This window comes from Schistocerca americana, chromosome 3, assembly GCF_021461395.2.
Source record: "Schistocerca americana isolate TAMUIC-IGC-003095 chromosome 3, iqSchAmer2.1, whole genome shotgun sequence".
In the NCBI taxonomy this organism is placed as follows: domain Eukaryota; kingdom Metazoa; phylum Arthropoda; class Insecta; order Orthoptera; family Acrididae; genus Schistocerca; species Schistocerca americana.
The window spans coordinates 295,828,247-295,900,335 of NC_060121.1; the positions used below are offsets into that span (position 1 = coordinate 295,828,247).

Below are 72,089 nucleotides of genomic sequence, written 5' to 3' on the forward strand. Positions count from 1 at the left end.
TTCATGGAAAGAGATGATAGAATTTATGGGTAGTTATATTTTAAGCCACTAATGGTCAAAAATAGCCTACACTCTTACATGATTAACAATTGTGTCTAATTTGCTATTTCATTTAATATGATGTGTTTTTTAAAACATGGTAATATTTACGGTAAATATTTGTGCTGTTAAAAGAATAACAAATGCTTAACATTAGTGAAGCTGTCATTCAATGGGTGAAATGTAACTGAATCAAGTATGAGCCAAATAAGCCATTTGCATCTTTCATCCATCAAGTCTTGTGGAGGTCTTCCCAATGTCATTCGAATTACAGAAAAGCTAAGTACCTGGAAAGGAAGTTACTAAATTGAATATGAAGGAGGACTAACATCACTATCAACACAGTGAAAGAATTTATTACATAAAATAAAAAAATTAAAAACAGTGTTAAGAAAGAAAAGTCTGTACAGGTCCCTAATAAGTCACCACCTACACATCTCAGGCAGTGAACAAGCATAGGTCTTATAATGTTCATAATAATGAAATCAGTATCACATTGTTTTACCAACTGAATTCAATATGTATTCATTAGTTATTCTTTACAGGGAAGTCAGTTGTACCAACAATTTTGTCTACACATGTACATTTGAATTGAAAAAATATGTTAACAGTTACTTATATAAACATACACATGTACAATAAAATTATATGCATGAAGATTTTTGTGATAACATGGGATTTATAAAATTAGATGTGCCTGCTGAAAACATATGTTGGAATCAGTACTGAGAACTGTATAGAGATCAAAAAGAGTGTAAAATTTAAGAAACTAGATAAGTCACATAAATAAAGTTTTGCAAATATTTCTTATTCTTATTGGTTGTTTTTCACCTTTGTAACTAGCTCATACAGAACACCTAGAAACAAAAACTATTAAAATGAATATAAATAACTGACTTACAAATCTGACAACTCTAGCTTATCACAGATGTGTGTGCTCGACTAATGCTCCGAGATGCCAATGTCACAAATATGAAGAACTCCAAAGCTACAATACACCAAATACTGATAAAGTGTACAAGTGTAAATGTTATTAAAACAGAAATTTTTAAAGAAACTGGTATTTATATTCAATATCAAATGTATATTTCAACTGTAGCTTTAATATTGTGCTGTACTGGATTTAACTAACAAAGTATACTTTTAAAGAAATGTGTTTGCACTATGAAATAACCTTTAATAAAATGACACATGGTCACATATGCTGAAAAAACCCTAATATGATGGCGAGTCATTAATTCTCCACATGTCTGTTACAGTCCTTTAGGTTCAAAGCACTACTTTCCACATGCACATTTTAATATATGGCACTTCTCTCATTGCTTTAAAATTTCAAGAGCATCACTCAGTTTCCTTTGGGAATAAACGTATCATCACTAATAATTTGAGCTGACTGTTAATAGAAATAAATAACACACTTTCCCCCTTTCTTTCTCCTTCATTATTTTCCAAAGGTACATCAGTAACTGAAGTCGCTCTAACAAGGCCTTCATCGCATCAAAATGTTTTCACATGCATAGAGAACAAACCAACCTCAACAGTGGTCATTAACAAACTAACCAACAGAATGCAATTTACTTCTCATCGTATGTTTCAAATTATAAATAACAGACATATGAGGTGTATACTGCAACAGCTTACAGAATGCAATCTTTAAGCTATCTATTATTTTTGGGACCACTATTCTGACCAATTCAGAATGAATGAGTGAGTAAATGAAAGAATGAGAGTGTGTAGAAAAATATAATCTACACAATCTCAAGAGCTATGGTAATTTGTTTATGTATGTCTGTTCTGTGGCATTCATAAATCCAAATACATAGTTCATAGTGAATCCCTTTAGTCATTCCCTATTAGCTCCATTTAAAAAATACCTACTGCTGGAGGTTATCAACATGTACGGATGAAGGGAGAATCAATGGTATATTTGGCAGTAAATACCAGCATCTGGCTTGTTACACTTGTTATGCTGGAAAGCAGGAAGAAAAATGAAAAACTCCTGGACTATGCTTTTCTTTCAGTTGTTTTTGCTAATTAAAGAAATGGATGCAGATTATTACTGACTCACCCTCTGTACACAAGTGTTTTCAGGCAATGACTAATAAAATCTTTGACGATAAACTGAAAGTAAAAGCAAATCACAGAACTTTGCAAAACTTTTAGTTTTATGTGACTGACATGTATGATCTCATATCTATTATACCAACATGTATTAAATAAATAAATTTATCCTAAATTCTGATCAACGTATGTTCAATGAAGTGTCGTATCAGCAGCAAACAAAGAATAAATATAAAATTGAATGAATGTGACTACAATGTTATGACATTCTTCCCTATGAAATTATGACAGCACATGGTGAAAGTACCTGCATTAGTTCAATCCTGTTCTAACTGCTAGACAGGACAGGGAGAATTATTAATGAGTGGTGCACAGCACCAAAAAGGCATAATGGCCGGATATACTTGGTCCTGCCGTATGTATACAAAGTATAGTCACCAGCTCCTACCTGAAGCTATATTATAAATAGCTGAGTATTGCATAATGTTACCAGTTCATGGCAGTTGCCAGAAGATTCTGTAACACATTCTTCAGGGGGTTGTAGTGAAACCTACGAAAGTCATCTGGGTTATATTCCAACGGATTGACAAGAATGCTTTCTCTTTAAATGCAAGAAGAATGGTCACCATATCTTTCAATTTTCCTAAGGAATGAGACACAAGAAATGTGTTCTGATCATACTTCATCAGTGTGGTACAATACAACACACTGCTCGGTCACCTAGGCCTCGTGCCATGAACCTTCATTCCATTTCTATAATTCACACCATCTCCATTATTTGCATTCCTAAGCATCCGTCTCTCCACTGCCTTCATCTTCAAGGATTGGAACAATGAGATTATCTTTTGACATGAGATTATATTTTGTAACAAATGCTGTAAATCGCCTACACAGGTACGTTTCATTCTGAAAACAGAAAAAAAGACAGAAATTTTATCTTCAATTTACATTACACTACATATAACATGTTGATTAAAGTATATGTGGATAATCAATAAAGTTAATTTTACAGCAAAAATAATTCTGTACCTCTAAGCAACCAATAACCAAATCTGATCACTAAATAAATGTAACTGTAATTGTTATTCACTTTCCCAAACAATTTGGTGTGCACTGGAAAATGTGATAAAATGTAAGAAACTTTTATAACAAGTTCCTGAAGTACGTTATCTATTCTGGCACTAGAATCAACCACGTACGACATTCGAAAGTAAATTAAATGTGTTTTACGACAACACATTCTGACATGACTGACCAGTGCACGATGATACCAATTTTTCCAATCACTTTTAGGTAACAATGATCACGTGGTAGTTGTTACTAATGACACACAGCTGACATCATTGAGAAAGGTTGTTTTGCAGCTGACTAAAGAAGTCAAATCATATTCTCACTAATTACAAACACAGTCATTATCAAAACAGGCATTCACAATCAAGAAACTAAAGAAGTGGGGAAGGTGAGAGATGCCATTTGAAAGGTACAAACAGAATACTTAGCATCAGATACCAGTAATAAGGATGACTGGATATATTATGGGATTTGGAGGAACGAAACTACTATGGTCATCAGCCTCTCCGTACTGGATATGTCGTAAGTGAAACAGAAAAAAAATCTTATTTTTAACCACAAGCAAAGGGGGAATTTAAAAAGCATAGGACAGCCAGAAGAGGGGTTGAGAATAAATTATTAAAATCTTCGGGAGTTAAAAGGTAACACTGTACGCCACACCCACTGTGCCATGTCAAGAAGTTGCCTGTCCAATACAAGAACCATTACCAAACTTACATAAGAAATTAAGTCACATGGTAATATTAATATTAATCCCCCCCTCCTCCCCAAGTGACTAAAATGCAGTGGAAGATCACCCTTCACCAGCAGCCAACAGAACCATGGGAATAAAAGCTTCAGATGAAAGTCAAAATTTGTTGGATAAAATGTGGACCTGGTTTGCTGACACTTTATCATCAACTATAATTCCAGGGAGCAGCTCGTCTTGTGGCAAAAAAGGTGGAAAACTACAAGATATTTGGGACGGGGGGAGGGGGGGGGGGACGGGTGATGTTCTCATTACGTAACTGAGCTTGAAGAAGTTGTGCTGGAAGGAAGCAAGCTGGGAATATTTCATCACAGGTTGAAACATATACAATTTGGCAAACAATTCAAGAGTGCATGACTAGCACATAGTACATCCAGCAGAAAGGGCAAATATTCAGAATGAAGTGTGGATGATTTCCGCAACAGAATTTCTCAATATGGTTTACATTAATCATAGTTTTGGCAGAATACATTATGTACATCAGTCCAATCTAGTAATAAGCCAGAATTTGAACATCCACAGTAAGAAAAGTTTAGTAAACTGCCCCATCCCCTACAAAAAAAGGTCATATTCCGCATGCTTATTTCAACATAAGAGTAAGACCCCCATGTTCTGTGTTTCTCATGCCTGATTAAGTCAGCTTTAACTAAATCTTGAGCCACCTTAACTTCATTTAGGTGCATTTGAGGTTTTCTATGGAGAATTGCATTTTCTTCTTGTACAGAATGAGTCATATGTTCACTGTGTTTATTGCAAAATCTTTCTTCAAAGGCTCTCTCTGCCTGTTGAAGTTTGTGTAAAAGATTTCTTGCAATATTCTTGGTCACGGCTCTCTTTAAAAATTATTTATGTTGCTGTTCAGGGTTTCTTTGTATTTGAACGAGAATAATGACATGTTTTGGATATTTGCTAACATGATCAATTACTGCCATTTCCCTTTGATTTGTGCAATACTGGACTACAGCTAAACACATGTCAATCAAATGTATTGGACCACATAAAGAAGTCAGTCATTAGTCTGTCTATGGAAAATTCAAATGATGGTCTTGCACAATAAATTTCGAAAACAATACACAATAGTCATTTCAGACAGCTGAATACTATCTATGCTGAGCTTGCACAAAGTTTGTCTGCTGTTACACAAAAAAATAATTGATCTACGCAGGTCCAAACCCTTGGCTGAAAAGTGGTGTGAATATTTCATTCTTTCTTTTTTTCCCACAAAATTGTGAATGGCTGAAGCATAATCTGAATCTGCTTAGCATATTCATCTCTTGGTCTCCCTCTACGATTTTTACCCTCCACGCTGCCCTCCAATGCTAAATTTGTGATCCCTTGATGCCTCAGAACATGTCCTACCAACTGATCCCTTCTTCTAGTCAAGTTGTGCCACAAGCTCCTCTTCTCCTCAATCCTATTCAATACCTCCTCATTAGTTATGTGGTCAACCCATCTAATCTTCAGCATTCTTCTGTAGCACCACATTTCGAAAGCTTCTATTCTCTTCTTGTCTAAGCTATTTATCATCCACGCTTCACTTCCATACATGGTTACACTCCATACAAATACTTTCAGAAACGACTTCCGGACATTTAAATCTATACTCGATGTTAACAAATTTTTCTTCTTCAGTAACACTTTCCTTGGCATTGCCAGTCTACATTTTATATCCTCTCTACTTCGACCATCATCGGTTATTTTGCTCCCCAAATAGCGAAACTCCTTTACTACTTTAAGTGTCTCATTTCCTAATCTAATTCCCTCACCATTACCCGACACTTAATTCGACTACATTCCATTATCCTCATTTTGCTTTTGTTGATGTTCATCTTATATCCTCCTTTCAAGACACTGTCCATTCCATTAAACTGCTCTTCCAAGTCCTTTGCTGTCTCTGACAGAATTACAATATCATCGGCGAACCTCAAAGTTTTTATTTCTTCTCCATGGATTTTAATACCTACTCCAAATTTTTCTTTTGTTTCCTTTACTGCTTGCTCAATAGACAGATTGAATAACAACGGCGATAGGCTACAACCCTGTCTCACTCCCTTCCCAACCACTGCTTCCCTTTCATGTCCCTCGACTCATAACTGCCATCTGGTTTCTATACTAATTGTAAATAGCCTTTCGCTCCCTATATTTTACCCCTGCCACCTTCAGAATTTGAAAGAGAGTATTCCAATCAACATTGTCAAAAGCTTTCTCTAAGTCTACAAATGCTATAAACGTAGCTTTGCCTTTCCTTAATCTTTCTTCTAAGATAAGTCATAAGGTCAGTATTGCCTCTCGTGTTCCAACATTTCTACGGAATCCAAACTGATCTTCCCCGAGGTCGGCTTCTACTAGTTCTTCCATTCGTCTGTGAAGAATCCGCGTTAGTATTTTGCAGCCGTGACTCATTAAACTGATAGTTCCGTAATTTTCACATTTTTCAACACCTGCTATCTTTGGGATTGGAATTATTATATTCTTCTTGAAGTCTGAGGGTATTTTGACTGTCTCATACATCTTGCTCACCAGATGGTAGAGTTTTGTCAGGACTGGCTCTCCCAAGGCTGTCAGTAGTTCTAAAGGAATGATGTCTACTCCATGGGCCTTGTTTCGACTTACGTCTTTCAGTGCCCTGTCAAATTCTTCACGCAAAATCATCTCTCGCATTTCATCTTCATCTACATCCTCTTCCATTTCCATAATATTGTCCTCAAGTACATCGCCTTTGTATAGACCCTCTATATACTCCTTCCACCATTCCGCTTTACCTTCTTTGCTTAGAACTGGGTTTCCATCAAAGCTCTTGATATTCATGCAAGTGGTTCTCCTTTCTCCAAAGGTCTCTCTAATTTTCCTGTAGGCAGTATCTATCTTACCCCTAGTGAGATAAGCCTCTACATCCTTACATTTGTCCTCTAGCCATCCCTGCTTAGCCATTTTGCACTTCCTGTCGATCTCATTTTTGAGACATTTGTATTCCTTTTTGGCTGCTTCATTTACTGCATTTTGAGAAACTAATATTCGTAATAAATTCTGACTACTCAAAATCATTAAGTGTTCTACTGGTATAAAGTTATCTTAACATCTGCTCAAAAAGTTAAAACTACATTTTATATAAAATGACTAACTCCATACCATACTGATCACCCACATTTTGGTAATACAAGAAAAAATAAATGGAAAAAAGTGTTGACGTACTTTATCTTCACGATCTAAGCCAGTTGTCTGTGGTATCACTATTTTTCAATTTATCATTTACCTCACTGACATCATTAGCTTCATTTGTAAGCCTTCTGCCATATCTTCCTTCTTGTCACTACTCCTATATTATGTCATTTTTTGAGCCATCCATGGCGTTGGATATGCAAGGATTCATTTAACTGAAGAGCCATTTGCGATTAAACTTCAAGCAGTATAGTTTCACTGCTCCAGAATGGATACTGATGCTTTCTTTAACTCTCCCCCAGATTGAGGGTACGGTCTTTTAATGTAACAGCCTCAGATTTTATATTGGAGTATGCGATACACATCTTTCAGTATGCCTCTCACCGGACTATCAAGAATTATGAAACTATGATTGTATTTATTCCTTTTACAGTTTTAATCAATATTTGACATCATTTGGATCGACTGAAAGTTGTCCAAGTATTACACCTAAACATATCATTTTCATTAACAAAATTACAAACCTGGATTAATGATATAGCATATTTATCCATCTCTATGCAATTAAAATTGCCACACTCAAAAGAGTAGTAATTTAGTTACATCGCAGTTAAAAGGTTTTGTTTGTATGAAAATGTTCTACAAACACAATACATAAAACTCAAGAATGATAAGTAATGTATAACATAATATACAGAGTAACTAACTGTATCGAAAAACCTAACTTCAAAGTTGAAACACTTATCATAATAACCATGTAATTTAACGGAAACTTTCACAACTCAAAAGCAAATGTAAATCAATAACATTTTGGGAAATTTTGTATAAAAAAATTGTATGAGAATGCAAATAATGTCAAATATTTCATTCTTTATAGTAAAAAATTACTGACAGTCAAGTTTTTATGAAAATTTCTCATTATAAATTTGTAAAAGTATAAACTCTAACAATGTAATTTCATTGCAACAGAGTCTACAGACCTGATGAACTTTTCGAAAGAAATAAGTTTTTCACTCCCCTTTTATTTACATTTTGTTCACACAGTTCAGTGTTCCATTACAATAGTAAATGGCTTGGCTGTGTGCTACTGTTCATGCTGAGTCAAATGTGAGGCTACAGTTAAAACAACTACAGACTGCCCTTGAAATTGCACGACTAGAACGTATGTAGTTAACAGGTTAAACATTTTGCTTGAGAATGGCTACATACCAAAACAGTACAGTACATAAAGTAAAAATAAAATCGATATGAAAAACAGCTCACGCAGGAAATTCATTTCTTACAAAAAATTTAGTGATGTACCTGACAAAATGTATTGTTACATTTTTACACAGGGGCCAGTGCAAGGGCAAGCTAGGTAGTGTTTGTGAAGTTACGAAGTGTTGGTATGAAGTTACTGAGCAAATATGCAGATGATTATTGGGCTTGAAACAAAAAAAAATATTAGTTAATGTGAACATGACTTTTGAAGTGATGAAAAATACAAGTTTACTGGCACTGCAAGTCAGCATTTCATTTCCATAGTTCTGAAAGTATGTCGGGTTATTTTGAGAGAGGGGTTGGGGGAGACCTAGATGATAATCATATTTCACTACATACGTCAGTTTTTTAAAAATCTGAATCAATATAATCCTCTTCTCCTTAACATATTTACTTTAGTTAAAGTATGACATTGTTGCAGTCATGTATGTGATTGTACGCACTGGAAATTACATTACGAGTGTCCTTGAAGCCACTGACTGTTAAGCTGCAGGTAAGCCCTGAAGGGACTGTTCATAACAACATCTGTTTTTGGAAGCTGTTAGGTCATGCCATCAGGAATTATTATTTGGGCTGTGTATCCCTTGAAAGAATCCAATTTAATAGTGTATCAAAATAAAACAAAGTTTGGTCAATGTTATATGTGGTGAGCCTTATTAACATTTAAAAACCCCCAAAGCAATATAAATGACGTTGAGCTAAGTAATTTAATATGAGACACATGGGACTGCAAATGTCGGGAAATACCCCACAAGCGTATGGCAAATATTGGGTATGTGATGTTATCAGATGAGGTACCTCACCACACTTGCAGCAGTGGAGCTTGTCGCACCTCATCACTCCAACCCAAGTCAAGTTCCACATTGGTTTAGCATCGGGCCTAAGTGCATGACTTTAGCACATGTGCTTCAGGACTTTAATTTTGCATCTCACAGGGAGTGGTCTTCTTTTTGCATTGCATTAGACAGTTAGGTTTTTACAGTGATGTAAGATTTCTTATTGTTTGTATCAGTCTCATGGTCTCCGGTGGTTAATTGCTAAGTACAGTAAAACAAAATTCGACTGTATAGCATCATAAGTCAGTAAGTATAAGTTTTCCAAATTGCACCACTACCAGTAAATGACCTTCCTTGTTCTTTACTATATAATGCCTATAATCAAAAGAAGAAGAGTGAAAAGGAAAGAACACACAATAGTATCAGCTTTTGCTTGGTTACAATGAGGACAATAAATTTGTGAATTTTACATTTAAAGAAGGTGTTCAAAAAACACTAGATCAGTGAAGTGACGCATAGCACTGACCCATTCCAGTGACGATAGGATCAATAGGGCAATCGCTGCACACGCAGCAAGGTACGTTATTTGGTGACAATCACATGTTCAACAGCCGTCACCCCCTTTTGGGATATTCTGTGACATTTGTCGCCCTGTGTGTCTTATATTAAATCACTTGTCTCAGCATCACCTGCATCACTTTGGGTGTTTTTAAATGTTAACAAGAACCACTCTGTATGTGACAATGAAGTTGTTTTCCATCACGCCACAGATAGTGTTCTTCACCGTAACATAAACCCTGCCCTCTTCATCATCATTGCCATGTACCAGCACATACCTGCTTTGATACTTATGTCACACACAACTGAAAAAGTCTTTCATCTCCAGTATCTTCATTTGGATAATTTCTCAAGTAATCAAAACTCATTACATTTCTTTAGCAGGTAAAATATGCTGTTCCAACTCATAAAATATCTTGCTTTGGTACCATGAAAGGTAGGTGGGTAGAACTGTGGCTCTTTAAATTCTTCTCCGTCTGATGCTGTGTATAGATCTTTGCTTCTGTAACAACAGTTTTTCTCCCTGCTGCACAACTGTTTTAGCCACTACTTCCATCAATCACCATTAACTTAAAATTAATGTCAGACTGTCTATATTACCCAATTGTGAACCACACACTCCTAGAACCATATTTCTCTAAAGAGTCATGGCTGTGATTTGCATCTGTTATTGATCACTGTAATATACTGTTTTTTAAGAATCAAAGCAAACTGAATAACATCGTATGTTTTCCTCTCAGCTTTCTGCTGCTGAATTTGCACAAATCTGAACACAAGAGTTAAAAGTGCACTTGGTCTATCGTATGTTGCTGTTGAGCATTAGCAGTCTTGGTGTCATCCCTGAACACCTTGTTACATTTGTAGTTGTATGTTTCAAATGTTCTGCGTGAACATATTTATGCCAGATTAATTTGTCTCCTGTGGGAATACATAATCTTGTTGAGTGTTTGTCAATCTCTAATGCCGGCTCAATTACAACTACATTTGGATCCATGCAAATAGCAGTTTAAGTGTGGCAGATGTTCATAAAAAGCAACGTATGCAGAATGCATTCCCATACTTGGTGGCACTACGAAGTTTGCTGTCTGCTTGCTGCTCGCCTTCAAATATTCATCCCAGTGTTTGGCAGACCTGCTGCATCAGTTCCCACACACACCCTTCTGAAATTGTCAAATTAAATCTGTATGCCATCTGAGCTACAATCTACAAATGTAAGAAGACACTGTATTTTTTGTCTAAAATTAGGGGAAAAAGCCCATCTTCAAGTCAGGCAAACATGTACTTGGTGCAGAATGGCTACACATTCGAAATAATATATCAATAATTCTTTTTATGCAGAATAAAACTGCACTTAATGAATCTTGTTTTCATAGCACATTTCTCAATTATTCTGAAATGGACATAAAATACAAGAAGATTACTCTAAAAGACAGGCAATTCCTTTTCACTTCCTCTGATTCCTGAATCAGCATTTCTCTTTATGGGCCAAGAGCAGCGTTTCTCATGAACGTGCACCGAGTACATCCTTAACTGTCACAGGGTAGTTTTGAAACTTTATAAATCTTTTGCAGTACCTTATAGATCGTACACATAGGTAAAATCTTGGAAAGTTAAATGCTAGTGGAAAAGAGATCAAAACAGAATCTGACATTGCACGAGGAACATACTATTATTATGAGATAAATAAATTGTACCTGACAATCAGAACTGAACAAAACAAACACAGAATGTGATATACAAGTAATTAAGTTAAGTAGCTTATGACTTACCTCAAAGTCATCAAATATAGTTTTGTGATGAAAGTATGCATGTGAGAAAATCCTGTATACTCTTCGACATACGGAGCCAAGTTTTGCAACTGATGATTCCTTGATGCTTACCCTGAAGAAAATGAACAAAGTCACAAACAGGATTAAAATTTATCTAAAAATTTTGATCATGGGCAAGAAATCGTGCTGAATATATATACTGTCACTAATTAGGGCTGACGTGTGTATTACACAAATACAGCATATTTCATCTAACAATAAATAAATAAATAAAAGAAAACTGCACATCTATACAACTCTGCTAATATGCAAATAGAAAATACCTTAGCCACAGCTTAAATATTTTTAAACACAAAATAAAGCTGTTTTCTTTTGAATACACTGATATCGTACATACAGCATGACAATTATTTAACCATAAGAAATAAAATAGTCATAACTTCTGAACAGTTTGCATTAGGACATTCAAACTGCAAGGTTGGCCGTGAGGCACGACAGGAATTAGTATGCGCATGTGTGCACGCCTTCTTGTTGTAGGACATTGCATGTGAAAATGTCACTGTACAGCGTGCCTGAGCTCGTGAAGGCCTACTATGCGAACAATAACAGCCCAACTCTGGCTCAAAGGAAGTTTTCAAATGAGTTCAAGAAGACAACAGTCCAAATGTGCTTTGCTAATAATCAAGAATTTGATTCACAAGTTTGAGAGAACGAGTAGTGTTCACGATGAAAGTGCTGGCAATGTCGGCCACGCAAAAAGAGTGAAACGACCAGAAAACATTGAGAAGACGCATGCTGCATTTCGAAACAGACCCAGGAAATACATCAGATGAGCTGCACACCAGGTGGCAATCAACTGGGAGACACGTGACAAATTGTTGTTGAGGACCTGCATCTATTGCCATTCAAAATTCAAATTCGTCAGCCATTAAGTCCCAGGGCCATGGAACAGCAGCTGTGTTTCACCAACCATATTGTCGACAGAATTGACGAACAGGACTTTGGTGTGAATTGGTTTGGTTTAGCAACGAAGCACACCTTCATTTGGATGGGTTCATCAATAAGCAAAATTGGCACATTTGGGGACTGAGAATCCGCAATTCATGATTGATATGTCTCTTCACCTTCAACAGGTGACTGTGTGGTGTGCAGTGTCCAGTCACAGAATAATCGGTGCAATATTCCTTGATGGCATGGTGATTACCAACTGTACATGAAGTTTTTGGAAGATGGTTTCATTCCCGTTATCCAAAGTGACCCTTATTTTGACAAGATGTGGTTCATGCAAGACAATGCTCGACCCCATCAATGCAGGAGAGTGATGTTCTGGGGAAGCACTTTGGAGACCACATTCTGGTATCCAGAGGCCACTGGCATGGGACTCCATTGGCCACCAGAGTCTCCAGATCTGAACACACGCAACTCCTTTTTGTGAGGGTATATTGAAGATAAGGTGTACAGCAATAACCCCAAAATGATTGCTGAGCTGAAAACAGCCATTCAGGAAGTCATCAATAGAATTCATGCTCCGACACTTCAGCAGATCATGCAGAATTTTGCTATTCAAGTGCACAACATCACCACCAATGATGGCACCCATACTGAACATTTCATAACCTAAATCTGAATATCTGTAGTGACATTTACATGATGAATAAAGAGTGTGTAAGCCTTAGTTTGTAAATAATTTATGTTTTTTTTTTTTTCACATCGTTCAATAATTGAGGCACTGAGATCAGAAACGGGACTTGTCATCATTTTTGGGATAGATGAGTTATTACTATAGTTTGTATTTTCACATGATTCCGCATCTGTTGGTTCTAAAATGGGACTTGTTCAGTGTTTTTCCCCCCTGTCAAAACCAGGATTGAAATTACGTTTCGTGCAGAAAGAGGACCTGTCAAGGAGACAAGTCTCTATACTGTACAAAAGAATGTGAGGTGTGATGGCAACACTGTAGCGGTTTGCAGTAATCAGCTGTGAGATTTCAAAACTGCTTCGGTGATGGAACCGTCAGATGAGTCCGAAGATGATTTACAAGAATTTAGAAGGAAGAAAAGACACCCCGAACTGTGGAAGAGGAATGTGATTAAACAAAAGACAGTCAAGGATCTGGAGCATACCAACTGGAAAGGAAAAATTGTTCCTAGGAGGGAAACAGGTGCAGATTGCAGGTAAATAGTCATACAATGTTCATCGTTTGAATTCTCTGTACATAATGTAATATTCTGTAGCAGAGGCAAATTGTGTAGAAACATTGTACTAAAATGTGAATATAAATTACTTTCATGGATGCAAAGTTTCAATTTACGTTTTAGTTGCAATACAGGAAATCGGTAAAAAACATGTTATTCGCCAAGTACAGGGTTATTACAAATGATTGAAGCGATTTCACAGCTCTACAATAACTTTATTATTTGAGATATTTTCACAATGCTTTGCACACACATACAAAAACACAAGAAGTTTTTTTAGGCATTCACAAATGTTCGATATGTGCCCCTTTAGTGATTCGGCAGACATCAAGCCGATAATCAAGTTCCTCCCACACTCGGCGCAGCATGTCCCATCAATGAGTTCGAAAGCATCGTTGATGCGAGCTCACAGTTCTGGCACGTTTCTTGGTAGAGGAGGTTTAAACACTGAATCTTTCACATAACCCCACAGAAAGAAATCGCATGGGGTTAAGTCGGGAGAGCGTGGAGGCCATGACATGAATTGCTGATCATGATCTCCACCACGACCGATCCATCGGTTTTCCAATCTCGTGTTTAAGAAATGCCGAACATCATGATGGAAGTGCGGTGCAGCACCATCCTGTTGAAAGATGAAGTCGGCACTGTCGGTCTCCAGTTGTGGCATGAGCCAATTTTCCAGCATGTCCAGATACACGTGTCCTGTAACGTTTTTTTTTGCAGAAGAAAAAGAGGCCGTAAACTTTAAACTGTGAGATTGCACAAAACACGTTAACTTTTGGTGAATTGCGAATTTGCTGCACGACTGCGTGAGGATTCTCCACCGCCCAGATTCGCACATTGTGTCTGTTCACTTCACCATTAAGAAAAAATGTTGCTTCATCACTGAAAACAAGTTTTGCACTGAATGCATCCTCTTCCATGAGCTGTTGAAACCGCGCCGAAAATTCAAAGCGTTTGACTTTGTCATCGGGTGTCAGGGCTTGTAGCAATTGTAAACGGTAAGGCTTCTGCTTTAGCCTTTTCTGTAAGATTTTCCAAACCGTCGACTGTGGTACGTTTAGCTCCCTGCTTGCTTTATTCGTCGACTTCCGCGGGCTACGCGTGAAACTTGCCCGCACGCGTTCAACCGTTTCTTCGCTCACTGCAGGCCGACCCTTTGATTTCCCCTTACAGAGGCATCCAGAAGCTTTAAACTGCGCATACCATCGCCGAATGGAGTTAGCAGTTAGTGGATCTTTGTTGAACTTCGTCCTGAAGTGTCGTTGCACTGTTATGACTGACTGATGTGAGTGCATTTCAAGCACGACATACGCTTTCTCGGTTCCTGTCGCCATTTTGTCTCACTGCGCTCTCGAGCGCTCTGGCGGCAGAAACCTGAAGTGCGGCTTCAGCCGAACAAAACTTTATGAGTTTTTCTACATATCTGTAGTGTGTCGTGACCATATGTCAATGAATGGAGCTACAGTGAATTTATGAAATCGCTTCAATCATTTGTAATAGCTCTGTATATAGGTTAATGATATGTTAATATCTATTTACAGAGAAACTTTTGTTGACAGAATTCAACAATATGCCCAACGAAGTTGGACAGGGCGGGTACTTGAGTGTTCACATTCTTCCCTTCATTCCAAAAGCAAGGAGACCATGCTCAAATTCCATTACCAATTGTGGAAGGATAGCAAACTATTATTATATGGTAACTGACATGACAACTGTAATGTTATTTTATTAACCATTTTGTTCCCAAATTATGTACAACTTTGATCCACATTTTGTAAAAAGGCATATATTTAATAGGGTTACAGTATTATGATGATGTAGATTTTTGTTTTATGATACTAATTCACTAGTATCTGCAGATTAAAGTTGGTTTCAAGGGAACTATAGTATGCAAGAAAGCTTTTATTGCACTCCATGGCATAACAAAACACCGAGTCAAGGACGTTATTTCAAGAATCGTTACAACCATGGCTTTGGTCGTCCTTGAGTGGATGTCTATTGGTGAATTTGAAAAGCTTACACGTACAATTGAAGGAGAGAACACCCCTGCTATCAAGATTGCATCGCAAAATGAGTTTAAACTCCATAACCTTTGGGCATGTCAGTTCTATGATAACACTGCACGTTGTGAAAAACTTGTACAAGGAGAAGAGGCGGGAAAATCAGAAATGATCACATTCGATTTCACGCAGAACGTGCCTGTTCCACACATTATATTCTATTTGTGGCAGCCATGGGTAGTTATATTTGGTATTCATAGATTTTCTGATGACAAAGCTTTCATTTATATGTTTGATGAAGCAACTGCTAAGAAGGGTCCTAATGCAGTGGTTTCTCTCCTTATAAATTTCACAACTAAGCATGTGGCCTCTAGTGTGAAAACGTATGCATTTTCAGATTCCAGTACAAAACAGAATAGGAATCGCACAATGGTTCAATTTTGGTACAGTTTAGTTCCTAGTGGTAGATTTTCCAACGTTTTCCACATGTTCCCAACCTGTGGGCATTCCTACAATGCTTCTGATAGGGACTTTACAAGTCTGGAACTAAGGAAAAGGAAACAGGACATAGTGTATACTCCCCACCAATGGTTCACAGTACTACAGAAAGCAAGGAAACACATGCATATTGAACTATGCACATGAAATGCATTTCTTGACAATCAGAAACAGCTAGATTCATTTTTTAATAAGTCTGTAACTGTGAAAGCAGAAAAATGGGCTGTTACACGTTAAAAACTATTTGGGTACACTGACCAGCCAAAATGCGTCTCTGTTTCACCCAATAGCAGTGGAGTGGTAAAATATAATTTTCGTCTGGTTAAGGCTGGGACAGTCCCTCATTTCCATAATGTGTCAAGAACATACGTGGACATCATTCTAATGAAACCTGAGAAACTGAAGGCTATTGCACGCATGATTGATGTTATCCCTTTGCAGCTTCATGAGTATTTTGATAGGTTTCTAAGGCAATGCGACATTAATGAGCTGACTAGTGGAGAGGACGCCAATGAATGTGGAAGTGAAGTTTGGGACAGAGGCCAATAGTGACATATTTATGAACATACAGGGCTATTACAAATGATTGAAGCGATTTCATAAATTCACTGTAGCTCCATTCATTGACATATGGTCACGACACACTACAGATATGTAGAAAAACTCAAAGTTTTGTTCAGCTGAAGCCGCACTTCAGGTTTCTGCCGCCAGAGCGCTCGAGAGCGCAGTGAGACAAAATGGCGACAGGTGCCGGGAAAGCGTATGTTGTGTTTGAAATGCACTCACATCAGTCAGTCATAACAGTGCAACGACACTTCAGGATGAAGTTCAACAAAGATCCACCAACTGCTAACTCCATTCGGCGATGGTATGCGCAGTTTAAAGCTTCTGGGTGCCTCTGTAAGGGGAAATCAACAGGTTGGCCTGCAGTGAGCAAAGAAACGGTCGATCGCGTGCGGGCAAGTTTCACGCGTCGCCCGTGGAAGTCGACGAATAAAGCAAGCAGGGAGCTAAACGTACCACAGCCGACGGTTTGGAAAATCTTATGGAAAATGCTAAAGCAGAAGCCTTACCGTTTACAATTGCTACAAGCCCTGACACCCGATGACAAAGTCAAACGCTTTGAATTTTCGGCGCGGTTGCAACAGCTCATGGAAGAGGATGCGTTCAGTGCGAAACTTGTTTTCAGTGATGAAGCAACATTTTTTCTTAATGGTGAAGTGAACAGACACAATGTGCGAATCTGGGCGGTAGAGAATCCTCATGCATTCGTGCAGCAAATTCGCAATTCACCAAAAGTTAACGTGTTTTGTGCAATCTCACAGTTTAAAGTTTACGGCCCCTTTTTCTTCTGCAAAAAAAAAACGTTACAGGACATGTGTATCTGGACATGCTGGAAAATTGGCTCATGCCACAACTGGAGACCGACAGCGCCAACTTCATCTTTCAGCAGGATGGTGCTCCACCGCACTTCCATCATGATGTTCGGCATTTCTTAAACACGAGATTGGTAAACCGATGGATTGGTCGTGGTGGAGATCATGATTAGCAACTCATGTCATGGCCTCCACGCTCTCCCGACTTAACCCCATGCGATTTCTTTCTGTGGGGTTATGTGAAAGATTCAGTGTTTAAACCTCCTCTACCAAGAAACGTGCCAGAACTGTGAGCTCGCATCAACGATGCTTTCGAACTCATTGATGGGGACGTGCTGCGCCGAGTGTGGGAGGAACTTTATTATTGGCTTGATGCCTGCCGAATCACTAAAGGGGCACATATCAAACATTTGTGAATGCCTAAAACAACTTTTTGTGTTTGTATGTGTGTGCAAAGCATTGTGAAAATATCTCAAATAATAAAGTTATTGTAGAGCTGTGAAATCGCTTCAATCATTTGTAATAACCCTGTATATCTCTGTCAATATAAAAAGGGTTGTTTAACAAGTAAAACATGTGGAATTAACTCTCCCATGTTACATGTGTATGACCATGTTGAAATTATTAATATTTTGCTTGTAGATGTGGTATTTTGTTTCGCTATACAATATTTCAGTACAGTGACTGTTGTTTAAATCAAAAAGGGGATATGTCAGCCATTTTCTATTACCTTTTTGTATTAGTTGCCTTCATCCTATGATTACAAATTGTTGGTATAACCTTGCATTCTTCCTCACGAGTCTGTGGGACTAACTATAAGGTTTGGGAATAACAGTATTCAGAATTATACACTTTTTTCAATATATCTCAGAACATCAATTGAGTGACATATCTCCTTTTTCATCTCAACACTTAAAGTGTCAGCCTGTACAAATATCGGTAAGTGGGCAGTATGCAGCCATAAACTGTGCATCTCAATCTTTACACCTCACCTCAACTAACCTTTCACACACGAAGCATAAAAAGGGTATCAGTTGTCTGTTTTCCTTTGAATGAATAGTAACACCGATAAAAATCTCTTATAATAACCGGTACGAATTTGGAACATTAAGAAACACAAAGACAAACTTTATTTTAAAAGAAACTGCATTGTGTTTTAGTGGCAGACGAGCAGTTTCTTCCTAGTGAGACTAGGAATAAAACCTTATATAGCTATAAACCAAAACAACTGTGATCTATACGGATTTCATTTTTATACATCAATGAGCACTACATAACTGAAAAATTTCTCTCTTATCTCAACAGACATATTTCATTTGACAGTAGCATAAACTTCCAAGTGGTCCATCTTGTCCACAACAGAAAAATCCAAACTTTAAATGCATTATTACTCCATAATTTCCTATCAAATATATGAAACACATAAATAACTGAATGTATCTCTGTGGAAACGACATTATTAATGGGAGGAGGGGCAAAGCAAAGTTTCATTTCATAAGACAATGTTATTTTTGGCAGTTAACAAATGTCACAACACGTTGGTACAGGTTCATGTTATTAATTTATTAGTGATATGTGGATGATTCTCAATAATTTAAGGTAAACATAACAACAGTATCTGTAATATGCCAAAAGGTATGTATATTACCAATTGGCTAACACGGCCACCTGGTCGCATTTGCAAGTTGCTATCTAGTGGCTACCATGACAAAAATTCCATTTTAACTGCTGACTGAACTTAAGAATTTAAAGTGCTGTCATAATCTACTCTTTAAGAGGTCTAATCTTACGTTAAATGTTGAACACAGTGAGTCAAGTTTTACAATTAGAAACTGTGTATATGTCTTGAGGCATCGCAACTCATGATATGCAAATTATCCAGACTATGTTAATTCAGTATTTGAGAATGAGAGGACTTGGTGATTTCCTAAAAACTTTATAACTGTGTGTAAACTTATCTGAAATTTTTTCTTGCCATCTACAAAAAATAATTTTTGGTGTTTGTGTACTAAAACTTCATCAGGAGTGATGTTTTATTACTTCTTTACTACTAACTCTTTTTGCAACACTTTTGCAGACAGTACCCAAATATTCCAGTGAACATACCTGAAAAATTATATCATCATACAACACACAATCCAATAAATATAGTATGTTTAATCGTGAGTAACAGAGTGGTTGTAACTATGATTATTTAATCCTCCTGAACATTGTTAGTGAGCAGTCAAAATAGCAACATCTGAATCTGCTTCTGTTTTATACTTAGTAGCTCCGTTCTTTAAACAACTCAAGGGTTTCCTGGTGTGAGGTGAGCAAGTCAAGAATGACACCACTTTATATTAATTGTGCATAACTGTTGTAAAAATGACATGTTCTACATCACAACTTATTATGAAGAAATGCACTCTATTAGTTATGTACTATACGATCGTACTATTTAAGTTAACCTTAAAACAAATAATAGATGTGAAGTGAATTAAATCTCTCTGTACACATATAAAGTAAAATTATAAACATTCGAATTCGAGTATTAATGGGTTGATCTTGGCTTCAGACCAGTCTAGGGAATGTTTCATTTCACAGTTTATTTACGTATTTATTCTAATTTTCTGTTTCTCATACAGTCAAAGGAATATGACCATTTTCTCCCCCCCTCCCCTCCTCACACTCACACTTCCCTCTTGGAAGAATGAAGAACGCCTATTTGAGTTGTTCTCTTAATGTAATTTTGTCCAATTTCTCTTTCCAGACAAAAGGGGGTTCTCATTTCTATACTACTACTACTACTACTACTACTACTATTATCTCTTAACTTCAGCCATCTTATGTCTGCCTCTAAAGAGATATTGCATGGAGTTAAGCAGCCCCTAGACGGCCACTATTACTGCATGCCTCTGTGATGATGATCATGTTACTACCGAATTGTTATGGCTTTCTTTCACGGCCACTTGTTGATAAACTGCCTGTTTGCTTCTACCTTGTTTTCTTCAGCCGACACTTGTTTGGTGATTTTTCTGACGTTTCACCAAGATGAGTGAATGGCATTGCCCTTCACTGCCAGCATTGTGGGACGTCAGGGCACATAGGCACAAAAAAATTAAATGAAGAAGGTACCGAACAACACTGACCTGGTGGAACTGTCTCTCTCATTGTAGTATTTTGATCACAGGGATCGAAGTGTCAATGGAAATTTATCGAGAATGCAAGGATTAAGAATAAAAGTTGCCATTTTTTATATAAATGAGTTGGTTAGTTTCAATTCATGTCATGCCACAATAACTAACTTTGTAGGTGATGCAAAACAACCCCGAGACTTGATCACTGTCCACTCATTACTTTGCTACATAAAATCAACCAGGTTGTACATGCGGACAAGGAAAAAAAATTCCCAGATTTCGAGGTTAAAAATACACTTTCTCCCAGGTGAAAACACACTTTTTCCGTATTAAGTGACAGTATATTTTCCCTCGGAACTGCAAAATCCTTTTAATGATTATGGTTTTATACACTGGCGTAGAATTTCCTGGCACTTTAAAAACCGAAACTTAGGGGGAAAAAAAAGACACATTTTGGAAATATCTTTGATGTGCAGCAACATGTACGCTGTGTATTTTCATGTTACGAAAGTATACATTGGAATTCCACCAAACACCGCATGTTACTTTCCGAATCATTGAAATCGAGATTGCGATGCACTTTTGTAAGCCAGTCATAGCTCATGTCACGTGATCTCGCCAGCCAATGACAGTGGATATTCAGAGCATATGACATGTGATGTAGTCAGCTAACAGCAGTATCACTGTTAAGTAGCACGAACACACAAACAGGGAAAGTTAATAGTTTAAATTAATATACATAGTGTTGTTACAAGAAAAGCAAAGCTTTCACATATAACATAGGACTCTAAGGTTAATAAGTTGCAAGAGAAGCTAAGCTTTCTCATATAATGTTGATCTTTTTGCGTGTTAAACTTTAAGATATATCACACAAACGTGCCAGTAAAATTTTTAATAATGACATAAATGTCTGATCTTCAGGGTTTGAAATTCTTCTAAATGGCTCGTCATCGAAGAGTTGATTTTTAAATGATAGTCAAGTGCTCTTTGATTTAAGAAATTCATGGTACTTTCTCGCACGTAGTTCACCTTACATAAAAGGATATTTACTTCGAAAATAACGCTTTTCAAACCACCATTCACAATATTTTCCCATGGCTTGTTAGAAATAGGTTCGTTTCAGCAGTTGCCGGAGAGTGCAGATAACAGATGACACCGTGCTTGCGCAGCTACCATGAATTAGGAAGCCCGTATGTACGTATATGTAGAACATTTAAAAATCATACATTATGTCATAAAAGAAATAAGACACCAGAGGATACTGCAAGAGCATCAGAAATTCGTGAACCATAATAAAATGTGCACATTTAAAGTGCATACTTGAAGTGCACATTTGTATGTTCAGATTCCCAACGAAGTAGACCTTGATCGGATATTAAGCTTTTCTGTGTGGTTTTCGGGATGTAAATTTTCTTGGAGCACCAGTATTGTATTATATCACGTTTGGTTCTTTTTTGTGGCATAATGCCATGTGCGCTCGAAGATGAAAACGCACACTTGAAATGCAGCAAACAGTTGAAACTAGCCAGTACTGTGGAATTAAACATTTCGTTTCAAATACATTGACTGCCTCTGTGGAAAAGGTTAATAAAAGTCAAATTTAGACAAAAATAACTTAATTGTTCTGCAAGGCGATTAATGCTAGACTGTCAGAAAGGTGGAAATTAAAAAAATCTGAAACTAATAACATATTTTAGCCTTCCATAATTATGTGAATCTATTTTAATTCACTTGATAGCTCCCAGCCACAGATATCCATTTTGTTTTCATTTGATGTGAGAGTAAACAAAGGGCAAACAGCAAAGTCACTAAATGTAAACATGAGTCACGTGAAGACTACCCACTAAACTCAGACTGCTCTGCGCATCAGCCCCGGACCTACGATATTTGCGAACCGCGCCAATAATAAAAAAAAAAAAAAATCGAATTTTCAAAAATATGTTCGACTTGTAGTGCACACCTTTCTGAAAAGTCTGAAACATAAAACATATGTGTTCGAGGAAATGTACGACAAGTTATCTGGTCTTAAGTGTGTCAAAGTGCAGTGACACGCCTCTTCATACAGCATTCTTCTATAGCACATCACTATTTCGCTCTGTGGAATTGAAACGTGTATATTTTGTAATGGATGCCATCAAATCTACACAGGACAGTGGAAATTGTAATGTCCTGTGGTGCCTCTCCTGTTCCCAGTCGGCCGGTTTAACAGCCTGCCCCTCTTTTTTTTTTAATAAAAAAAAATCTCGCAATTAATAGCGAATGGGATTCTTTGTAATCGGCAGAACAAGAACTCTTCAGAAAATTTGCACTCTTTATTGTCTATTAGCTAATAACTTGCTGTTTTGTGTGGCATAAAGTTAAATATAGGATACATAAAACCAATAAAGACAAGAGACAAGCAAGAAAGTACACATTCCTTCAATCCTTAGCTTCTAGCATTTTTTTCTCTCTGATCTTGCTACAGCTTTACATGGCATGCTTTCCTTTCAGCGAAAGTATCTATTACCTCATCAAAGTTCGTGAAACGTTATGCTACATGAAATATCGAAATATTGTTATCTAATAATGAAAAAGCTGTTAATACAAAAAATACCAAAGACTGGTGTGGTTTCTCGATCTGATTACGTCTATTTTGTCACTGTCTGCTAGTAAAACAAAATAGGCCTTGCTAATATTGAAGCAATTTTGTAACACAAACCAAATAAATGAGAATGTTTTGGCACAAATGGTCATTTTTATAAGACGACAGAATATAATTCATGAAGTACCAATATCAAACGCCCATAAGGCCTACTACAAGCAAAAAGCTTTGTGTTAGGAAATAGTTTCACATTTCATTCATACACACCAGTTTCTCAAGCAAGAGATCAAAAAGTAGTATTACGAAATTTGGAATCGTATTATTCTTCCATAATATGTGTGATGTCCCCGTTTCTTCTTCTTCCTCATTCTAACAAACAATCTTGTCATCAAGAATTCTGTAACTATTCCTGTCATTGTCAAAATCTGTTTGCCGATTGACTTCACAAACTCTGCCAGAGTCACAGGTTTAGTTATCCCGCGATTATTCTCCGGTTAGCCGTTGTTACATGTTCATACAACACGTTTTCCGCATTACTTCCAGAATAGAACTTCAGTGGCTGCTAGCCAGGGACTTCACAACTGGTCCTTGCTAGTGTAGCGATCTGGCCAAAAATTTTCTGTCAAAATTTCATTTTCTTGGATACTCCGAGAAGATAATACGTAATCTTTCTCACCTGTTATTCCTGTTAGTAGTTTACTTCCATTCTGGTAGTCTGAATCCATGGAATTTCGCTAGTAATTATAACAACGCTGAACATTTGCAAACCCAATCAACCACATAATCACACAGCGATTGGCGTTCATCCAATCGGCTTTACTCTGCTCAGCTCGTATAAACCCGTCCCCTTTTGTCTGTGGAAAGTTTATTTCTAGATGGGACGAGGATTCTCCTGACAGAGACATCACGTACACTATGCATTCATAAGTCAACTTATGATTCATTCAGAAATCAAGTTAAAATGTGTTCAAAAACCTACAGGGATGCATTTCAAAATCATATGAATAATTGATAGACCAATGTGTGCTGGATGCTAGGCACTATGTGAAACAAGTTTCTTTCCCACAAGAATATGAATTTGGCGCCCCGTTTTCCTGGTATCATCTAGCTGCGATTGCTTGCACAGCTAACAGCCACATTTCTGTAGCCAGAAGCAGGAGAATCTACTACTCAAGTGCGACTCAACTGTGCATGTGCCCACTCGTAACTGCTAAAATGAATCTAATGTAAACAGTTGTGACTTCACACTCATCGGAGGCAATTTGTTGTTATGAAGCATTGCATAGTCTTCCTAAAGCCTTTGACACATTTTGCTGTTGGTAGACGCTTGCATGAGCACTGTGTGTGTCGTCGTATATGGCACATCTGCTTTGCAATTTAAGTTATTTTTGTTTTTTTTCCTCTTGTTTATGTTTTACTGTTGAAATATTATTCTGCAGTACGGAGATACGGTAATATCCTTTGGTAGAGTATTGGTTCTTACCAGTCAAAATTACGAACATTTAACTGAAAACTAAAACAATGAAAAATTCCCGGGTTTATCCTGGTTTTCTCCCGGATGAAAAACTTCCCGGATCTCCTGGCTGTCCCAGGTTGTATACACCCTGCCAACATACAATTACAGAGCAACTGCAAAAGCCCTAGTATTGTCTCAGTTTGATCAACCATGTAGCACTACATTTGGCTAAATGATAGGTTTAGGGAACTCACGGAAATTACTTCCACCAGTGTATGAGAATTCTGTAAGAAATCCAATGGCAGAAGGTGGGGGATGCCTGTGTGTGAGGACAACCATTTCCAGCAGTATATAAAAATGTTGGACTACCAACACAAAAATATTATAATCTATTTTTCCATTCAACCTCAATGCTTTTAACAACTCGACACTCTTTGAACCAATTTTTCATCCACCGTTTTTTTCAGCTTGCAACAAAGTAGAGGAATTATCTCAGCATCAGCTTCTTTATCATCTACCATCCGAAAGACAATATTACTGGGTAGTCTACAGAGAACTTCAACAATATTGCAAATTATTAGTGTGCAATATTACTGAAGGTTTAGGGGGAATTGGAAATGTCGTGTGGCTAGGGCCTCCCATCAGGTAGACCATTTGCCTAGTGCAAGTCTTTTTAGTTGACGCCACTTCAGCGACTTGCGTGTCGGTGGGGATGAAATGACTATGGTAAGGACAACACAACATCCAGTATCTGAGCGGAGAAAATATCCGACTCAGCTGGGAATCGAACCCGGGCTGTTAGGTATGACATTCTGTCGCACTGACAACTCAGCTACCAGGAGCAGACTTTACGGACTATTAAGCTTCTTCTGCCTATCAAGTTTGATTTATCGTATTTACTCGAATCTACGCCGCACTTTTTTTCCATTTTGTGTAATCCAAAAAACCGCCTGCGGCTTAGAATCGAGTGCAAAGTAAGGGGAAGTTCCGAAAAATGTTGGTAGGTGCTGATACAACTAACTTCTGCCGTCGAATATATGTAGCGCTACACAGGCATGCTTTGCAGGCACAAAGAGAAATACTGGCGCCAAAACCTCTGAGTCAGTAAATAAATTTTAAAAAGGTGCAAGGCGAGCTTTTTTGTCCGCCCCGAGTTTTGACCACTGCACTTTCATACATTATCCAACGAAGTAAATACAAATTCCATATTGTTCATCTTCGAATGTAGCAGCATTTCGATGCACTATGAAAATCTGACTGGCAAGACTGTTTGGGATGTTTGTCAATATGGCCAACTGTACGTTCTGAATTTTTTCCTACCTGTGAGAAGAGATGGCTGCTAACAGGAACTTTTATGAATTGTGAATCACATGCAGTATTCTCTTCACCATAAGAATAATATGAATATAAACATTTTGCCATGTATTCTTTCGTGGTTGCTGCTATCTCATTTAAATCCTGTCTGCCTAATAAACTACGGAACTAGTGAGACAACAGCAAACACGGAAGAATATACGTATCATGTCATATTTATACTCGTATTATTCTTATGCCTAATAGTGATACAGTCAGAAATGAAGCACGGCAATTGACTAGATTTTTAAATCTAAGATGACTCATTTTTGTGCACAATGTAATGTACAAAAGAGGCGTCTGCAAAGATTTTCAAAAGGCGAAAAATTTTAGCTAAATTCTCGTTCAGAACATCTTCTATCATACGCAGTCTATTATTTGGTTCTTGTTGATCATTATCAAAGAAAGCAGCAGTTTAATTAACAACAAATAGCAGTCTCTTGCCATTGCTTCGCTAATGAGACGATTCCTCTCTCTCTCTCTCTCTCTCTCTCTCTCTCTCTCTCTCTCTCTCTCTCCTTTTTTTAAATGTAAGCGGCGTTAGCGTGCACAAAAGCAAGCCATGCCGCAAGCGGCGACAGGTCGTAAACACTCATTATCAAAATGCGACAAACAATGCATGACACAGTACAGTAATGCATTTTCAGCTTAGAGTGACGTAAACACCTATAACAAAGAGAACGGCACTTAACAGATCAAAGAAAAATAAGCAATCAATTCAAACCAGACGAAGCACGTGAAAAAGGAAGGGTACCCGTATAAATACGAACGGAGCGCCTGACGCATAGCAATGGCTACCTGGTAAAGCTTAACTGCTAAGCTTATGACCCGAATGAAACGACTGTAGCTGCATCGTCATTCATTCAACCTAAATTGTGTCTCATATTACAATGGACCAACTTTGTTTCGATTTGGAGATGCAGACTAAAACTTTTCTCTCCCCTTGAATTTCAAGTCTCAAATTTCAGGTGTGGCTTAGATTCGAGTAAATACGGTAGTTGTTTTCTCCATGTCCACGTTACATGTATTGCAGTTCATAAATGAGTAATTTCCCTCTGTGTTAACATACAGCAGCACCCTTTACTGTTAGATGATTTTGATTACAATTACCAATTTTAATGGCTATGACTTTGACATTTAATGCCAACAGAATGTTACTGAAGGCTGCGGCCAGACAATCTCTCAGCACCAGCAGAGAGTACATTTCCTGAGAAGCTGAAATATGCTACTATCATACCTCTTCACAACGAAAGTATTAAGACAGATAGTGATAATTACTTGCCAGAATAGCATACCGGACAGCTGTGGCTGGCTGATCACTGGACTAAAAAGGACGAGCCAGCCACTTTGTAATACACTAAAATCTCCAACCTAAGGTTCCAGCTGGGGTCCAGACACTTAATGAAACTTTAAAACCTTCAACACATTGGTCTCATCATCAGCTAAAAGAGAAGGCAGACTCCCACCCAAATTCAATTCTGTCCTCCCACAATACAATAACAAATGCACTCTGTTAATATGCAGCATATACTGATTTGCACATCACAGGAATTACAGACTGGGGGTGCCCTCACATCACATAAAATTCCAGGTGTTAGGGGACAGCGACCAATCTGGAGGCAGGTCAGGGTCACCTCATCCCCCCTGATTGACTGGCATGAGGAATGCCATAGCCAGATAGTGGGCTTCACCAACTGCAGCTTCTAGTCTGTCAATGCCAGTCAGTCCTCCTCCCACAACTGCATTGAACTCCAACTCTCCAGAGAAGTGACAGCTTGGAGGAGAATGGCACACTGTGTCATGCAGTTCTCTCTGCAAGTGTCCTTGATGGCTTGTTTATTTCCCCATTGCTTTCCCATCACTATAGGACGTACAGTGGGGCACTCATTTATGAACATATTTCTCTGTTGTGTACACATGCTGTGACAATTGTTATGGTACTCAGGGTATTGAAGCAGATGGAGAAAGTTTTTGTCCTGAAGATGCCTCATCTGCTCCAATGAATTCCGTTTGTTATATTTCAGGGCACAAAACAACTGAGATCATACATGCCCATGTCATAACCTTACAACACTAATACAAAAAAGGAGTTAAAAGCGACTACACATTAAGCCCAATTGATGAAAGGAAAGAGCTGAGAACAAGGACTTTCTCTCCGAGAGAAGTCAACAAAATACGCTGTAGAGACAACGGATGTCCTGAACTTAAGATTAAATGTCCTTTGCCATGTTGTTATAATGGATAAAAAGTAAGACGCAGTCAATAACCTGTGCATCATTCACTGAAACGATCAATAGTTCATATGGCAAACATACATTAGAACGTTAGTGGTTAAAAAAAAATAAAAGGGGCATTTGGGCAGGAAACAGTGAACTGTTGACGGTGGGGGACTGCCACTTTATAAATGGCGATGGCTAAAATGACAGTGCCCAATATGCAACTTAGCTAAATCGATCTCCTCATGGCAAGAGGGCTGAGAGGAGATTGGTTAAGCCGCAGGGAGAGGTTTGATTCCAGTGCCTTCAAGATCACATGGAACTCTGTAGAAAATACATTGTAGCCACAGAGAAAGTGAATCCTGATGACAAAGTTGGGGAATATGCCTGAAAAGCTAGTGGAATCCCCCTCACTTTGAGCCAGCAGAGTAAACAACTCTAAAACTACGATGCTATCTAAAATATTGAAAAATAATGATCAAAATATAAAATACGTAGTGCAATTGGTCTTAAAATTCATCAAGCCTGCACTAATTCTGGACCTATTTAGGAGCCAAGATGGAGATCAGCTCCAGCTTTGGTATGAAACATTAAAACCAGCCACACCAACCTCTAAGGGCAATGCTTCGCGTGAGTCCCACAGGGCCATGTCACTCTGTGTCAAGTATGAAATTGCCTTTCCACCAGAGGCTGAGCAATGCTATGGTGGGTAGGTGTCTATGGTATGGATAGTGTCTTGTTTTACAGGCCTGTCACATCATGAGGAGTTGTCACCGGACATGAAGTGATGGCTCACTAGCCTCAGCCCAAAGGTTTGATATGGGGCGGGTTCTAAATGCCCTGCGGCCAACCAAATTCCTTCAGGGTGCACCACATCCTATATTTTTAAATAAGAGTTGTGCAGACTGATACACCATGCACCTATAATCATGCTGAGATCGCATGAGCAGGTAAATTTGGCCAGCTCACCATGAGTCATAACTTAGACCAAGCTTGGAACAAGAATGCTGCGAAAACATCTTGCAGCATTTGCCATTTGAATGAAGCAAAGAAATATGTTCACCTAACACAACACACTTTTTTCATTTAATATCGATATTATGTGACTTACTGTGGAAAAAAAAAGAGAATGATTCAAAAATTCTAGAACTTGGAGACTTGTAATTAAATTTTTTTTGTTGACAATCATTCCACTCCCTTAACTAGTATACTGCAAGTGAATATGCATGTAAAACTAGTCAGCTGACCCATATATTTTAGAAATACAGGTTTCAGTACCTAAAACACATCACAAAAACCCTAAAAACTAAGTATCAATTGCCAAAATGGCTGTGGGTGTACTATCCACATAATTTTTCTTTACCTCTCTGCTTTCCAGCTCGTGACGGGTATTAGTCTGATTCCAGTGACTGAGCATAATATCAATGCTGTTAACAAAAAACTGGTTACATAAGCACAGTAGCAACCACAACAGCACTCAGAACTCATGACTCTCTTTCTATACTCATATTTTTCTGTGAACTGTGTTTACTCTATGGCAGATTACACCATGATGAGAGTATATAAATTTAAAAGATGCTTGCAGCTTCAGTAAAATAAAAATAAAAAAATAAGCGTTTATCTGTTCCATTAGTCTGTTTTAAATTTTACATGTGCTCCACAAAAAGATAATGTGTGCCCCATTTATCTTTTCAACAAAACTACATTAGCGAGGAGGAGCTTACCCCCTTCGCACGGCACCGCTCCCCTCGATATTCACAAGGCTGGCTGCCGGTTCCTCTCTCCGCTCCCCGCACCCCCCTCTGGAAGCGGTAAAGAAAAAGTATGCGGATAGTAATGGCAGTATTATCAACACTGTAACAGTTGCGAAGTAGAAAAATCAGTTTAACATTTGAGTGCACTGATCAAACTCTGCAGTGGCAAGAGAAATGCCAAAGCATATGAGAAATTGTTGATGAATAGGTCAGACGCTTACTTCAAGGAAGCAGAACTTCCCTCCGGTAAAACTGGAAGGCCATAATCAAGCAAGAATGCCTGAAACTTTCACATCTCATTTGGCATCAACATCTTTCCTATACATTAGACAAGTCAACTAGCGACTGAATCTTCATTCTGACAAGTGAATACCTTACCTACCATACACACAGTTTTGTGGAACAGCTGATACAGTGTGATGAGTGGCTCATTTACTGTCATCACCAAAATGCACTGTTGCACTACCTTTGTTACTAAATTTTCTACGTTATTTCTACCTAAGTACAACAGCTCTCCCTACGCCACAAAAGAAGAAGGAAAAATTCTGTCTTGATTACACATCACAGAACAATCAGAAATGAAATACATTCTAACATTTTCCTAAAAACAACTGAAGGGATGCAAGCCAGGTACACAGTTACAAAAACTTATTCTGCACCAAAATTTGTTTTTATCTACTACAAGATAAAAGCCTTTTCAGCCTTCTTATCTGGTTTCACCCAAAATATTTTTTATTTTACAGCCTTCCTCCCCCCCCCCCCCTCCCCCTGCAGGACAGCAACAATAATACTGAAGTTGCTGTACAAATTAACATATTTCATAAATGTGTTAATTTGGAACCACTTAGAAAGAAAGAAAATAAAACAAACTAAATAATAACAGACAACATACTGCACCTGCTAGGAAAATACTTGTTACTGTTTAGCAAACAAGCTGCTCCATCTAGCGTGTGCCTCGTGTAATCAATGGCTGGGCATTCCTTTGGAGTTTTGTGTGCAGCACACAGAAAAATCCACTGTTCCGTAGCTGTCATCTGCGTACATGTTTCTGGATGGCATTCAGTCTGAAGACGAACTGCCAAACCATTTAGCTCCATACAGAACTGCCTGTAACATTAAATAAGAGTAAGTTTTTACACACATACACACACACACACACACACACATACACACACACACACATACACACACACGAGAGAGAGAGAGAGAGAGAGAGAGAGAGAGAGAGAGAGAGAGAGAGAGAGAGAGAGAGAGGGGGGGGGGGGGGTCAAGCAGACCAAAAATTTACTGTAGTTAATAGTTGTAATGGAAAAGTGTAAAGATGCACACGTGTGTGAAGTTACTGCAGCACATGCACTGACTACTGACATATAATAATATCATTATCCAGTTCCTCAACATGTCTATATTTTTAGATTAATTGTGTTACTTAGGCATGTAAGTATTTTGACTGTAACAATAAGAAATGTGATACTTCATGTAGCAAAAAAATTATCCGAATAATTTGTTTTATAATTCTAAGAGCAGTGCACTATATCTACCTTATCTTTATCTACAATCTAACAACTTGTACTGCTAGATCCTGTATTGTGCAGTTACGAATGTCATTTATTTACTGGAGGTGACATCTCAATCCAACTGACAAAACTGCATACTTAACTAAACTGACATACAAAAATTCACGATTGTTTGTGACATATTATGCATGAACCGGCCACATATGTTGACAATGTGTAACAAGTTAATTCATATTATTAACTCACTTTGAAAGATAAAACAAGACACACTAAGAAATCAAACAGGACTCTCAGCAATTCAGCTAGTTGTACTGTAATTAAAAACATAAACATTAATATAGTCTCTATGCATAAAATGATACAGCACCCACATAACACAATTGGAAGCATGAACAACTTAGGTGCAACATACCTATGCAAATTACTCTTTCCAACTAAGATGTATTTAGTTTTTAATGCAAGATTCTTTCGTTGTCAACTAATTACTGTACTGACAACACTACTATCACGACGCGAACATGCGCAATGAGAAGAAAAAGTTGTGACAAATAATACCTTAAGTGTTCGTATTTCCAAACGCCTTCATCCTGCGATTCTGGCCGGGTGAGAATAAGATCAATATTTGCTGGGTCTCTTCGTATCTGTTGCTGAATGTATTGCTGTACAGCAAGTGTGCTATCCATTTCTTCGAATGGTTCATCTGGCCAACGACTGAAATCCTACAGACAGAGTATACGATATAGTATGTCAGCTGTTACAATTTATAAAAAGGCATATGCTAATGTTCAGATCAACGCAGCTGCATATATTGAAATGTACTTTAGTTTCCTGGCGTCTGACTTTAACTTGCCGCTTTGGATAATTTTATTTGCTATATACTGCAAGATTTGACTTCACAGTACTGTAAATGAGCACAGTAACTGCTTAAATATGAACATTTCGCATGGAAAGTTCATATTGACAGGAACGTAGTCGCTCATTCCCAGGTACACGAATTACGAAGAAAAACTGACAGTAACCATACACTTTAAGATCGCTTTCGTTCACCAATGTGTGAATAATAACAATGAAACGACACACACAAAACTTTTCGCACCTTCGCTTTTGTCCCAGGCCTATTTCTCCTTAAAATAGTGGATCCATCAGCCATCTTCATGGTTGCCAAACTCGCTACTACGGGTCTACTGTCACCTAGCGGCGAACATTTGAAGTGCAAGCAGAGCAGAACAAAAACGTAACGCAATGAAAACACCGGACTCAGTTGTGTGCCAAGTTTCCGCAACAAAGCCTTTCTAATCTGCGCGATTCACTGTAATGTAAAGAACATTTTCCTTTTTCGGAAAGGTGATATGATTGATGAGTATCTATAGATTATCATAAGAGAAAGAGATGTGTTCGTCATCGATTCTGTGGCACTTTTCGTATGGTACAAGAAATATGCAAAATGAGCCAACATTGAAAATAAAAGAATGATTTAGGTGTTCTTCCAAAAATTTCATTCGACATGTAACAAACAGAGGAATATGATACCCATAACAATAGTAAAACGGGAACACCACGGCTCAGCAAACGTGGTAGTGTGCATAAATGTTAGAGATCCTGAAATTTCGTAAGAGCATGCAATATGTAAAAGTGGTTGTAGGCAGCACTGGATGCGCATAGTGTGTCGGAAGGATTGAACAGTGTAGAGGAACTCGGCTCGGCCAACTTTTCGTGTTTAAAACATGATACTTACCAAGCTACTCATCTTTTAAAAATATGGAGAGTTTCGAAACTTACCATCATACGGATATTTTGTCCATGTATGTAAATCACTTATTTCACATACCATAGAAGTTGCTGTTTCATTGTCAGATATCAAGCTCTCAGGTTTCTGCGGCACTTTGCAAAAAGGTGGTGGTATGTTGACGCGTGGCTGGTGGGAGGGAAAGGAGGAAGGAGGCGGGACTTAGTTCGTCAAGAAAGTCAGAGATGTTACCGGTGTGCATCAACTTGAAAACACCGTATTCTGAACCAGCGTGAATAAGAACGCTATGGTTCCAGTGCAAGATGCCGTACACTATCTAATCAAAAGCATCCGGACAGCTATCAGTGAACGGGGTGTGACCACCCTTCGCCTTTATGACAGCTTGAAATCTGTTGGGGACACTTTCAATGACGTGTCTGAAAGTCTGTGAAGGAATGGCAGCTCATTCTTCCCCAAGAGCCGAAACCAGAGAAGGTAGTCATGTTGAGAGAAAGTAGTCATGTTGAACACTGGGGTCTGGAGCGAAGTCGACGTTCTGACTCATCCCAAAGATGTCCACTGGCTCAGCTCGAGTCTCAGAGCAGACCAGTCCATTTCAGGAATGTCATTGTCTACAAACCGTTGACTCACAGATGCTGCTTTATGACAGCGTGAAGAGTCACGCTGATACAATCATCATCTCCGAACTATTCCTCTGCTGTGCGCAGTAACACTTCCGCATTAATCGTGTTCTTAAGCGCAAAAAGTGGATAACACCCTAATCACGAAAAATACCATCTTACGGTGCAGTTATGGTGTTGTGGGGAGTGAGGGAAATGTAAGCGCCCACTGTGGTCACAACAATACTGGAGAAGCAGCAACTGTGAAGTAGAGGAGGGTCAGTTTTGACAGCGGTGCCACCTAACAGCAATAACAGAGAGCGTCTACGAGAGGCTTGAAAATTTATAAGAAAAGTGTCTCAAGAGGAGGAAGAAGGGGAATTAAAACCAAGTGAGTTTGCCGTTCGGATGAGCTACAAAATTACACCACTTTTAGCAAATTCACGGATAGTGCTCTTGGCGGGTATAGATACGAAGGAGCAGGGGGGGGGGGGGGGGGGGGGGCGAGGGGATCAACACCTTCCCTCTCCCCAGGCTGCCCAGAGCCACGAAGTACTTTTTTTAAAGTGGCTTTAAAGTCTCTCACGTTGAAATATGGTAATTGTTAGTCGTATTGAATATGAAACTAAATTTTGAGTTTGAACACTTACTTACTATTAGATTGCGAAGCCTGGCAGCAGTGGCAAAATTCCTGTAAACTGACGATGATAAGTCGAGCTTGACTCCCTGCTTGTTATCAATACATGTCGGTGTACTTCGTGTTGATTTCTCACGTTTATAACTACTGCTGCCATTTTAGGTGATCAAGAGCTTTAGCACTATAGCAGAGCGGCGAAATCGTGTTGTGTGTGTGTCAACTGAAAAATAAATAGCGTAACGAATGTGTTTGCAACTCGATGATATACTTTCACATAACCTGGTTACTTGTGTGTATAATTTGTACTATAGTCGCAGATTATCAACGTGTACGTATGTTTTAAGTTGCACCATTTATAGCATACAGATAGCATTCCCCCTGTTGATCCTTCCTCAACGTGGCGACAAAGTTCTCCTTCCTGCATTCTCCATATCTCACACTCCATTCAGGTCGAAGAGTAACTTAGCAAAGACAACACTTAGCGACTTCTCCCTGTGACTGTACACTTGAACTGTTAAGTCTGTGATCACTAAAACTTGAAATAAAACAACTATGGCTTAAACAATATAGTGGTTACCAAAAACTTTTAATGCTTTAGATTTTAGAGTGTCTCAAAATATCATTCGTAGTGTTGTAACAATGATGTGGCCTAACAAGCAAGTTGGTCCTATTTCTAATGGCATAACAACATCTGGAGGCTGTGTCCTAGGATTACTAAGAAATCACTGAATGCCTGTTTGTGTACATGAGGGTTAAGGGGCAAATAAGAATCTGTGGAAGTATCAAGACATTTCGTCACGCTGATAGCAAGGAGGGAATTGGAGAACTGAGCACGATTGAGATAGTTTGTCCAGTTCCACTGAAATGATATTCCAGCATGAGCTTCTTTTATCTGTATTCTGGAAGAGTGAATTGTTATTAAACAATTGTGTTAATTTAATCATGTTAACCTTAAATGACGATAAATGTAACTTTTGTATCATCCATTCAATATGAAGATTAGGGGATTGCCACTTAAATATCCCATAAATAGTTAGTTCCTAGTGACCTTTTAAATGCATAAAAATAGGGGTAATGCTCTAGAAGACAGATCTGTTGGGAATAAGCACTTGAAGAGTGGAAATGTGACTTCAGAAACCCAACATTGAGTTTGACAGAAGCCATAGAAGTAGCTGAAGATACTAAAGCAGAACCGGCAGTTCTGAGGTACATGCGACAAGAACTTTTGAAACTGCTTTTGAGAGAGCAACTGAAATTTGTCAACAGCTGGACATCTCAGTCTTGGTCCCCCGGAAAGTTAAGAGCCAAAAGACCAGGCCAAACTACTTGATGCGTGATCCCGAAAAGTATTACCAAGGGGTAGTCTTTATTACATTTTTAGATTATTTTATAACGGAGTTAAAGTTTGCAGAACATAACATACAGGTTTCTGGATGTTCTTCACTGGTTTCGATTTCAGCCAGCGAAATACTCTTCAATAGTGATAACAAGAACAGTTCAAGGTATTAACTGAGTTCTGCATTTAAGGTATGGAATGTAAAGCTGAAGACATTCTTGCCGAATTACATTTATGGAGAAGGTAATCTGTTAAAGAAGTTCCAGACCTTCATCTGCAATGAAAACACTGAAATTATGCAATAATGTTGTTGTGTTGTCTTCAGTCCTGAGACTGGTTTGATGCAGCTCTCCATGCTACTCTATCCTGTGCAAGCTTCTTCATCTCCCAGTACCTACTGCAACCTACATCCTTCTGAATCTGCTTAGTGTATTCATCTCTTGGTCTACCTCTACGTTTTTTTACCCTCCACGCTGTCCTCCAATACTAAATTAGTGATCCCTTGATGTCTCAGAACATGTCCTACAAACCGATCCCTTCTCCTAGTCAGGGAGTGCCACAAGCCCCTCTTCTCCCCAATTCTATTCAATACCTGCTCATTAGTTATGTGATCTACCCATCTAACCTTCAGCATTCTTCTGTAGCACCACATTTCGAAAACTTCTATTCTCTTCTTGTCTAAACTGTTTATCGTCCACGTTTCATTTCCATACATGGCTACACTCTATACAAATACTTTCAGAAGCGACTTCCTGACACTTAAATCTATACTCGATGTTAACAAATTTCTCTTCTTCAGAAACGCTTTCCTTGGCATTGCCAGTCTACATTTTATATCCTCTCTACTTCGACCATCATCAGTTATTTTGCTCCCCAAATAGCAAAACTCCTTTACTACAATAAGTGTCTCATTTCCTAATCTAATACCCTCAGCGGCCGGCCGCGGTGGTCTTGCGGTTCTAGGCGCTGCAGTCTGGAACCGCGGGACTGCTACGGTCGCAGGTTCGAATCCTGCCTCGGGCATGGATGTGTGTGATGTCCTTAGGTTATTTAGGTTTAAGTAGTTTTAAGTTCTAAGGGAGGCACAGGGGGAGCTGTGTCGAGGGACCGAACACCAGTCCCTTTCTGTTCGCAGGGCACAGTCCAGCAGGTGCTCTGCATGACGGCGATCTCGTTTGTGGGCGTGGGATCGCGGCGCGAGTCGGCAAGGGTGCTTCGCCGCGCCCCTGGGTAACCGGGGCGTGTTCTGCCAAACCCAGGAGGTGGTGACATCGCCTGGGCCAGGTTAGATGGGTCCAGACCGCCGAACGTCTGTGGTACCGGCCCGCCACCTGAGTAGGAGTGGGTCCTTGGCCGAGAGGTGGAAACTCGGGCAAGTAGGCGGCGAAGGGCGAGAGGTGCATCCGCCTCTCCGGAGTGCGGGGTGCAGTTGCCGAGGAGCGTCGCGTGAAATCGTCGATGACGGAGTCACCGAGGGGGACCAGTGCACTGGTGACGGTGCGCTGAACCCAGCAGCTCCGAAGTGCCCTTGACCTAGGGGCGAGGTCGGTGGGCGAGCTGCAGAATTCCCCCCCCCCCCCCCCCCCCCCCCATGCCAGAGGAGCCGGTCCGGGGTAAGAGACGGGCTCCCACTTCTTTCTATCATTCGTACAAAATGGCGACATCAGAGGCGAGTGATACTAGTGCGCCTTCGAGAACTTCTTTTGTGCCTGATCCCTCTCCTCAGGACGAGGTGGGACAGGCTGAGGAGGACTACACAGTAATGAAAAGGCATTCAAAAATTACGTTGCTCCTGGAGCAAAGTATAAAGAATGGAAAGATAAGCCAGGCAGCAATCCTGCAAATAAAAAATGAATTGGCTGCATGGGCAATTGCCCATGCAAAATTGGAAGGACGTGTAGAGGAGCTGGAAAAAGAGAACACCTGTATGAGACAACAGCAACAACAACCGAGCAAGACCTGGGCGGCGGTGGCTGCACAAGCCCCCACCAGACAAAACAATACGAAAGAAGCAATTGACAGGGTGACTAAAAAACAAGAGACGGCAGTCTTTCTTAGGACCTTGCCGGGACAAGATACCAGTGTCAAAAGGATACAGGAACTTCTTACTACCACAATCGACCCTGTAAAAGACAAGATAAAGATTAAACGTGTCAAACCAAGCCGCAACTCGGTAATCGTAGAAGTTGCGTCGGAAGAGGACAAAAACAAGCTTCTGAATAATCCGAAACTAAACGCAGTTGTAAAATGCGAACCCCCAAAAAAGAGGAACCCATTGGTCATACTGTATGATGTTCCTACAGTAATGACAAACGAGGAACTGGGTGAAGCAATCAGAAAACAAAACTTTGGGGACATGAATGAAAATGATTTTCAAAATAGCTTTAAACTGAGATTTAAGACGGGTCCTCGGGATCGTGATGTCGTACATCACGTTGCCGAGGTCTCCGCAACAATGTGGAGAAAAATAACAGTACTGGGCAGACTATACGTGGGATTCCATGCTATAAATACCAGAGATTACATTGTGGTACCTCGTTGCCATAACTGCGGCGACTTGGACCACATTCTGAGGCATTGCACCAGGGGGTCGGCCTGCTCCAAATGCGGTGACAACGGACACACCCGGAAAGATTGCAAGGCCACAGGTGTTTGCATCCCTTGCAAGAGTCGTGGCAAGAAGTCTTGTGGAGCCACAGGACGAAACTGCCCTACCTACAGGATGCTTGAACAGAGATTAATATCTCGAATCGACTATGGCTGAAAACGGCACAACATACAAGATGTCAAAGCATAAATCCCCGAGCAAAAGGAGGAGGGATGCTATGAGAGCAAGCAGATTCAGAAATTTCCTAAAGTCTCTCGTCAGCGCCGACGTACCAACAGTCGACAAATCTATACAAACAGAGTCCCCCACCAGGGACACTGGCATTCAAACCGAGCTCCCCGCAGAGGCCAGAGCTCCCTCCTCCCAATGCCGGGACACGCTGCCGATTAAAAATCTACAACGGCAAGAGCATCCTGTGGTAGCGGCAGATAAAGCTGCCATACCTGTCCAAGTAAACACCGTTACAAGCTCCACTGCCAACTCCATCACCAAAGACAGCCCGGTGGTCAGGTTGCCACCTGTAGACCCGGTAAGGGTGTACCCAAATCTTGAGTACACCATCCAACTAGCTAGACTGGAGCAGCCGACTACCCTGACCACTGCCTTACGACATGTGGTCCAGGTAGGACACGAGTACGGACAGAGGGTAACCTTCTCGGTGATGGAGGCTGTGGACAGAATACAATTAAAGTCGGTGAACCTCCCCACTGACTTCGGAGCACTGCGGGACCTACTCAAAAAAGTGTTAGAAAGACGAGGAGGAAAATTTGACCTGGATGAAATTTACCATCGATCAGTAATGGCAAACGGACGACTGGCATATGACTGGAACAAAACCTGGCCACATGACCACATACATACTTACTTTCCACGACGACTAGAATGAAAATTGGACAACTCAATACTCATAACAGTCGACTAGTAATGCAGGAGCTCCGAAAGGAAGTGGTGGAAAAGAGACTGGACATACTCTGTTTACAGGAGCCGTACACTCTGGCTGGAAAAGTTGCGTTCATTGCCGCAACATGGCAAATTGTTAGCAGTGGGGACAACCCCAGAGCGGCCATTCTGATAACAAACACTGCACTGCGTGCAACACCTCTGTCACAGTACTCCAATAGTCACTGCAACGTCGTGGAGATACAATCTCCTGCTGGAATTGTTATCATTATTAACATGTACTTTCAGTACGGAGATAGAATTGAACAACACTTAGATCATCTAGCGAGTGTGGCCACGGCGTTGCGGGGACGCAAAATCATTATAACTGCTGACATAAACGCCAAATCCCCCCTATGGTACAGTGGCACAAGGTATGAAAATGGCGCTAAAACAGAGGAAACGATAATGGCTCTTCAACTAGTGGTGGCAAACAGACCAGGCAATCCCCCCCCTACGTGGCTGGAGGAGGACAGGGCACTAACATTGACGTGACATTGGTCACGCCAAACGCAGTGAATATGCTACAAGAGTGGAGAGTGGAAGACAATGCCACCACCAGTGATCATAATCTAATCACTTTTATTGTAGAAGATAGAGAGTGCCACTGGGCCATGGGGTGGGAAGTGCAAAGATATTTGAGGAAAACAGACTGGGAACGCCTAGCCAGAGAGTGCGACATTCCTCCATTACCAGAAGGAGACGAACGACAGGACTTCAACGTGGACGACAGAGCCGAGGGACTGGTACGTGCAATAACAAGGGCGATTAAGGCGGCCGTACCAACCAGGAGGAGGGCCGTGGCGGCCACACCGGCACCACGGTCAGCCGAGCTACAAGAACTACGTCAGTCTGTCAGGAGACTGAGGAAGCACTACCAGCGCAGTGTCGTCTGGTGGGAAAAGCAAAGATGGCTGCAGTTATACCGGGAGGCAAAGGACAACTTTCAAAAAGAGCTACAGAAAACCAGAATAAATAGCTGGGAAAATTTTGTAACCAATCAGCTGGCCCTCGATCCTTGGGGTGTGCCATATAGATTGGTGAGGGAGAAGATCCGCTCCCCAACGATGATATCAACGCTCAGGCACGGCGACGGAATGACGGAATCTTGGCAGGAAACTACCGAGGTCCTCCTCCGATCACTGTTGCCTGACGATGACAGGAATAATGACACCGAAGAGCAGCGTCAATTACGGAATGAAGACCTTCATAGGTATGCAAATGACGAAGCGGTCCTCCCCTTCTCTGAAGAGGAAGTTGCTGCTCTTATCAAGTCCTTAAAGAAAGGAAAAGCCCCCGGGCCAGACGGCATTGTGGCGGAGGTAGTGCAGTTCTTAGCCCCACAGCTAGTTGCGCCACTCACACATCTCTATAACGCATGCCTCAGACAAGGCAAATTTCCTAAAATATGGAAAACCGCAAATGTGGTAATTATTAAGAAAGGCCCCGAGAAGGACCCTGCTGAATCCAAATCCTACAGGCCCATCTGCCTGCTGGACGGTTTTGGCAAACTCCTTGAAAAGTTATTAGCGAACAGACTGACTGCTCGCCGCATGCTGCAGGGGATGAGCGGCAGGCAATTCGGCTTTAGGCCGGGGCGATCGGTATCTGATGCAATCGCCCTAGCGGCCGAGGTCTGCGGCTCAGCCTCGTGTAAGTATGTCGTTGGCATCATGGTGGATATCAGTGGCGCCTTCGACAACCTGTGGTGGCCTTCGCTCTTCTCCTGCCTTCGGGAGAAGGAGTGTCCAGGGCTGCTATATGGGTGCTTGAGGAGCTATTGTGAAGATCGGGAGGTTTGGCTACCATCCCCTAGCGGGAAAGTCCGGAAAACTATCACCAAGGGTTGCCCCCAGGGCTCCGTGTTGGGTCCCCTTTTTTGGGACATCCACATGGAGCCTCTTCTGGATAGCCTGCAACAGAGTGAAGAGGTGCTAGAGGTGATAGCCTACGCTGACGACCTCCTCCTGCTGGTCGGCGGCCGAAGTCGCGAGGACATAGAACCAAAAATAGAAAGAGCACTAAATAAACTACAACTACGGTGCCGTAAAACCAAAATGCCTATCTCACCAAACAAGTCGACTTACCTATTACTTAAAGGACAGTTAATGAGAAACCCGACTGTGAGAATCGACGGTACGCCCGTTCTTCGGAGACGAGAAACGCGCTACTTGGGACTCATCATCGATGAAAGGTGGAACTTTGTAAAGCACATAGAAACCGTAGCCCAGAAAGCTCTACAATTATTAAATACCCTGATTCCCATAGGACACAGGAGATTCCACCTCCCGCCTCATTTAATCAAGCTATATCACAACAGTATACTGACGTCAATAGTGGGTTACGGCTCGGGAGTCTGGGCTCACAGGCTCACGAGGGTGGTGCCTGCCATGACGGTGAGGAGAGTACAAAGGAACATGATATTAAGGTCCGTGAGAGCTTACAGAACATCTCCAGGAGGAGCCCTGCTAATCATAATGGGGCTCTGTCCCTTAGATATAAAGATTAGGGAACAGGCTGCATGGTACTGGGCCAAAAAGGATAATATCACCAAAGTAGAGGAAATTATGGGGGCACCAGTCAGGGAAAAAGGGGAGATCAGGGAAAGGGGGGTCGATCTATGGCAGGAGATATGGGAGTCGGACGAAACTGGTAGAAGAACCTTTCAGTTCCTACCAGATGTCAAGGAAAGATTAAAATTGAAGTATTTCGAGCCAACTCGGGGGATGTTCCACTTCCTCACCGGTCATGGCCCATATCCGACTTACCTAAGTCGGTTTGGGAAAAGGGCGACGCCTGCGTGCGACTGTGGCGCACCGGAGGGTACTCCTGACCATGTGGTTTATGAGTACCCCCTTTTCGATGATGTAGCCGGGACATTGAGAAGACAACTACCAAATACAAATACCTATGACCTTTTAAGACAAGAGGAGACCTTTCAGAGACTGAATACGCTAGCAAACGAGGTATCACAAAAGGTATTAAAAACCTTTTTGAGAGACCTTCACGCATAATTAGATAGAAATCACCGATTGCGACCACTGCCCCAATCCCATACCGCCTGTTCGTGGATAGGTCGACCTACAGTTGGAATCCGCCACGGCCAGGACCAGGGGGACTGGGGTGATACCGATTGGAGACAACGCACCGATTATGACGTAGAATAGGAAGTAGATTTAGTCAATTAGAATAGGATAGTACATTAGGAACCTGCAGCGATATACTATCCCTTGCCTGCCCTGTGCCAGGGGCACGCTCATAGGGATTAGCTCTATGAGCAAGGCATCAAAGTAGGTTTATACTAACACTGGCACAACTGTAACGCTGCAGGCAGTTAGTACTAACCCTTTTGTAGTAACTAGGAATTATGCTAACTAGTAAAATATGAAGTAGTCTGCCTAGTAATAATCGAAGAACTGTCTGTAGTTAAGTAAAATGTAGAAGCTGCTATTGTATAAAAAAGTAGAAATATAGGACCCACTAATCACTAAGGTGGTGGGTCAATTATGTATAATTATCATTTATGAAATAAAGATTTTTTTTTAAAAAAAAAAAGAAAGTTCTAGGGGACTGATGACCTAAGATGTTAAGTCCAATAGTGCTCAGAGCCATTTGAACCATTTAATACCCTCAGCATCGCCCGATTTAATTCGACTACATTCCATTATACTCGTTTTGCTTTTGTTGATGTTCATCTTATATCCTCCTTTCTAGGCACTGTCCATTCCGTTCAGCTGCTCTTCCAGGTCCTTTGCTGTCTCTGACAGAATTACAATGTCATCGGCGAACCTCAAAGTTTTTATTTCTTCTCCATGTATTTTAATACCTACTACGAATTTTTCTTTTGTTTCCTTTACTGCTTGCTCAATATACAGATTGAATAGCTCCCTTCCCAACCACTGCTTCCCTTTCATGTCCGTCGACTCTTATAACTGCCATGTGGTTTCTGTACAAATTGTAAATAGCCTTTTGCTCCCTGTATTTAACCCTGCCACCTTCAGAATTTCGAAGAGGGTATTCCAGTCAACATTGTAAAAAGATTTCTCTAAGTCTACAAATGCTAGAAATGTAGGTTTGCCTTTCCTTGATCTATTTTCTAAGATAAGTCATAGGGTCAGTATTGCCTCACGTGTTTCAACATTTCTGTGTAATCCAAACTGATCTTTCCCGAGGTCAGCTTCAACCAGTTTTTCCATTCATCTGTTAAGAATTCGTGTTAGTATTTTGCAGCCGTGGCTTATTAATCTGATATTTCGGTAATTTTCACATCTGTCAACAGCTGCTTTCTTTAGGATTGGAATTATTATATTCTTCTTGATGTCTGAGGTTATTTCACCTGTCTCATACATCTTGCTCACCAGATGGTAGAATTTTGTCAGGATTGGCTCTCCCAAGGCCGTCAGTAGTTCTAATGGAATGTTGTCTACTCCCGAGGCCTTGTTTCGACTCAGGTCTTTCAGTGCTCTGTCAAACTCTTCACGCAGTATCATATCTCCTATTTCATCTTCGTCTACATTGTCTTCCATTTCCGTAATATTGTCCTCAAGTATATCGCCCTTGTATACACCCTCTATATACTCCTTCCACCTTTCTGCTTTCCCTTCTTTGCTTAGAATTGGGTTTCCATCTGAGCTCTTGATATTCATACAAGTAGTTCTCTTTTCTCCAAAGGTCTCTTTAATTTTCCTGTAGGCAGTATCTATCTTACCCCTAGTGAGATAAGTCTCTATATCCTTACATTTATCCTCTAGTTATCCCTACTTAGCCATATTGCACTTCCTGTCGAGACGTTTGTATTCCTTTTTGCCTACTTTATTTACTGCATTTTTATATTTTATCCTTTCATCAATTAAATTCAATATTTCTTCTGTTACCCAAGGATTTCTACTAGCACTCGACATGTATCTAAACATCAACAGCCTTCTGAAGATATCGGCTACACTTCCTGTAACTATAGCCACAGTGAAGAGGTCGTTCTCCACATTAAAAATAATCAAGACATACTCCTGGAATTCAACAGGACAGGCAAGTTTTGAAATTCGTTGTCTCAAATTAAGCAATATCAAATTATTACATAATTATTTATTAATATTTACAAGTTCTAAAAATTAACAATGTATGCTGCAGTGTCAGTTGAATTAAGTTGTTAACTGTGTTTTATCCATTCATTGTTAGTAGGTATCTAAGGGGCACTGGAGCACAGTGCGTCACTGACGACGCCATCGACGAGTTAGGGGTTTTCAACGCCCCTGACAAACAAAGGGCAATTGCATAAGTATAAAATGGTGGGATTTCAAATTATACAGAATTTCAATGGGAAATTGTAAAGTAGCCCAAATGTGCTAGTGTGTTTCCTATAGATGGAGGATGATTGTCCTTAATATAAACCGATGGGAATTTCAAAATGGTGCGTTATCACATACTTGAAACGCTGGCCCTGGCTCTGTGATGCCACAATACGAAATGTGGAATGCAAGCACCAGCCATAGTACGGCATCAGAATCCAAGATGGCTGACCTGGCATAAAAAATGGCAGCCGGGGTATACTGGCACAGAGCATGAATACTGGTCCTGGTTCTGTGACGTCAGAATCCTGCTCAGACCTGTTATGCTACTTATGATAGTGTGGCATTCCAGCATACTGGCCCAGACTCGAGATACTGGGATAGGTTCTATGACATTAGAATGCAAGTTCCTGAATACAGGTACTACTGTCTACGACTAAGAATGTTTGCACAGGTCCATACTTGTGTACGGTCACTGCTTCTCCTAACTCTGAAGCTCGAGTCTCTCTACAAGCGTCTTTATTTAAACAAACAAACATGTGTTAAGATTCGATGCATGTAAAATTCTTCACAAAAATAAATTGTCGGTGGAATGGACAGTAGCTATTTGCCGTCAGGAACATAACATACATCACAGAGCCGCCAAACACTCGAACTAGTATGTACCAGGCTTGTAGAAAAGGGATTTGAGAATGTAACTCATTTATATGTATTTACAAGTCGAATCACAGCCATGAAAAAGGCGACAAATAAATGTGATAAGAAAATATAATATTTTCTACAAGAAAATACTGTACTTGTAGACGACATTTCAACGCGAACACTGAACTGCCATCATCATCAGAGTCCTGTGCCATCTAGTGGGTGTACCGTGCAGTCAACAGCCTCCAGCACACTCCCCCAGTACGAGGGAGTGCAGTTCTATGAATGACTCACGGCTTGGCGGCCGGCCGCTGGCGGTCACAGGCCGCCGTCTCTTCTGGATTCAAGTCCATCGCATACCGGTAGTCGCCCACAGCCGATGGAATTTTGCAAATCGCTATACATAACAGCGTCGATTCCGTGTTACACAAAAAGAGAGTGTTCCTGATGGCCCAGACACATTTCGAATCTGCCACACCAAATGCAGAATCTATCCTGTAACACGTGTGGGGACCTCGCTAAAGTATCGTTACTCGATCTAAATAAGTATAAATTCACTCTTCAGATGTGGTCTTACGCCTGCTACAACGAATACTGTACTGACAGGCCTCATCTCACTACACCCGTTAGGAAGAGGAGGAGGAGCAGATTAGTGTTTAACGTCCCGTCGACAACGAGGTCATTAGAGACGAAGTACAAGGTCGGATTAGGGAAGGATGGGGAAGGAAATCGATCGTGCCCTTTCAAAGGAACCATCCCGGAATTTGCCTGAAACGATTTAGGGAAATCACGGAAAACCTAAATCGAGATGGCCGGAGACGGGTTTGAACCGCCGTATTCCCGAATGCGAGTCCAGTGTGCTAACCACTGCGCCACCTCGCTCGGTTCGTTAGGAAGACAAGAAAACAATTTTATTTGAAAGCTTTCACTGCTGTAGGAATGTGATCGGAAGATACTTGGTAATGGTCATATGCTTGAAGAAACAGTGAGAAGCTTTACCAGAAAATAGGCTGAGTGAGTGGTGCCAGTGATGGATATAGTGGAAACTCAAAGTCTGGAAACAGGTCTCCATGCTGATTAGATTTCCACTCCAGCATGCTGAGATCTCATCATGGAACTTGTCTGCGTGCTGACTTCATTTCTGCTTTTGCTACTGCTCAGGTATGCTTGATTTTCATTCAGGTTGTTCGGATCTATCACAGAGCTCTTGTATACATGGTGTAGTTTAACTTTCTGTCCACATCGATATCAAATTTCCATATCGCAAAGATGTGTCTACAGCGAAAATCGGTGTTAGTTAAAAAGTTATGCCATCCAAAGAGTATGTGAGTCACTTGGTACAGTTGGTTGAGAATACTACAGTTAGCTGGGAAGCTATTGCAATCTGCATTCAACATGGGGCCTACTGTTTGAATCTATTGAATCTGCTACTACAAATGCTAGCATGGTACTATACCAACTCAACCAAAGCGACCCACACGTCTATATGAACTATCATAGCATAGTTTTCTGTACAAACACCCTTACAACTTACCAGAAATTTGATGTGTGTGTTGTGTGAGGTGTTACACACATTGATGTCACTTCTGCTAAACCTCCAACCCTAGAAATAAACCTATATATACCCTGCAACGCTGCATACAACCCATTCTGGACAGTGTCTAATACCACTGCTAGTTGATCTCTTTTGCTATCCCACCTGCCTATGGAGCTATGGGAAAACGAATATGTGTCCCTGCCATGGAACTAAGTGTTCTAGTGTGGTGAATCTTTTCTCCTTTTATTCTGCAATATAGATCACTATGGAGAAAGACTCAGTCTATGGTGGACACATGTTAGCTTCTCTTCAATTATGTTGCCAGGTATGTGCTAGAACATCAAGTTCCTCACTTCTGTTCAGTATTAAAAAAAGAGGGCATTGTGGTCTCATGTCAAGGATAAGAAAGGAAACAGGCTATTACTCTCATAAGACATTGTTGTTTCGTCACAACGTTTACCACCACTGACTATCATTTTATAGGGGATGATGTGAACATACAATGATTTCAGAACTGTAATCGCATAGTAATTTCTTGAGCAGCTACTGTTATACACGTTCGGGAACTTACAATTGGTTTCTGTCAGACAGAATCAATGTTTTATTTGGCATCGAAGGTAGTAACTTCACCCTCTTAAGGTTTGTGACCACAGTGTGAGGAACTTCCTAACTTGATATACGGGGTGTTTAAAAGGTCTCTCCGCAGCGCCGTATGATTGCTAGCCGCGCATGCCGTATGCCGCAGTGAAATACCGAAATGAAACCCAGTGAAATATAAGTTATTAATTTATTGAATATTCAGTTTTACTTGCAAATTTTCACATTAAATGTTGAAAGTTCTCCCCCACCTCGCTGTTGTTGAATACACAACTCAATTCGTTTAATCGTGTTAACAGACACAAACTGTAACATTTCTTCTGTGACAGAAGCAGTGAAAGTGGATATTGCAGTTTTCAATTCATCGATGGATTTTGGACGGTTTTTATAGACAGTTGCTTTCGCTGCACCCCAGAAGAAAAAATCGGGTGGTGTTAGGTCAGGCGACCGTGGAGGCTGAAGTCCCTGTGAAATTATGCAATCACCAAAAACACCAACAAGCAGCGACATTGAAACGCGAGCTGTATGCGTGGTTGCACCATCTTGTTGAGAATAACCGTTCATTATTTCACGTAACACAAGTTCTCCAATGGATGGGTACAGAATATCACTGCAGTATCGTTATGCGTTTATTGTTTCGTTGAAAAATATGGGACTCACAATCCAACGTCGATCAATTGCAATCCAAACTCCTATTTTCACAGAATGAAGTGGTTCCTCATTAATACACAATGGATTTGCGAGTTCATGTACCCGGATAAATGAAACCATGCTTCATCAGTGAAAAACGTTTTATTAAGAATATCCCTTCCATTTCGTTGAACGAAATTTCTGAACCATTGACAAAAATGCAGTCTCTTGCCATGATCAGTTTTTTTCAGTTCTTGCACGACTGTCACTTTGTATGGGAAAAGTTCTAATTTTTTTCCTTATAGCTGTGTGGGCCGTTCCGACACTAACATCGATATCCTGGGCGTGTTTTCTTACTGCCTTGTTCGAACTCATGGACATTTTATCGGAAATACCGAGTAGTTTATCCTCAGACAAAACGCTAAGACGACAACTTCTCGGTGCATCTGTCACTGAACCCGTACTTCGAAATTTGTCGCACAGTATCGCGATGTGGGAGTGTTGTCTCCGGGAAAACTAAATAAATGTTTGACGAACTGAAACTGTGTATTTGACGCCAGCTTTGAACACTTGTTCGACTAAAAACACACGTTCTTCAATGGTTAGCATTTTAACAGTGACAAAAACGAATCAAAGGAACAAAGGAACTAAACTTAAACGTTCACTTCAACACGTAACGACACACACCAACGATACTACTGACGCTGGCAGAGATAAAAGAAACAGTGGAAGGTTGGGAGAGTCCACTTGAAGGGAAGTAACCCAGGCAGGCGAACAATCATACGGCACTGCGGAGGGACTTTTTGAACTTTTGAACACCCCGTATGTTTAACGACTGTTGGGCAGTGTTAAATCACCATTAGCACGTTCGCATTTTGTGCGTTCTGCACTCCCGCCTTGTTAACCAAATATCGCACAGTATCTCGATGTGGGGCTGTTGTTCAGAAATACTAAAAAATTGTCTAGTGGTTCAAAAATAGGTCCGCTTCTCAGAATGTGTTTGGAATGTTCATCTTCCGAGTTGTAGTAGTTTCAGGTCTGTGATGAAAATGCAAATATCTTACGTGATAATTCAATGGATAATACTACTATACGCCAGAACTACATTTTTTTCAGCGAGTTCGAAGCAATAGTAGAAACATAAAACGCATCGAGCGAAGTATCAGCGAGCTGATGCACACAACCAAAGGTCTCTGTCGTTAGTCGGCAGCTCAGTTTTGGAAAATGTTCAATGTACACTCTTGAGACAGAACAACAACAACATGTATTCCATACCATTCAATCTGTCAAGAGCTTGTCCAATCTATGCAACCCTGAATCGCAACTTTTTACTGTACTGTAAAGTACCCGTGGTCTAGGGGTAGCGTCTTTGATTCATAATCAAAACGTCTTCGGTCCCGGGTTCGATCCCCGCCACCGCCTAAATTGGCGGCTGGAGACTTCCGGCATAAGAAGTCAGCCTCACTCTGCCAACGGCCTTGTCAAAGAGGGCGGAGGAGCGGATAGAGGTTCAGGGCACTCTCTTGTCCTAGGGGTGGGAAATTGCCCCTAAAGGCGGAAGAATCAGCAATGATCAACGACATTAGGATGCAGAAGGCAAGCAATGGAAACCACTGCATTAAAGACACGTAACGTGTATCCACAGGACATGTGGCCTGTAATTGAAGAAGTGTCATGATGATCTTTCCATTGGCAAAAGATTCCGGAATAGTCCCCCATTCGGATCTCCGGGAGGGGACTGCCAAGGGGGAGGTTACCATGAGAAAAAGATTGAATAATCAACGAAAGGATAACGTTCTACGAGTCGGGGGGTGGAATGTCAGAAGCTTGAAAGTGATAGTGAAACTAGAAAATCTGAAAAGGGAAATGAAAAGCCTCAATCTAGATATAGTAGGGGTCAGTGAAGTGAAGTGGAAGGAAGACATGGATTTCTGGTCATATGAGTATCGGGTAATATCAACAGCAGCAGAAAATGGTATAACAGGTGTAGGATTCGTTATGAATAGGAAGGTAGGGCAGAGGGTGTGTTACTGTGAACAGATCAGTGACCGGGTTGTTCTAATCAGAATCGACAGCAGACCAACACCGACAACGAGAGTTCAGGTATACATGCCGACGTCGCAAGCTGAAGATCAACAGATAGAGAAAGTGTATGAGGATATAGAAAGGGTAATGCAGTATGTAAAGGGGGACGAAAATCTAATAGTTATGGGCGACTGGAATGCAGTTGTAGGGGAAGGAGTAGAAGAAAAGGTTACAGGAGAATATGGGCTTGGGACAAGGAATGAAAGAGGAGAAAGTCTAATTGAGTTCTGTGACAAGTTTCAGCTAGTAATAGCGAATACCCTGTTCAAGAATCACAAGAGGAGGAGGTATACTTGGAAAAGGCCGGGAGATACGGAAGATTTCAATTAGATTACATCATAGTCAGACAGAGATTCAGAAATCAGATACTGGATTGTAAGGCGTACCCAGGAGCAGATATAGACTCAGATCACAATATAGTAGTGATGAAGAGTATGCTGAAGTTCAAGACATTAGTCAGGAAGAATCAATACGCAAAGTGGGATACGGAAGTACTAAGGAATGACGAGATACGTTTGAAGTTCTCTAACGCTATAGATACAGCAATAAGGAATAAGGATTTGTCGACTTGGAAAAAGCGTTCGACAATATAAAATGGTGCAAACTGTTCGAGATTCTGAAAAAAGTAGGGGTAAGCTATAGGGAGAGACGGGTCATATACAATACGTACAACAACCAAGAGGGAATAATAAGAGTGGACGATCAAGAACGAAGTGCTCGTATTAAGAAGGGTGTAAGACAAGGCTGTAGCCTTTCGCCCCTACTCTTCAATCTGTACATCGAGGAAGCAATGATGGAAATAAAAGAAAGGTTCAGGAGTGGAATTAAAATACAAGGTGAAAGGATATCAATGATACGATTCGCTGATGACATTGCTGTCGTGAGTGAAAGTGAAGAAGAATTAAATGATCTGCTGAACGGAATGAACAGTCTAATGAGTACACAGTATGGTTTGAGAGTAAATCGGAGAAAGACGAAGGTAATGAGATGTAGTAGAAATGAGAACAGCGAGAAACTTAACATCAGGATTGATGGTCACGAAGTCAATGAAGTTAAGGAATTCTGCTACCTAGGCAGTAAAATAACCAATGACGGACGGAGCAAGGAGGACATCAAAAGCAGACTCGCTATGGCAAAAAAGGCATTTCTGGCCAAGAGAAGTCTACTAATATCAAGTACCGGCCTTAACTTGAGGAAGAAATTTCTGAGGATGTACGTCTGGAGTACAGCATTGTATGGTAGTGAAACATGGACTGTGGGAAAACCGGAACAGAAGAGAATCGAAGCATTTGAGATGTGGTGCTATAGACGAATGTTGAAAATTAGGTGGACTGATAAGGTAAGGAATGAGGAGGTTCTACGCAGGATCGGAGAGGAAAGGAATATGTGGAAAACACTGATAAGGAGAAGGGACAGGATGATAGGACATCTGCTAAGACATGAGGGAATGATTTCCATGGTACTAGAGGGAGCTGTAGAGGGCAAAAACTGTAGAGGAAGACAGAGATTGGAATACGTCAAGCAAATAATTGAGGACGTAGGTTGCAAGTGGTACTCTGAGATGAGGAGGTTAGCACAGGAAAGGAATTCGTGGTGGGCCGCATCAAACCAGTCGGTAGACTGATGACCAAAAAAAAAAAAAAAAAAAAAAACAAAAAAAAAACATGCTTCTCTTGATTTTTCAGTTTCCAAGCAGAACATAAGTGTGGATTATAGGTTTCACGTTTTCCGTCATTTTAACTTAGATCACATTGGCCTGTGGGTGTAACGACATCACAAACGTTATACATTCGATACAGGAATTGTGGTGCCACCGCCAGACACCACACTTGCTAGGTGGTAGCCTTTAAATCGGCCGCGGTCCGTTAGAATACGTCGGACCCGCGTGTCGCCACTATCAGTGATTGCAGACCCAGCGCCGCCACACGGCAGGTCTAGTCTAGAGAGACTCCCTAGCACTCGACCCAGTTGTACAGCCGACTTTGCTAGCGATGGTTCACTGCCTACATACGCTCTCATTTGCAGAGACGACAGTTTAGCATAGCCTTCAGCTACGTCATTTGCTACGACCTAGTAAGGCGCCATATTCAGTTACTACGACTGTATTCTGAGTAGATAATATTGTGAATCATGTACAGTCAAGAGCGACGTTCATCATTAATGGAGGAGGAGGATATTAGTGTTTAACGTTTCATCATTAATGGATTAAAGTTAAGTATCAAACTAATTACGTCTGTTTTCTGAATTCTAATTCCTTGTCATGTTCGAGACCTCACGTCAGTATAGTCCTTCCCTCCTCACGCCAGCCCGCGTGAGCTAAAACGCGTGCATTTCGGCCTCCACTAGTAACACGGTGTTGGCTCTTCTGCCAACACAACAGGAATGATGTACTCATCGGGAAGTCTAGAAAATGGTTTGTGTCAGACTGAATCGATGTTGTATTTGATGTACAAAGTACTAGTTTCATCCCCTTAAAGTTGGCGAGCACTGTGTTCGGAGCTGTGTAATCACTTCGTCATCCCCACCAGAGCATCTGGAGAGGGGAAGTCTACACTTCATAGGTGCAAATCTTTATTTTCTCACGAAATGTCTTCCCAACGGACGTAGTGAGGTCGGTACAATATTCGTTGTAGCAAGCATAAGATCACATCTGAAGAGTGAAGTTTGCACTCATTTAGATCGAGGTACGATACTTTAGCAAAGTCCCCATCGGCGTTAAAGGATAGATTCTTCTACATTTTGTGTGACAAATTCGACCTGTATCTTTATCGTCAGGAACAATCTCCTAGAGTAGCACAGAATCGACGCTGTTGCGTATAACGAGTTGTAAAATTCTATCGGCTGTGGGAGGCTACCGGTATGTGATGGACCTGAGTCCAGGAGTGATGGCGGCCACTGAACACCAGCCGTAGCCCGCCTGGTCGCCGAACCGTGACTGACTCACACAACTGTACCTTAATTATGGGAGCGCAACACTTTCCCCTCGTACTGAGAGAGTGTACTGAAGCTGTTGACCGCGTAGTATACCCACCAGATGGCGCAGAACTTTGACAGCGACAAGAGTTCAGTTTTTCGTCTCGAAATGTCGTCTACAAGTACAGAGAAAGTATTACATTTGCGCGTCATATGTATTCGCTGCGTTTTTTATGGCCGCAACTTGTAAATACGTATATGTGCGTTTCATTCTCAAATGCCGTTTCGACGTTCCTGGTACATGGTAGCCCGCATGTTTGTCGCGTCTATTATGTTGGTTATGTTACTACAAAATTATTAAAGCTTTCGTGGCCACTTGTTGACAAACTGCCTGTTGGTCTCTGTCTGGGGTTCTTCGGCCGACGTTTGTTTGATTATTTTGCTGACGTTTCGCCAGGACGAGTGGCTGGCGCTATAAAAGCTTCACTATCCACTGCTAGTGGTGGTCCTCCACTAGTCACGGAAGGTGAAGCTTTGGCAATGCCCGTCACTAGATCAGGCGAAACGTCAGAAATATCATCAAACAAACGTCGGCCGACACACCCGAGACAGAAGCCAACAGGCGATTATATTAGCGACGGAAAACAGCCAACGTCCATTCCACAATGTAATTTTGTGGAGAATCTTACAAGCATAACATCTTAACATGTTTGTCTGCGCTTCAGAGCTACCGCACAAGTGTCTAAAGTAGCGTTGGGAATAGGGGCTTCTATGCTCCATTTCACGTCAGTTGCGTTGGGTTATCGAATCAGTAGTAAGCGTCTGGTATACCTCTCTGCCCTGCCCAGAGCTGTCACCAACGGAGGGTAACACGACTCTAGGGCGTGTCGGGATGTATGTCTTAACGTGAGACGGCGACCTCGGCGGCAGTGATGCACTGTGGCACACTTCTCCACCCACCTGGCGATCAATAGCTTTGCGAGCGCGAAATAGGGAGCTCTCCTTGGTAAGTCATTTGTTTAGTTCCGAAAGGCCCAGCACTCCCGTTTTTTGTTTAAATAAAGACGCTTAGGGAGAGACTCGAACTTAGGAGAAGTGAATAGTAGGTGAGGCACACGTGTCACAAGTCTGGACCTGCACATACATTCTTTGTCACAGACACTGTAGTGCCAGTATTCCGGAACTTGGATTCTAACGACATAGAAACTATCCCGGTATCTCGAGGCTGGGCCGGTATGCTGGAATGTCACATTCTTATAAACAGCAAAATAGGTCAGGATTGTGAGGTCCAGCATTCCTGGTCCAGCATTCCTGCTCTGTGTGAGTATGCACCGGTCACTCTTCTTGGATTCTGATGTCATACTAAGGCTGGTGCTTGTATTCCACGTCTAACATTGTGACGTCATAGAGCCAGGGCCATTATTACAACTCAGCTAGCATGACAATGGTCCATTTTGATTTTTCCACCAATTAATAGTTAGTATAATTACCTTCCTTCCATAGGAAACACACTAGCGCAGTTGGACTATTTTTTTAATTTGCCACCGAAAGTTTGAAATCCCACAATTTTATACATAGGAAAACTGGCTTTTGTCAGGCGATGGTGGTCTTGAAGGTGGGAGTGGTATTGGTGATGGTGGAGTTGATTGTGAAGGTGGGGGTGGGAGTGGGGTGCGGTAAACCAATGATTCATCGATGACGATATCAGTGTCACTTTTTGTGCTCAATGCTCCTTACATAGCAACTAACGTCCAGTCCAGTATCTATTACGCAGCTGATAGGCAACTTCGTGTCCCTCCCCCCCCCCCCCTTGCCGTTGATGGGGAGGCTTGTGTGCCTCAGTGATACAGATAGCCGTACCGTAGGTGCAACCACAACGGAGGGGTTTCTGCTGAGAGGCCAGACGAATGTGTGGTTCCTGAAGAGGGGCAGCAGTCTTTTCAATAGTTGCAGGGGCAACAGTCTGGACAATTGACTGATGTGGCCTTGTAACACAACCAAAACGGCCATGCTGTGCTGGTACTGCGAACGGCTCAAAGAAAGGGGAAACTACAGCTGTAATTCTTCCCGAGGATATGCAGTTCAACTGTATTGTTAAATGATCATGCCATCCTCTTGTGTAAAATATTCCGGAGGTAAAATAGTCCCACATTCGGATCTCCAGGCGGGGACTACTCAGGAGCACGTCGTTATCAGGAGAAAGAAAACTGGCGTTCTATGGATTGGTGAGTGGAATGCCAGATCCCTTAATTGGGTGGTCTGTTAGAAGATTTAAAAGGGAAATGCATAGGTTAAGGCTAGATATAGTGGGGAGATCTTACAGTACGCACACCACACTGAGATAGTGAAGGGAGACGAAAATTTAATAGGCATGGGAGGCTGGAATTCGGTAGTAGGAAAAGGAGGAGAAGGAAAAGTAGTAGGTGAATATGGAATGGGAATAAGAAATGAAAGAGGAACCCGCCTGGTAGAATTTTGCACAGATCACAACGAAATCATAGCGAACACTTGGTTTAAGAATCATGAAAGAAGGTTGTATACGTGGAAGAGGCCTGGAGACAATGGAAGGTTTCAGATTGATTATATAATGGTAAGACAGAGATTTAGGAAGCAGGTTTTAAACTGTAAGACATTTCCAGGGCAGATGTGGACTCTGGCCACAATCTATTGGTTATGAACTGTAGTTTAAAACTGAAGAAACTGCAAAAAAGCAGGAATTTAATAATATGAGAGCCTAGTAGAAATCCTTGGGCAACAGAAGAGATATGAATTTAACTGATGAAAGAAGAAAATATAAAAATGCAGTAAATGAAGCAGGCAAAAAGGAATACAAACGTCTCAAAAATGAGATCGATAGGAAGTGCAAAATGGCTAAGCAGGAATAGCTAGAGGATAAATGTGAGGATATGGAGGCATATATCACTAGTGGTAAGATAGATACTACCTACTGGAAAATTAAAAGAGACCTTTGGAGAAAAGAGAACCACTTGCATGAATATCAAGAGCTAAGATAGAAAACCAGTTCTAAGCAAAGAAGGGAAAGCAGAAAGGCGGAAGGAGTATATAGAGGGTCTATACAAGGGCGATGTACTTGAGAGCAATATTGTGGAGATCGATGAGAACGTAGATGAAGCTGAAATGGGAGATATGATACTGAGTGAAGCGTTTGACAGAGCACTGAAAGACCTAAGTCAAAAACGGCCCAGGGAGTAGACAACATTGCATTAGAACTACTGATAGCCTCGGGAGGGCTTACTATAACAAAACTCTATTATCTGGTCAGCAAGATGTATGGGACAGGCAAAATACCCTCAGATTTCAAGAAGAATGTAATTATTCCAATCCCGAAGAAAGCAGGAGTGGATAGGTGTGAAAATTACATAACTATCAGTTTAATAAGTCACGGCTGCAAAATACTAACACGAATTCTCTACAGACGAATGGAAAAACTGATAGAAGCTGACCTTGGGGAAGATCAGTGTGGATTCCGTAAAAATGCTGGAACACGTGAGGCAATACTGACCCTACGACATCTTAGAATATAGATTAAGGAAAGGCAAACCTACGTTTCTGGCATTTGTAGACTTAGAGAAAGCTTTTGACAATGTTGACTGGAATACTCTCTTTCAAATTCTGTAGGTGGCAGGCGTAAAATACAGCGAGCGAAAGGCTATTTACAATTTGTACAGAAACCTGATGGCACTTATAAAGAGTCGAGGGCCATGAAAGGGAAGTAGTGGTTGAGAAGGGAGTGAGACATGGTTGTATAGCCTATCCCTGATGTTATTCAATCTATATATTGAGCAAGCAGTAAAGGAAACAAAAGAAACTTTTGGAGTAAGTATTAAAATCCATGGAGAAGAAATAAAAACTTTGAGGTTTGCCGATGACATTGTAATTCTGTCAGAGACAACAAAGGACCTGGAAGAGCAGTTGAACGGAATGGACAGTGTCTTGAAAGGAAGATATAAGATGAACATCAACAAAAGCAAAATGAGGATAATAGAATGTGGTCGAATAAAATCAGCTGATGCTGAGGGAATTTGATTATGAAATGAGCCACTTAATGTAGTACATGAGTTTTGCTATTTTGGGAGCAAATTACTGATGATGGTCGATGTAGAGAGGATATAAAATGTAGACTGGCAATGGCAAGGAAAGCGTTTCTGAAGAAGATAAGTTTGTTAACGTCGAGTATAGGTTTCAGTGTCAGGAAGTCTTTTCTGAAAGCATTTGTATGGAGTGTGTAAGTAGGCTGTTTCTATGTAAGTAGGCTGTTTATGTTTTCTTATTGGTAACGCCACGTAGCGCTCTATATGAAAAATCACTGGCTGTGCTGTGTGCAGTCTGTGGCTAGTTTGCATTGTTGTCTGCCATTGTAGTGTTGGGCAGCGGCAGCTGGATGTGAACAGCGCGTAGCGTTGGGCAGTTGGAGGTGAGCCGCCAGCAGTGGTGGATGTGGGGAGAGAGATGGCGGAGTTTTGAAATTTGTCATGAACTGCTATATTTATATATGATGATATCAAGGTAAATACATTGTTTGTTCTCTATTAATATCTTTCATTTGCTAACTATCCCTATCAGTAGTTAGTGCCTTCAGTAGTTTGAATCTTTTATTTAGCTGGCAGTAGTGGCGCTCGCTGTATTGCAGTAGCTTGAGTAGCGAAGATTTTTGTGAGGTAAGTGATTTGTGAAAGGTATAGTTTACTGTTAGTCAGGGCCCATTCTTTCGTAGGGATTTTTTGAAAGTCAGATTGCGTTGCGCTAAAAATATTGTGTGTTAGGTTAAGCACAGTCATTTGTAATTGTTCAAAAGGGGACGTTTCAAGTGTAGCCATGTATGGAAGTGAAACATGGACGATAAATGTTTAGACAAGAAGAGAGTAGAAGCTTTTGAAATGAGGTGCTACAGAAGAATGCTGAAGATTAGATGGGTAGATTACGTAAGTAATGAGGAGGTACTGAATAGAATTGGGGAGAAGAGAAATTTGTGGCACAACTTGACTAGAAGAAGGGCTCGGTTGGTAGGATATGTTCTGAGACATCAAGGGATCACCAATTTAGCTGTTGTAGAGCAGCGTGGAGGGTAAAAATCGTAGAGGGAGACCAAGAGATGAATACACTAAGCAGATTCAGAAGGATGTCGGTTACAGTAGACTCTTGGAGATGAAGAAGGTTGCACAGGACAGAGTAGCATGGAGAGCTGCATCAAACCAGTCTCTGGACTGAAGACCACAACAACAACAAGTCAACCTCACCAAGAGAAGGTAAATACTGGATATTTTTTTATGGAGAAGGTGCTTATTGTTTGTTGCTACTTTTTGTTTTACGTTTGTATATATTAATCCAAAATGTTTTTATTTGTTTATTTATTTATTAATCCGTAGAACTATATACTTGGCATGGATGTCGTCAATACTTCACCCAATGTTTCTTAAATTTGGTCCAAAAAGAAAAAATAAACGCTAATAAGCGCTAATCCTCAGTCTGACGCGTGCAATGTTTTGTGAAGTGCTTTCTTTCCTTCTCTCCAAAGCAACTACGCTGAGAAAGCAAGCATTTGATGTGGACTGTCGCATAATATGCAGTTTATAAACGCTAAATGCTCTCAATTAACAACGACATCGATACGTATCGGAATTTTTCTACAGCAGTTCCTTCAGCTCCATTGAGTTGTATCTGTGACAGTTCTATTCTGTCAAATCATCGAGCTTTTTTGAACATTCACCGAACGGCTCCGGCGCGTCCTGAGTGCAGCGCCGGCGAAGTACACACACTCGCCGCAACCGCCGAGAGCGGCGCGGCTTTCCGAGCGTGCTCTTCCCCGTCGAGCGATCAGCAAGGAAGCAACGTCTGTCATCACACCGACGGCCCGCGATCTGAGTGTGTCGTGTTGGCTGTTCCGTTCAAATTCTGGCAGCAGGAAACCTTGAATTTTATGTGGGGGTTCAATATTCTGTCATATAAAGTAGACGTTAAGTAAATTTATTTTGTGATAAACGAGTGCTTCCGGATTTGTTTAAGATTCGCTGTTACCGTAATTTAATAAATCCATGTGATTCTAACTACTGAAACCAAAATTTCCATATAAAATTGTAACCTCCCCGGAGAATTTTGGAAGAAAATATTTAAATGTGAATAGACATAGAGCCAAGTGTAACCTCCCAGCAATGGAATTTAATGGCAATGACAATAAATGAAAAATAGCAATCTGAGCCATGTGTAAGCTCCCCACAAAAATGAAAGTCAATTAAATAAAAATGAAATCTCAGTGACAATGAAAACGCAAATAGACCGAAATGTCGATCTTAGGCCCTGTTCTTACCTCAGTAAAATTGCATCTGCTCTTATTTTTCGCCATAGCTTGGAGGAAATGCATCGGAAAAATTCTTTGAACTTAAGTAAATTTTTTCTTTAAGGAAATGCATGGGAAACTTTCTTTTAATAAAATGTTTGTTTTGTTAAAATGCTTGGTTTGAAAACAAAATTATTATTGGGGCGATTCTTGAACAAATTAATTACAGTTAATATACATTACATTATCAGATGTGCGCAATGCTGCTTCATTACCTTATTTAAAAAATATACCTCGTCCTGAATCTTGACCAGAGACCCATGTCGACGCCCGCCGACTCCGCACACACAACTCCGACTGTCTCTCGCGAGCTACTACCACAGACTATGTCATCTCGTATGCGCTACTACTCTCGAACTGTCTCGCAACTGCACTGCACTGCTACTGCCGACTCCCTACATGCAACTGAACTCTCGCGCGGTCAAGCGCAGACTAGCAACGATAAATAACTCTCTGGTCAGAGATTCTGTCACGCCTCGCCATCGCTGTACTAAATACATACGCGTTTCATAACCCTCCACTGGGGGGGGGCAAAAATTTGGCAGCGATGGTGAGTCATTTGGACTTGCCATGAGCAACAAATTTTTTCTTAATTAATTAACTTTTACAATTTACAGAATATTTAGATGTAGTACATGAATTAAATGTGGTGCACATGCACCGAGTACAAAACATTTCAGACAATGACAATGAGTACAGAACATATAACATAAGTGCACAGTTACTGACGTTCAGCACAAAACATATTAACACATGACATAAGTGTACATGCACTGAAAAACTCTTTAGCATTTTCATAACAAATAAACGCAATGGTAAAAAATCATGTTGACAAGTGACATAAGTGCACTTGCACTGGAGTTGAGAATATATCAGCAAATCACAAAATGTATTAATAAATGGCAAAAGTGCACACGCACTGTAGTACAGAACATATCAGAAAACCACAAAATATATAAGTAATGAGTACAAATGGCATAAAGTGCACACGCACTGAAAAACTCTCTAATATTTTTACGACAAATAAACCTAATGAGTACAAATCATATTGACAAATGACAAAAGTGCACACGCACTGTAGTACTCTCTAGTATTTTTTTACAACAAACAAACAAATCAAGGAGTGTAATAAAGTGCACATGCACTATAGAAGTCTTTAGTAATTTCAGGATAACTGATCTTATTAACAAATGAAAGGAAGTGCACACGCACTGTATATGACTTCTTCATGTTACAAGAATTAGGAAAGGAATAGGAAGGATTGCGTCATGGTTGTAGCACTTCGGTTGCACGCAGCTGCACTGAAAGTCCATATCTTTCCACAGAAATACAACACCAAGTGAGACAATTTGGAGTTCTTTTCCCAGAAGTATTTATCAGCGTATCCAAGACACTGAAATGTCGTAGTGATATCCCCTGTTATCATTTTGTCAGTACATCAGGTACACCAAACAGTGGCACCATAATAACGTCTTCATCGCTCACGGTGGTGGACAACATGTCGTGTCAACACCACGCTCTTACAAGGCACACCAACGTAGAACTAGTGCAAAAACCAAATACAGTGCTCCATGATCATGAGGATGGACAGGACAAATGGACATTGCAGTAATTCAGGGTAGTTAGCTCAGAAGGTGAAGGACATTAAGTCACATAGTAGTCTTCATTGAGAATTACAGTAGTAGTTTGCGGCATTCATAGCCCAGTTATTGAACATTTCTGTACCATGTATTTAGTATTACAGTACAATGTTCATAAAGTGAACATTGGCACTTATTGGCCAATTATAAACCATCAGAAGTCATCATTGAAAAGGAGAGTCAAATTATTGGCATAGCATTAACATAATTCATTGAGTTATACTAATTATTGGCACTCATTGGCCAGTTACCAAAACATCAAAAGTCATCATTGAAAATAGGAGCTAATGAATGGCATAGTATCAACGCTCATTCGGCAGCAAGTATTGAATAGTACAAAACATTGTTCATCATTCAGTATTATTCAGAACTCTCTTAAATGGGTAGCATTATTTGGAACTGGTGATACATTTTTTTTGTTAGCAATGCATTGCTTTCGGTAATTATAAGGGAAAGCAAGAAGAGAAAAAGAAAAAAATTTGCTTCTGGGTTGTTCCTGTAAATGAAAATGTGTAACGTCATTCGTCATGAGTCAGCGGTAACAAGGTTATGAAACAAGTAGAGTATATGTAATGACATAGATTTAATGAACAACTGCTTATAGCACATTAATTTCATAAATAATGTCTCCTGCAAAATATATAAAAAATGGATTATTAAGCTGAAAGAAGAAACGCATTTTGTGCTGAAAAGTAGTGAACTTCGAATTAACAGGTAGTGAAATGTGTATAAAAATGTGTTCCATAGCTGTCCTTTCCAAAACCTTCAGTCATTATACTATGCAATATAACACCTGCTGTCAAAGCGAACTGCAACAAATACTTAAATAACTACATAGCATAAATACATAACTTCAACAATATCCTCATGTGTAAAGAAAAAAAACTTCATTATCCATCACTTCATTACTTATATTATCATAACTCCATTATTATCATCACCTGTAAAGAAAAAACTTCATTATCCATAGTAGCATATTCTTCATCATTATTCATCAGCATTCATTATCATCTGCAAAAAAGTCACTTCATTATTCATTACACAATTATTCCTTATTTCTATCATACTTCATCACTAAAACTAAGATGTGTAGTTCTGTCTGACAGCCTGCATCAATCGCCTCGTATTCTGAAAGAAAAAATTAGTTAAGACTGCTATTCTACGATGTGTACAGTATATTCTTGTTAATGCTTGTTAATCCTGATCCATTTACTCTTCCTCACTAGGTTTGCATATTCTTTCGATTATTCCGAAGGTGAAATTCCCATTTCTGTTTAATTTATTTCTTTCACGCATCATTTCTTTCTGAAATTGATGAGCAAAGATTAACATCGTGCATTTACATCATATACTCACTAAATAATGACTGGTTTATGGTAACATAATTAAGCATATAGCATAACATGACAGAAAACGTAATATGTCAAAGACATTGACAGTGTTCAGATGCAAAAATGTACACAGAATATCACAATGCAGCAGCAAAAAAAAAAAAAAAAAAAAAATGTAAAACAGTCACGATCTTGAGATGTCATAGGGCAAAAAAATGTCAAAGTCAACTGGTGTGTGTTATATCTTAACTATTTCACAGTGCATACAACAAAACATGAAACAATCGTATATGCATAAGAAAGACAAAAAAATGTGACGTTCGTTTTATTCAGCTTGTATGTAGTGTAGTTAATAGAGGCGAGAATTAAAGACTTTAATGGAGAGAAAATGTAATAAAATTAATATGTCACTAGATAAAATTGCATAATTATTCATAAGATACGTAAGTTTCTCTAAAAAAAAAAATGTGCACAGTCTGATATGTAGCGACAAGAAGAGCGACCTGCTCACCTTACCTTGCCGGGCACTTGCCAAGAAAAAATATTATAATCATCAATAATTAGTCATGTGATTGTAATTGCATAAGTGGTCATAAAAATTAGTAAATGGCATCATAGCATGTTAAATCATAAAGTGGTTTCATCCAATAAAGGGTTTAATATTGTACACATGATGGTTGCCCTTAGTTTTTCTGGTTCTCAAAGTTTCGACGTGTACAACATTGGGGTGAGGAATGCTGCGAATCCGATATAGACCTGCGTATAGAAGTTCAAATTTACTGCACTTACCTTTTATTCTGCTGGATAAATAGTGTGTACGGCGTGTACAAACCTGTTTTTGCTGTCTTCTTCGGCGCTCTGCGGCACGTTTGATGTTGTTTAGCGCAATGTTAATTATTTCATGGTGTCGTAATCGACGAGATGTAGGAAAGTGTACTAATTCTTTAATTTTGTTAGGTGGTTCAGCATTTTTCGCTATAACAGACGGAGATAGCATAGTGGATTCATTTGGTATGGAATTAATTACATCTTGGAATGAGAATATGTGTGTGTCCCAATCAATATGTCTTTTGTGGCAGTATATTCTACACAGTTTACCAATTTCTTTCATTAATCGTTCACAAGGGGTCGAAGAAGCATGGTACTTGGATATATAGATCGGAGAAATGTTTCTAGCTCGTAACATACGTGTCCATGTAGCAGAACGAAATTGCGATCCATTGTCAGAAATTACTTTCATCACATGCCCTACATGAAATAGAAAATGTTTTACAAATGCTTTCGAAACAGTTTTAGCAGTAGCTTTGCGTAACGGAGTGAAAGTAACAAATTTTGAAGTGAGTTCAACAGCGACAAAGATGTAGCAAAAACCTCTGTTAGTTCTCGGAATTGGACCAAAAATGTCTACTGCGGCCATATGTCTTAATTTAACAGGTATAATGGGATATAATGGAGGAATATGTGAAGTGGTGTCTGACTTAGCTTTCTGGCAAATTTTACATGACGCTGAAACTCGTCGTATACGTTTCTCCATGTTGGCAAAATAACAGTTCTGTCTCAGTATAAGAAAACATTTTCTGGCTCCGTAATGTGCATAACTTAAATGAGTATACCATATCAATTTGTTAACCAGTTCGTCAGGAATGCATAACAACCAATTGCTGCTGTCAGGATGAGAGCGGCGAAATAGAATGTCATTGCGTACAGTGTAATGGTTTCTAATCGTAACGTTATTCTTATTTTGCCAGAGGTGTTTAATTTCTTTCCAAACGTTGTCTTTATTTTGCTATTTTGGTATGTCCTGTAATGACTACGAAATAAAATTTTCAAAGGCAACTTGCTGAATGTACATAACGCTGAAATTTGCTTTGCAGAAGTTGGTTGCGACGTCTTGCTGATTGTTGCTGAGAGAACGAGATAGTGCGTCTGCTATAACATTTTGTGTGCCAGGAATGTGAACTATTGTAACATTAAATTCCTGTAAATAAATTTTCCATCTGCTTAATCTGTCATGAGTGAATTTAGCCGAAAGTAAGAAATGTATCGCTCTGTGATCTGTGTAAACGGTGGTATGTCTGCCATAAAGAAAGTGCCTAAATGTCGTAAAAGCCCAAACAACACATAGCGTTTCCAGTTCTGTAACAGAATAATTTCGTTCAGCAGGTGACAGAATGCGGCTTGCAAATGCGATGTTTTTAATTACTGTAGAGCCATTTTCTTCAATTTCCTGAAAAATATGTACGCCTAAAGCGGTGTTGGAACTGTCGGTGGGAATGGAAAAATTTCTGGTAAGATCTGGGTGCGGTAAAAGTGGAGCATTCAACAAAGCATGTTTCAGGTTCCTAAATTCAGAATGTGCTTGCTTATCCCAGGACCAAATACTGTTTTTACCTGTTAATTGGCATAGTCTAGGTGTGTCTAAAGCAGAATGATGAATAAATTCACGAAAAATGTTAATTAAGCCCAAAAAACTACGTAGCTGTTTCTTCGTCGTAGGAATAGTAATGTCACGTAGAGCTTGAAGTTTTTCCGTATCAGGCGCAATGCCTTCTGCTGAAATTACATGTCCAAGAAATTTTATAGAAGTTTTACCAAAGTGCGATTTACTAAGATTAACTGTGAGTCCTTGTGCATGAAAAGTTTGCAACAGTCGTTCTAAAATCACATTGTGTTCAGACCTGTTAGCTTCTGCGATAAGAATGTCATCTACGTACGCCGTAATTCTGTCTTTAAGTTCTGTCGGAAGAATTGTGTTCAAACCGCGAATAAAAGCTGCAGAAGAAATAGTTAAACCGAACGGTAATTTGCAAAATTGATAACAGTTGCCAAAACAGAGAAAAGCTGTATACTTTCTGCAATTCGGATGAAGTTGAATTTGCCAAAATCCCGATTTCAAATCTAATGTAGAATAAATAGCAGTACCGTGAAATTTCTGTAAAAGTTCCTCTAGTGTCTGTGGTCGATCTGTTTCATTAATAATAATGTCATTAATGTGACGCGAATCAAGTACAAGGCGAAGTGAGCCATCTTTTTTCTTAACAATATGCAGCGGGTTTATGTACGGACTAACTGCTGGTTCAATAATTCCTTGGTCAAGCATATCTTGCAATTCTTTCTTAACCTGTTCTCTATGAATATACGGAATGGGATAATGCTTGGCTTTAAATGTGTCGTGCTGTTTGACTTGAAATTCATACATAAATCCGGACATAGTACCAGGAACATTGTCAAAAACTGGAGCTTGCTGTAAAAGAATTTTGTGTAGTTGCGTGCGATCGTCGTCTGTATTTGCACTGCTTTGTTTAACTTTATCAGAAATCATCTGTATTACGTCGTAGTCAGCTTCGTCTGGAGTGTTATAGTTATGTACGTACGTATCCGTGAACAATGTGGAATTACAGTCTATGTTACGCGTTGCGGAAATGACCTCTGTGCGATTAATTGTTTGTTCTTCCGCAGATAGTGAGTGCTGAAATTCTAAAGCCAATTGCACATTTTCACCCTTCAACATTAAATAAGAATTCTGAAAATCAACCACTGCGTCGTGTTGTACGAGAAAATTGGTACCTAAAATAACGTCTGTTGTCGATAAAGGAACAATCCAAAAATTTGAGTGAAAAGTATGACCTGCAATACAAAATGATAAATGTGTCTGTAATTTAACGTCCACTCCTTTACTCGATACTGCTCCTTTTACTTTCGTTTTGCCTATTGGTAATGTAGGATAGGTATTCTCTTTGTTACACTCGTTGAAAGTTTCTTCATTTATAACAGACATAGGTGATCCAGAATCGATTACTGCTGAAAATTTCGATGAACCTATTTTAATTTCGATGACAGGATGTGAAATGGTTTTCTGAACAACTGGTCTTTCCTGCAAGAGAGTGTCTCTGATATCGTCAAAAGTAATTACATTTTCGTGAACAACATTTTGCGTGTCAAAAGTAGTGCTTGTGTTACTGGAAGATACGACCTGTACAGTATCTAGTCAGATTCTATCTGACGTGTTACTATTTTCAGGAGGATGTTGTGGCATTTCTACTATTTGAACTGTTCTATTACTTCTTCCAGACGTGTTACGCTCTGGATGATACCTACTGTCGGGTTCATTCATGAGAATATGTTCTTGTGGATAATTTTGCTGTTGGTATGACCGATTGTTGTTAGATGTACGCTGAAAATTGTCCTCATTATTTTTACGTCTGTCGTAATAGTCATTCCTATACGGTGCATTGCGATAGGAATTGAAATACTGTGTTTTCTGTACGTAGTTGTTCCTTTGCTGCCGTGCGTTACTATTTGTTGTACTGGGGACTATACGTCCACGCGGCGAAACATGAAAGTTAGGTTGACCTTGTGCATTACATTGTTGGTTGGGTATGCTAACCGGCTGCCTTTGATGCTGTTGCGGAGAAAAACGTCTATCGTTACTAAAATGTGGTTCTTCTTGCTGATAATTTTCTCGATACTGATAATCAAAATTTTGTCTGCTACCAAAATTCTGTTGGTTGTCATTCCTAAAGCGTCTGTTACCTTTGCTATTGAAATTACGTGATTGTCCGTAATTACTGAAGTCTGTTGGCCTTGGTTGTTATACGAAAAATTTTTGTTTACGAAGGAATAATCTGATTGCTGCACTTCTAAAAGCTGCAGCAGATCTCTGAATGCCGAAATGTTTTCTTTTTGCTGACCCGTTAGGAGTGACACTCTTAATGATCGTGGTAATTTAGATATACATAATTGTATCAGTGCAGATTCACTATATGGTTCACTTAAGTACTGGTTTTGTTGGACCATATGCTCAAAAAATTGCGTCACACTGGGAAAATTGGAGTTCTCATAATTTGGTAAACTAATTAACTGATCTTTAATTCCGCGCTGTGTCGTCTTCGACCAATACGCTGACAGAAAAGCATTCTGAAACTCTTCTACCGAATAACATTGCCTCGCGATCGGTCTCATACGAGTTGCATTCCAAAAAACTGCAAATAAATTCAAGTTTATGCGTTACAGGCCAAGTCGGTGGAAAAGCAAAGCTAAATTGTTGTATCCAGTCCAATGGGTGAATCTGTGTTCTGTCATTTTTAAACACTTTAAATTTTCTCACTGACAGAAAATGTTTGTAATCGAAATTATCGTCTCTGTATGACGGAACAGGTTCAGTATTGTAAGAGAATCTATTTGTCTGTGTCTGTTCGGAATCTAAGTCCCGTACTCTCTGTTGATTACCTAAATTATACGCGCTGCGTGAGTCTGACAAATGTTCACAAAGTGGCGTCTGCTGTGTTGAGTTATTAACTGAAATATTTTTCATCTCTGTTACATCTCTGTTGCTGTAAACATGACAATTTTCTACGCAACGTGTTATTAGACGAATCGATCTCATTAATTGTCTGCTGTAGATTTTGAAATTCAGGTGTTTGATTAAATGAAACCGGTGAGGTATCGTCTGATTTGCTGTCATTATTACTTTCAATAACGTCAATACGACTGGCCAATTCATCACATTTTTCAGTCAGTATTTTTACCTGATCATCGGTTTTAGTGTCTGAGGCATTAATCTGTTTTTCCAATTTACGTGTAGTTTCGCTCAGTTTTTTAACGTCAGCTTTGACGACATCGGAATCCTGTGTTAGTTCTAACTGTTCGAGTCTGTCGGTCACTGTTTGAAAATCGGTTGTGTATGTGTCTGTTTTCGATTTAAGGTCGGAAATTTCGTCACGTAATTCTGTGTTCGACTGTTTGATGGTATTAATTTCGTCGGACACTGTGGCAATATTATTGTCAACATATGTTTTTGCCTACGCAAACAATTTACGTTTGTCTTCTTGTCTCTGAGCAGTGATTGTTTCCATGACTTGACGTTTTACTTTATTTTGATCCTGAATAAATTTGCGGAAACGCGTATCACTGTTTTGTATGTGCTGATTAAAGCGCTCGTCAATTTGAGTGTTCTGTTGTTCGAATTTCGCGTCTATCTTTGCATCCATTGTGCGCGAAAGTTCTGCTGTCATTGCTTTAAACTCGTCGCGTAATTGTGTTGTCTTTTCAGAGCATTGTTTACCGACTGCGCTAATTTCCTCTCTAAGTGTTTCTGTTGTAGCTGTTTGCATATCCCTTAATTCTTGAGCAACAGATTTAATTTCTTCGCTACATTTCTTTGAACAAGCCTCAATTTCCTCGCGTAACTGTACCTTAGTGTCATGACACTGCGCAGCAACGGCTTTAATCTGTTCACTAAGCTGTCTCGAATTGTTGTCTAATTTTTCATTTAGCTGTTGTTTGAGATTTTCGTTATTTTCATTAAGCTGTTGTTTGAGATCTTCTTTAAGTTGTTTGGAATTGTTGTCTAATTTTTCATTAAATGGTTTAAAAAATCCCATAATTTGATCCAACCCAAAATTAGCATTTCTATTCTCTGTGCTGTTTAATGGTGGATCTGGAATTGTCTCGCTTTCTGTAACCATTTGGTTATTCTGAGATTTACAAAAAGGTTTGCCAGTCGAATGTACACTGTCGGTCACTATTTCGGAATTAAATAAATCCGTCCTACTTTGTGTATCCTGTTCATTTTCATCAGACAAATTTGTCTGTTCGTCACGTGAATTTAGTAAACCGGTTGTGTTAAGCTGGGCAGCGCTCATTACAATAGAACCCCCCGCGTCATCAATTGTCGTCATATTAACAGAGGACACAATTGAGTTCGTTTGTTCATCAGTAAGATAAAAATTATCATTAGTGGTTGGAACGCACTGATTGTCAGTGAACGCAGGATTGTCATCATTATACTGCGTGTCACAAGTACTATCAGTAAAGTTGTTTAAGTCGGTAATTTCGTTCATAATACCTCGCGATACACTATTCACAGTCTTTCGCGGCATTTTTACAATAGTCACAATTATTCACAAATGAAATAAGCACATTGCAAAAAGCAACAAACACAAATACAACAGAGCAACGAATTGCCGATGATCTGAGGAAAGAAAGTCACAAAATTAGTAAAAGCGTTGCGCCAAATGCTAATTATATTTTAGTTAATAGGAGAAAATATCTGACTACTTCTCAGAAGATTCTCAACGAAATACGATCCTGGACCGGATGTCGCCAAGTGTAACCTCCCCGGAGAATTTTGGAAGAAAATATTTAAATGTGAATAGACATAGAGCAAAGTGTAACCTCCCAGCAATGGAATTTAATGACAATGACAATAAATGAAAAATAGCAATCTGAGCTCTGTGTAAGCTCCCCACAAAAATGAAAGTCAATTCAATAAAAATGAAATCTCAGTGACAATGAAAACGCAAATAGACCGAAATGTCGATCTTAGGCCCTGTTCTTACCTCAGTAAAATTGCATCTGATCTTATTTTTCGCCATAGCTTGGAGGAAATGCATCGCAAAAATTCTTTGAACTTAAGTAAATTTTTTCTTTAAGGAAATGCATGGGAAACTTTCTTTTAATAAAATGTTTGTTTTGTTAAAATGCTTGGTTTGAAAACAAAATTATTATTGGGCCGATTCTTGAACAAATTAATTACAGTTAATATTCATTACATTATCAAATGTGCGCAATGCTGCTTCATTACCTTATTTAAAAAATATACCTCGTCCTGAATCTTGACCAGAGGCCCATGTCGACGCCCGCCGACTCCTCACACACAACTTCGACTCTCTCTCGCGCGCTACTACCACAGACTATGTCATCTCGAATGCGCTACTACTCTCGAACTGTCTCGCAACTGCACTGCACTGCTACTGCCGACTCCCTACATGCAACCGAACTCTCGCGCGGTCAAGCGCAGACTAGCAACGATAAATGACTCTCTGGTCAGAGATTCTGTCATGCCTCGCCATCGCTGTACTAAATACATACGCGTTTCAAAATTCAAAATGCAGGTAATATTGCACAGAAAAAAAATCGTCCTACTGTAACACTAAAAAGGCGAATATGTTCCTGATTAAAAGATTCCGAGTGAAAAGTGGGGTACCAGCTGTCTCATTCTGCCTTCCTAAGCACCTTTAAAAATAACCCCATGCTCTTTTTAACGTACAACCTACCTCTCACTCCCCCAAGCTCACCTATCTGTAACTCGTCCATTCTCACTCACTCATTCAGCACAACTCATTATCTCTTTTTGTCTCTCTAATTGTCAGTGTCTCCTGCCTGACAGCCGCAGTCTCCTTCATTCTGTCCTACAACTACCATCTCCTCCCAATGTCACTCTCTTCCTCTCTCTTACTGCTACTATCTCACTCATTCCCACTACTGTTTCCTCTTCTCAATGTCATTGACATAAACTGTCTCTCATTATCATCGGCTCTCACCCTATTCACTTTCTCCTTAGTTCCCCTTCTGCCGTTACTATCTTCTTGACCCTTTTCCTAGCACTGATGGGTCACTGTCAACTACCTTCCACAGATGTATCTCTCGCTTTCGCTCACACTGCCATTGATGCCTTCTACGTCACAACCACTTCCTATTACCATTCAGTATTTATTTCTTTCCGTTTCTTTCCCACTGCCACTGTCTCCTTTCGCTCACAGCATAAAAAAGACGCGAACATACCAAAACTTTTAGAAACATTTTTAAAGGTGCTGAGGAAGGTAGAATAAGGCAGCCGGTACCCCCATTTTTCAGTCAGAGTAAAAAAAAAAAAGGAGCATATTCGCCTTTTCTGTGTTCCGATAGTGGCATTTTTCTGCTGATTCCCTTCTTTTCTCTTCCATAGCAGGACATACCATGCATATGAAAGGAACTTAATGGGTCAGTAAAATTTTGATAGTTTACTTATGTGAAACTGAAATAACGCAAAACTAATTGTACACCTCAGACCGAATTTTATGCGCAAAGAAATTTTGCATGTGCTTCGGTACGACAGGAGGTTCAAATGGCTCTGAGCACTATGGGACTCAACATCTGAGGTCATCAGTCCCCTAGAACTTAGAACTACTTAAACCTAACTAACCTAAGGACATCACACACATCCATGCCCGAGGAAGGATTCGAACCTGTGACCGTAGCGGTCGCGCGGTTCCAGACGACAGTAGGTTTCCAGGTGATAAGGAAGACACTTTACAGCATATTTCTCCGAGCTGCGTCACTTTACAAACTACGTTTTCGCCTCACATGGATTTTAGTGCGTATTTTACAAGTAGGGTGACTTTGAACCTCTGTATCTGGGAAATGGATAAGATATCAAGATATCAAGAAAATTTTCAACATTATTCGAAAACGAGATCTTAGGAATATATCGTAAATATTTCAGCCATTTACTGTGCATAGCCGTCTTGGATTCTGCTACTTCCTTTTGGTTCGAAAATAAGGTAAGAACCCTTGTTTTCCAAGGAATCGCCGTCACTTGTGGATATACGCTTACAGACTAAACCGTTAAAATTTGAGCAATTTGCTGAGGCTATTTATTATTTAGATTTCGCCTCATAGCGTATTTTACGTGTAGAAGTTGAGTAGCTTAGAACCTCTGAATCTTGCAAGCAGGTAAGACATCAAGAAAATTTGCAAGGTTGTTTGAGATCGAGATCATAGAAATATATCGTATAAATTTCAGCCGTTTGCTGTGCGTAGCCGTCTTGGGATCCGTGACACGATTTTAAAATTGTAAAGAAAAAAAAAGAACCTTTTACGGGGTTTCCTGAAAAACGACACACGAGCAGATGACGCCTCTGTAAGCCTCTTCAGGCCCAC

The 72,089-nt window shown here is 40.0% G+C and overlaps 1 protein-coding gene across 1 annotated transcript; it reads right to left on the minus strand.

The window, feature by feature from the left end:
* Window positions 1–379: 379 nt before the first annotated feature.
* On the minus strand, window positions 380–32,697 carry LOC124605319 (MOB kinase activator-like 4). Its single transcript, XM_047136906.1, has 5 exons — window positions 32,603–32,697; window positions 32,062–32,225; window positions 30,887–31,096; window positions 11,442–11,553; window positions 380–3,006 (listed from the first exon to the last, which is right to left on the minus strand). The coding sequence occupies exons 1-5, from the start codon at window positions 32,660–32,662 to the stop codon at window positions 2,887–2,889; spliced, it is 666 nt and encodes a 221-aa protein (XP_046992862.1). The 5' UTR covers window positions 32,663–32,697; the 3' UTR covers window positions 380–2,886.
* Window positions 32,698–72,089: the final 39,392 nt, after the last annotated feature.

Coding starts and splice junctions, on each gene's coding strand:
- LOC124605319 (XM_047136906.1), bottom strand. CDS start 32,662: ATGAAGATGGCTGATGGATCCACTATTTTAAGGAGAAATAGGCCTGGG. Junction 32,226..32,602: donor GGCCTGGGACAAAAGCGAAG/GTGCGAAAAGTT, acceptor CTCTGTCTGTAG/GATTTCAGTCGTTGGCCAGA. Junction 3,007..11,441: donor CTATATTTGATGACTTTGAG/GTAAGTCATAAG, acceptor TTCTGTTTTCAG/AATGAAACGTACCTGTGTAG.